At 34.6% G+C, this 55,263-nt stretch overlaps 3 protein-coding genes across 5 annotated transcripts in view; 2 read left to right on the top strand and 1 right to left on the bottom strand.

Annotated features, from left to right (window-relative positions):
• Positions 1–420, top strand: part of LOC115239387 (JNK1/MAPK8-associated membrane protein) — a 1,843-nt gene extending 1,423 nt beyond the window's left edge. Inside the window, exon 3 of the mRNA XM_029813887.1 lies at positions 1–420. This exon is cut by the window's left edge and continues 12 nt beyond it. Coding sequence (XP_029669747.1) covers positions 1–275 — 275 coding nt within the window. The 3' untranslated portion in view covers positions 276–420.
• Positions 421–700: 280 nt separating this feature from the next.
• On the bottom strand, positions 701–5,208 carry LOC115239386 (neutral and basic amino acid transport protein rBAT). Of its 2 annotated transcripts, XM_029813885.1 has the most exons (10): positions 4,885–5,208; positions 3,474–3,852; positions 3,090–3,343; positions 2,880–3,005; positions 2,582–2,808; positions 2,320–2,503; positions 1,965–2,191; positions 1,375–1,380; positions 1,049–1,198; positions 701–965 (listed from the first exon to the last, which is right to left on the bottom strand). In XM_029813885.1, exons 1-10 carry the CDS (start codon positions 5,098–5,100, stop codon positions 890–892), a joined length of 1,845 nt encoding a protein of 614 aa, XP_029669745.1. In that variant the 5' UTR covers positions 5,101–5,208; the 3' UTR covers positions 701–889. The 2 variants fall into 2 exon arrangements, with proteins under 2 accessions (XP_029669745.1, XP_029669746.1); XM_029813886.1 differs by lacking the exon at positions 1,375–1,380 and having other exon boundaries at positions 4,885–5,206.
• Positions 5,209–22,049: 16,841 nt separating this feature from the next.
• On the top strand, positions 22,050–42,712 carry LOC115239391. 2 transcript variants are annotated; one of them, XM_029813890.1, is made up of 3 exons: positions 22,050–22,471; positions 22,932–23,024; positions 36,845–42,711. In XM_029813890.1, exons 2-3 carry the CDS (start codon positions 22,962–22,964, stop codon positions 41,993–41,995), a joined length of 5,214 nt encoding a protein of 1,737 aa, XP_029669750.1. In that variant the 5' UTR covers positions 22,050–22,471; positions 22,932–22,961; the 3' UTR covers positions 41,996–42,711. The 2 variants fall into 2 exon arrangements, with proteins under 2 accessions (XP_029669750.1, XP_029669752.1); XM_029813892.1 differs by lacking the exon at positions 22,050–22,471 and having other exon boundaries at positions 36,828–42,712.
• The last annotated feature ends 12,551 nt before the right edge of the window (positions 42,713–55,263 follow it).

Raw genomic sequence — 55,263 nt, 5'->3', positions numbered from 1 at the left:
TCACTATCATTTTGTCAGTTCTCTCAAATGCGGCGCATTTTGCATTTAAATTGAATCAGACGATAAAGTCATTGCTGCTGAGCTCCATCTCCAATGTAAAGAACGTAATAGTCATCCTGGGCCATTGGTTGTTGCATGGTTATGGTGTGATAGCGGTCGCGACTCTTCGTGGAATCAGCATCCATCCCGGAATGTTGGTCCTAGTTGTGCTACCGGCTTTGTTTTACATCATAACGGCACGATTTACTGATCCACATAAGCTGCACATCGAATAAACCCTTTTTTAATCAATTCTTGTATATACTAAATCGCGCATATCGAGGTTAATGTATTTAAACTATTTATTATACAACAAAAGATTTTATGCACGCGTGTTTATGTGTGTAAAATTCTTTTTTTAATAAAGAGATCTTCTGTTAATAATTGTAAAATCAGATTCAGATCAAGCTAACGAGTACGAAAAGTCACAATTAAATATTAGTAAACATCAATAATGAAATTTTATTTAATAATTTATAAACAAAAATTATTTTACATGCAAAATATATAATTTATCTAAAATAAAAGTTCTTAAAAATTAATAAAAGTGTGCGTTTTTGTTCATTAATATTCGTTTGGGATCATTTGCTTGGTCTATAGTCCAGTTTAGTATTAATAACATGATCTAAGGAAAAATTGATATAATTAACAATTCTTTATATTTGATGTTTGCTATATATGTATTTATTTCATCAAAGTATAGTACATAATATCAAGATTTCATTCGTTTTATTATAGTTGCACACAAATCATTTTCATGTTATATTCTTTTTCCGATTATATATGTTGAAGCAAAAACGCTATCGTATATAGCCGACCGTTTTTGCATTTTAAATACTCATTTTATCGATTATTCCTTTGGCACAAATGTTAAGACCAATGTGCTCTTGGGTGATATGGGCACTTTATTTGAATTTAACTTTGTCCTGCAAAAGTGATAAAGTTTCCAATATTAGATAAAATCATTAAAAATATATGGAATTTTACAAAAGTTCACAAAAATTCTTACCTCACGATTTCTGTATCTCGACTGTAGTTGGGACTATACGCAACTACATTGATTTCATTCGATACTCGCGGTATTCCAGACAGATCTACAATCGCCGACTCGTCTCCTGTCTGGTACGCCACCAGATATCCGGGATTACCGCTTCTTAGTCTACAAAAAAAATTTATTTAAGTTTTGTTCTTTATTTAATAGTGTATATAACATATTGCAAAGCATATGTATACAAGATACAAAGTAAATCTATTATATTATTTTCTCTTGTATGCAGTTAAATTCTTACAATGCGAAGCATGATTGCAGTATGTTAGTGGCACATGCACACTTACCCACTTCTGTGTTGTATATAATGAAGCATGGAAAAAAATTAATTAATCTTTGGTTAGTCTACTACGCTACATAATATGCAACACATTTCAGTTATCGTATATTTTCAGGACTATTTAATTCAGAAAAATGCTCACAAGTTTTATTCATCTGATATGAAGCCATATTTATATATGTTAAGACAAGATGTAACAAAAGCACCGTGAGAATATGGGCCAAGATATGAAAGATTAATTCAATATCAATTCAGTTGTGTACAAGAATGCATTTAGAGTGTGTGCATAAGAATTCAATTATCCAATTAAATCTGACTTCATTCATGTATTGTAAGTATGCATTCATTCATAATCTTTCTTGTGTATAAATTAGAGATATTTCAATAGATAGATTAATAATAGGAGTGTTTAAAAGATTAGTTTTTTTAAATCTACTTGGCACAAGTCAGCAATTCATATTTTAATAACGTGCGATCAATCGCTCTGTTTTTTTTTTTTAAATGGTTAGCGTATGAATATCTGATTTCACTTTTGTTAAATTGTATGTGTATATTCAAATTAATGATTATTGTGCAATATTGAATGGGTAAACTCACCTCGCGTATACGAAGACAGTTTCGTTTATTATCCTAAATGTCGTACTCCCGTGAAGGAATGTCAAACCCTTCCGAGCATTTGACAAGATTGCAAACGCGTTTTTCGCGGACATGACATCATTTAATCGAAGAATTGGCGTACCCGGCAACAGCATCGTCATTAACGTGATGCTGTCGGCAACATTACCAGGCATACGATCCCTCAAAGAATGCTGTTTACCATTGAGCTATAATTACAAAACCATGCTTTTAATAATGGTTATAAGCTCTAATATTTTAAAATGAATGGAAAATGTTTTTCCACAATATCTCAACGAAATTACATAGTAAAACTAATTTTGCCAAGGATACTCACATTCCATGCAGGCCATTGCGCAATGTTGACCCACTGTGATATACTTTTACGCAATACAGTTGCATTAATGCTCGCGTTGGCAGTGGTAAGAAAATGCGAACTTTGTGGTAAGTCAATTACTGTCTTTTTCTCATTGTAAACTTGCAAGATATCTGCACTAATATCGTCTTGCAACGCGAATAATCTACCATATAAATATAACATTGTAATTAGGTGAGATGACATGTGTAATCACAAAGTGACAATGTAAAAGCAAACATACCCTTTATCATCAGTCTCGTTACGAACTATTTCTTGCCATTTTGTTAATATCGCAGCGTTCTCCGGACGATCGCGCGTATAAACGTGTACCAGCGATTGATAATTATTCGCTTCTACAGGAAGAAGGCTCCTAGACTCATCACGAAGTTGTGGATCTTCTGTTAAGAACGATGTATTTGCTAAGCGAAAGCCGCTAATTCCCAATTTCAGCCAATGAATTAAGATATCCTTGAATAATACATAAAATATATGTCAAAGTAAAGTTAAATGTATCAGTTAATAAAGAGTAATAAACTTACTCCAAATTCTTTCACTACTGCTGGATTGCTGTAATTCAAGTCTGGTTGCGACTTATTGAATTGATGAAGATAATATTGTCCTCTTTGTTCATTCCATTCCCATGCAGAATCACCATATACACTCAGCTATAAAGTATATTTGTTTAAGTATATTAAACGCAAGATTTTTTTTTTAACTATTGTACAAAATTTTATGCAAGCATGACTAACCCAGTTATTTGGAGGACTTCGCCTTTCTTTTCCATTATCAGATTTAGTTATTCCATCAGCCCATACATAATAGGATGTAAACGGATCCTGCTTCTCTACAGATTGTTTGAACCATGGATGCTCTACAGAAGAATGGTTGGGATCCAACTCCAAAAAGACTTGTTGATCTTTTTCTGTTGCAGCTTTGATAAGATTTTCTAAGTCGCTAACATTTCCTAATTTCGATTTGATGGTTTTGAAATCTTCGGTTGCTCCTATAATATAAATGATACATTTTTTTTTATTAATACATATTTTAGAATATATGTATTTATAAGATACAATCAAGAATTTTGCACAAAGCAAATAAAATATCCTATATATTTTTTGAAAATTTATACATACCATTTACATCTTCCTTCACTATTGATGAGAGAGAGATTGCTTTGATGTGTTGATCTTTCAAGTCGTTTAATACAGATTCCAGCCCATTCAAATCATTACTAGGAGAATCTGAGATATCCAACTGAATAATTGGACTTTCTTCCCAGACTTTTTTCGGCTCAGGTGCTGAACATTTTGGTGCCATCACAATGATAGCTATAGCACCGGCCAACATGCCTGCCCACAATAGCCAAAAAAAGATGAATAAGGCCCATCTTAATCTCACCCAGAATGGATCATTGACAAATTTCATCAACTCTTCTTTGCTCATTCCTGCGAACGCGTTTTTAGTCGGCTCAATATCGATCTTGACATCGCCATTTTCAGAGATAAATTTCACCTGTTAGAAGAACCACAAAACAATTTAAGAATAAAAATCAAAGAAGCTCAAACAAAGTAGTACAGAATAACTAATTGTTTCAAAATATGTCTAACAAAAGTCTAAACATATGTCTAACTTGTAAGCTAATAAAATACATATTATTGCTATAAATGCTTGTATAAAAATTATTTATATTCTTTATACATTCTCAGTATTTATTCTTAAAAGATACATATTGTATGATCATGCAGATATAAAACTAAATTAATTTGTAGGATTATAATCTAGTTATTAATGAAAATTAAGAAAAATTGAATATTTAAATATTGCAAGTGAGTTTCAAACATTAAGGATTCACCGAATATATTAGAATAAGAGTTAATATATTTAAAATAAATTATAATCTCTTTGCATGATGCAACTTCTGTGAAAATTTACATATCTTTTGAAGCATAATTAGTTTGTTTCTTTTTTTTTGTTTATTTATAGCTTTGTGTGACAGTGCATCTCGCATGTATCAACAAATTCAAAGAAATTACAAATTGTGCATTAAGTATAATCTTGTACTATTGAATCTGGCAATAGTGAAACAAAGACAGATTGTGAGAATAAGCGCAGGAACGATCGATTACTCGTACAATGGCGAGGATAGGCGTGTCCATTATCAAAGATATTGTAAGCATATTCAACATTAAGATAAACATACAAGTATTTCTAACAAACAATTTCAGAAGTAGGTCATATATTTATTTTTAGCTATCTCAAAGTGCTTGAAAAAAATCTACAAAAATTTATATATGCCTCGACATCTCTTTGTAGAAAATAATCATGTATAAAAAAAGTTAAAAAATAAATTTTTTACATATTTTTTTATTGATTACTCACGCGGGATATTCTATTGTTAAAATATTGATAGTATCAAAATGACCCATATGTGATCTTTAAAGAATTAAATTTGCATATCATCATGATGCTTATTCCCTCTCCAACGCCCACGATTTCGCGAAGCGAGATCTCTCGCGAGATGAAAAGAAAGATCTTCATTTATACCTCGACGTTATCTTTCTCGGTGATCTTCGCGGTGCTATCGTCCCCCTGGAGCATTCGCTCCTGCGCATCCTCGTCCAGATCCTCGCCGTTCTGCTTGCCCATGGCGATGTGCTGCCCCTCGTCGCGAGACACCTCCGACTTGGACGTGTTAACAACTGAGGATGATGTTTCCTTCACATCGCCGTTCACCTCACCGTTATCTCTCCCACTCTCCATATCGCGCGAATCACGACGATTAAGGATGCGTTTATCTGCACTTCCGGTCAACTATCTCGCGAAGAGCTTATGCAATATACGCACGGCGTATATATATATATATATATATATATATATAATATATTTATCGTGCTAGAAGATCTGCAAACTGCAAACGCGGCAAACGCGATAACGCGCGAATAATGGCAGCTGCTCCAAGCTCCAAGAACCGTTGGAGCGGGACGCGGTGCGGGAATTCGGGGAAACGCGCACGGGGAAACGCGTCGATAGGTCGGCAAGATATTAGGACGGTTATTTCGATAAGAGATCAAATCAACTGCGTGAAGTATGCGAGCTTGCCGATAAACGAAATTTCGAAAAACATTTACAAATAATATTTTTAAATTAATATATAATATATTAATAAAATAAATAAATAAATAAATCTTTTTTTTACGGATATTATATATTATTATATGTATATAAGCCAGCACTAATGTTATATAATATGTCTATGTGTAATAAAATATTTTATACTTTTAATTATTTTGTTTTATTTGTTTTATTTCATTTTAATATTTTTTTCTTAATATAATTTTCTTCCGTATTACAATACAAATTTTAATCCAAAATTATTGGGACAAATTTTTTATTATCGATTTTTCTTTCTAATAATCCCGTCTTTTTTGGATCGCATATATAGTATTTATGTAATCTATCAGCATCTGACAGAAAACTGTGACCAATTGAAACTCGAAATTATGACTTCTATAGATGACATATAGGATATAATATAGACCGGTCCCTGCCGTCAGAACAGCGTGAAAACATATGAAGAGCAGCAACTTCTTTAGGGCCTCAGCATAATAAAAGGAATAAAGAACAGGGAATAGAGAACAGAGAACAACCGCAGTGGAGGGAATGCGCACACAAGTGTTGTGCGCGCATTCCTTCCAATGCAGTTGTTCTCTGTTCTCTATTCCCTGTTCCTTATTTCTTTTAAGGTGCCTTTACATGGCAGCGTTAGGGTGCCATTACATGGAGCGCGGAAACGCGGATTAGCGTAACGCGGAACGAGAATGGAACCAATATGTTTGTGAAATTATTAAAATTATTTTATATAACGGGACCGAAAGATTGCAAAAACGTTGCATAGACCTCACATTGAAACATTGTAATATTGCATGGAAGTTGCGAAATGTTTCTACAATGTAACTGCAAGCCTGCGGTAACGTTGAAATGTCCGCCTTTAGAAATATTACAATATAAGACTATAATAATATTACAGTGCAATGTATTTGTAATATTGATATGCGTTGCTACAAATATGCAAAACGCTTCAAATTTAATAGATAAACTTTGAGAATATATAAAGACATCCAAGAGAGATAAGAAAAAAAGATTGTGAATTTACGCAATTACAACGAGTTTCTTCTCGTCTCTGCTATTTTATAAATAATTTACAAGTTTAAGAAATTGATAATGATTAAATAATTTAGATATTTACTCTATTTTACATCTTAAATATACAATAAACAGATAACTTTAACTTTTTCGGACATTTATTTGTCCGATTTCTGAATAATCAGTTCAATATCTGAATTCCTTGTGTTGGAATCGTATCAGACAAATTAAACTGATAAAAATAGTTATTAAACCTTTAATCTTACTAGCCGCTCTTTGCAAGCTTTATATAATCATCATGACTAAAACTTAAATTCGGGAGAGATAACGCAACGCGCGCTGCATGGCGGTAAACGAATGAACTAGCAATTACTGTTTTTTGTAATGTTTGTGGAATGTTGCTGTAACATTCTCATGAAATATTACAATTACATGTTGCAATAATGTCTCAACTATATTACATTGCAACTTGTAAGATTGTAATATTACTGTAATGTAATTGCAATGTTCTGTGCTGTATGGGTATTGGGTTGAACGGAAAGTTCGTTCCGTTTTTTATTAATAGATGAAGACCGAAAAAACGGCACGAACTTTCTGTTCAATCCAGAAAATAATTGTTTTTAAGAAAAAGTATGTAATTATTTATAATGTATTTTTTTAACATTTATTTGTTTTTTTTCTTTACACTTATTGATTTGTCTCATTATACTGTACATAAAAGTATTACGGTAAGATTATCGAAAACTAAATATTTTACGAGATAGTTCCATTTAAAAAATTGAAGGTGACCTTCACGTGTCCTTATAACGATGCCATCCAAGGTCAAACCAATGACACCATCTTATGTTCTCCTCAAAACCATACAATTTTTGTTCAAAACGTTTTTCTCTAAAATGCTTAGTTTTTGAAAGAAAAGGGGTATACGAGCGGTCTAGGACACCCTGTATATATGTATATATACAGGGTATTTCAGAAATAGGTGGCCAAACTTTAAGAGCATATTCTACTCACTATGAAAAAAGTCATATAAACATGAATCCGGAAACGCTTTCTTTCCAAATTATAAACATTTTTTATTTACATTGGACAACACACCTCGCATCGACGTTTCATGAATTGTCCTATATTCACCTTCTATTAGAACTAACTAAGAAATTATTAGATGGGTCTATAAGTCTGTATGGAATTGGAATCAGTCTTTATTTAAGCATTTAAGAGTGAAGTTGTTAAACATTTTTTCCTTATGTTATTTTTTTTATTATTTTTATTTTTAAGAATATTATTTATTATTATTTTAATAATGTTATTTTGGTTAATACTATAAATGAAAATGTATCATAGCTAATCATACAGCTATTAAAAAAATTAAAAACAAGTAGATAAGTATATAAATATAAATCTCTCTCTCTCTCTCTCTTTCTCTCTCTCTCTCTCTATAATAGAAATCTATTTAGAATTGGATTTCATTAATAGATCATGTATATTATACCAAAAGTTGTAATATATGTATAGTAAACTGGTATCATCTCATCGTCAGTTCATTAGCTTTGTTTTTGATTGACAGTAAATCGGAGCGCAACTGCATGCTGTGCATAGAAGGAATTATTCTCGTCGTAAACATTATGCGTGCAGTGCTATTATGAAATTCTTGTTGTAATACGAAACGACAGATGATGGGAGCTGCAGAAATATCAGACAAGATTGATAAAGCTTTGACGATAGATACTCAATTAAATTGGTTATTTGTTTTGAAGCATATGATACATTACCTTTATATAATATATAAATTGTTTGCACATTAAAACAAGATTACAGAATTATTTTATACGGAAAAGTGCTGTTGCATATATCTTAGTAAGTAAAGAAAGTATAGAAGCAATAGAAAAAAATTTGTTTTGTTCTTAGCGTCAATGTTTAAATGTTTGAACATTTCGAGCTGTTCAAGCCTTTTAATATATCAATTCTAACATATTAATAAGGTTTAAAAAGTGCAATTTTGACGTGGATGACAAAGAACGCATTGAAAGACTTAAAAAAAGAAATTTAGGAAGTTTTAAGTTTTTGATGCGAAAATCAGTCTTGCTCAAAACTTCGCAAATAGTTAAAAAACTTAAATAGATGACCATTGTTCGACACATCATTATGATAAGAGAAAAATACAAATATATATAAAAGTATTATATAATATATAAAATATAAATAAAGAAAAAAGTATAAAACTTTTGTATTAATCATAAATATTAATATATGCTTGGATATTTACTTCTGTCTCACTATAAATCAAAAATTCGTCGATTAACATCGATTGAAAAATGATTCGAAGTACGTCACTTGATTCATTTTCGAGATGATCGGTTTGCAACGATAGCCCAAGCACATTTCTCCACAGTCTCATAAGATAGGAATCCATCTTAACGGTGTACTTGATATTGTGCTATTGCTTTATTTGTGACGTAACCAACCCATCAGCATCGTTATTATCCTTCATCCATCTTATACCCTCCCTCAATCTATCTTTTCATATGTGCCTCTTATGTGCTGGTTCGATATCTAAAAGATCGACACATTTTATGAATCAAAAGTATCATCACACGATTTTGAGCTACATCGTTTTTCTAAAAAATACTGTGGCATTTTCCAACCAGTTTTTAGCCTAAACAAAGAGATGCTTACTTTTATCGATTAAATGAAAAAAAAAAAACGATTAAATTTGCAAAGAGAGGGAGAGAGAGAGAGAGAGTATAATCTTACTCAATCCCAACATTATATTAAAAAGGAACATGAGTGATATCGTTCCATATGTCGTTGTATATCTCCACAAACGGCAAAAAAATGCAGTCAGACTTTTGATGAGCGGGTCGAGGATAGACGAGGTTTTCGGAGAATGAGAAGTACCATTTCCGGTTACTGCCGGCTCTTTATAGTGAATTCGTGAGTGTCGACTGTGCGCAGTAATAACGTCCTTTGTCGCATAACCGAGCGGTTTACAGCGATTCGCTGCTTCGTTGTTTCTGTCCGGATCGTAATTCGCAAACGGGGCCCAGAGTATGCAATTACACAAATCACGCGTTCGAGTTTGTTCCGCGCAAAGGAACAATGTCGACGGTAACGAAGTGCTCGTTTAATCCTGCACTAATGCAACGCGTCTTACGTTGTTTGCACACCGCAGGATCACATAGGTATAGCAGGATATGGCAATGTGACGACCGCAAGTATTGACGCAGTGGTCTCGTCGAGAGTGCATAGAATTGTGCACAAGGCAAAATATACCTCATTTATTGTCTTCATAAATTGAAAAATACTTAAAATTATATTCCATGATATGTTAATAGAGTATGATCGGTATCGAAAATAATATATCATGTTGTGTTATATATGATATATATCATAATTAAATTGTGCTACATACTGCGTGCCTTAAGTTCTCTAGTTAATTGGTCGAATCCGCAATATCGGAGTAACTAGTATGCTTGCAGATAATAGGATATCCTAGACAGTGGATGTGTGACGAGGATTAAGATCGGATCTTGAAATGACATGTGCAGATTAAAACATTATTAAAAGGTCCACAATGGCAATCGGATAGGTTAAACCCATAATATAGCGTGATGTAAATGAAAAGCACATGTGTATGTGGAAGTTCCAACTATTAATACTTTAAACTTGTTAGCGATATGATATATCGTACAAGCGCTTTATCCTTTGAGATAAGACATTAAATTGATTGATAGAAAAACACTGTAAAAGAGATTTATATTGAATAATACTTTTAAACACATAATCAATTTATAACAAAAATTTACACAATATAACATTATATAGATAAAGTTAAGAAAAAAAAATTCCTCTGTCTTAATTATGTCATGTATTCGAGTTTCATCGAAAGTGATTTCTCAAAAAAAGCTCAAGAGTTATCGTGAGAAAAGTAATAAAAAACAAGGGCAAAATAGTAAACGCATAACAAAATAGAAAATGCATGGCGGAAAATATTTCGATGACATAATCAAAAGTTATCAGAAGAGTCATGATTGCGCCGCAACCGAGTCCCTTCCCTCCTCATGGGAAGCAATTTAAAACTGATTTCTCGCAGCGATATCAGAAAGTTAGGCGAAATCGTGTTAAGTGGTTTTAATTACTTAGAAAACTTGGACAGCCCCAGGAAGTTTCCACGTCGCTCAACAGCGAAGTAGATGCACTCGGAAGCGCCTTCGGGATTTCACCCTTTTGCACCCACACTGCTATAAATCCCTTCCTCTTGCAACATCGCCAACGACCGATCACCCGTATTGCTGCAGTGTTTTGCCTTTAGACTAACTAATTATATATCTAATTTTATGTTTATCTAATTCTTTAATCGATTGAGAGATTCTCCTAACCGAAAAAAACTAGTTCATTTTAGTATTAAACTTTACTTTATTTTAGTATTAAACTTTACTTTATTTTAGTATTAAACTTTACTTTATTTTAGTATTGCGAGCTGGATGTGTTTTCAATAACATCTGTTCTCGTATCATTCTAAACATTTTTTATGGTTGCGAATTGTGGAAACAGTTATGACAATTATTTGTCTTTTTCAACAAGCAACTCGTAATCATAAATCATTATTAAATTGTGTGATTATTTTTTTAATCATGGCTTATCTGATCTTTCTACTATTCGTCAACTTGCAACTTTCAATATAGAACATTATCACGAAAAATCAAGCATCTTGCTTGTATTAAGAATAATCTGAAAAAAAATAATATGGGAAAGAATAATATCGTCGGTAAAAATGTGCAAACACAAAACGACTCACAGCTCCAACATTTGATAGAAGAGAGAGAGAGAGAGAGAGAGAAAGAGAGAGAGAAAGAGAGAGAGAGAGAGAGAGAGAGAGGAGAGAAAGAGAAAGAGAGAGATGATACGAGTAAAATATTTCAAGTCGAGGAATGGATAGAAATGATACCGGGCAGACACTTTAAATGGGACTGGTAGTTGGCTGGAGATATGGTCGCAATGATAAATATAAAAAGCCGTAGGCGAAGTGTTTATATACTAACTATAGTTGTTTTAGGACCGAGCGCGTCAACGATGCTGACGTCGATGCCAACGTCGGCAACGAGAACGACGACGTCGTCTAGAAAAATTCATTGCGGGAATTATTCATTCTTAATGCAAGTCTCAGCTTCGTTCGTTGCAATTTCTATTAAATTTCTCGTATCCTTCTTCTATCTTATTCTTTTACAACAAAGATTAAAATGTAACGATTAATCTTTGAAAGGTTCTGGTTAGTGATACTCACAAGGGACATTTGGCAACACAAAAATTCCAAAAAATTTGAAATTGAGTAAATGTATTTTTCAAAATATACAATTTCCAAATAACCCAAATATGCCAATATAAAGAGCTTTTAAAACTATAAAATTTTTTATATATCTTTTATCATTTCGACGATATTCACTTAGAAATGTAAAAACTGATTTTTTTTTTTTTTTTAAGAGAGTGTTTCCATCTCTGAAACTGAATACCAGTACCAACAGAAAATTGTTTTGTTAGCAGATCTACTTTTTCTATATTATTTACATATTTACATAAACTTTTTTGAATTTTTGCGTTTTTCCAATGTCCCTTGTCAGAAATGTTTCTTCAGATTTGTATAGCATGAGGATATGATTGTGTCTGCTGTTTGTCACCATTATTTAGTGATAAATATTTGCAGTCTCGATAGATAATATCAAGAAAATAGATAAAAGATGATACGAGTACACATGAAAATCAGATAATGAACGTGACAACATTATACAGAGATAGTATTTATTTAAAAACAAAATATGTTGTATGTTAATGTTAAGTAACTTTGTAATTTGGATACAGTGGTATATTTTATCCAAATAAAGATAGATAAAAATTAAGATATATATTTATTAATATAATATATATTTTCTATTTAGAATTTTTACAATTTTCATATAATCAAAAAACCTTAGAAAGTTAAGTGTTTTAGCATCTTCTGTGTAAAACGAATGCCTCACAAATGAATATTGTACTCCTTAATACACAATTCTAATGTAATGCAGAATTGCAGTTTAATCCAGCATGAACATACGAGTGTCAGCTCAGAGAAAACGAAACGGAATTGAATCTAATGCGCTATCCTGAATTCTTTAAGAGAAGCTTCCGCACGCCGCTCGGATCCAACAGTGTCTCGCATCCTCGTCAATTCCCATTTTCCACATCCACTACACCGCCCCGTCTAGAAGAAATACATAATTCAAGAGAATATTTGAATAGCGTTTTACACTGCTTACAGCTTGTACTCATAGGAAACTTTGTCATAGGACTTCTGTGGCTGGTAAGTAGGATACTAATGCTCTTACCGTTAATCATTTCACGCCATTATGCCAAATTGTATCCATGAAAATTGAATATCCTGTCATGCTGTTATTCTTACTCGAGAGAGAATTTTCTTACTTAATGAAATAATGATGCCAATGAAATAAGCTTAGCATTAGTGTAATCCGATTGCAATGTTAGCGGAAGAATTTTGGTAATATCGGAATTCTAATAATAGATAGAGTAGCGTAAATTAGATATTCCTTAGTTTTGAAATTATTCCGTGCCATATATTCTGATATTTAATCTGTATAATAATAATATATAACTTTCAGAAATGTAACTTATAACTTTCGAAAATTTGAGAATGTCGGAAATTCCTATATTTATTGTATTTTATATTTCATGATATATAGAAAGATAGCATTACGTCTAATATAAAAAGAAACGTAATACTATTATAAGATTCCAAAGTGGAATTTAGATATACGAGCAGGAAGAATACTCTGGTATGGGGACGTGAGTGGCTCATTGGCTAGCGATGGGTTTGTCGATTAGAGTAGGTCTATGGATCGAGTTTTGGTGGAACCCCAAATATTTTTCTCTGTTTTCGATTTACGTTTTACTTCATTATACGTATGATGCGTGATATTCATTTTTGCGATGCATCATGAGAATCAGGTGAATACAGTTTACAATATTCTAGCTATCATGATAAAAACATCTTATCAATATATAAAAAATGCATTGTTATATTTTGTAGTTAGAAACTATTATTTCGGTAAATAATATATTTGATGCAATCTTGTTTACTTCAACAGAAGAATCAAAATACGTATAGGTATCCTAATTATATAGTAAATAACAATTCTAAAATTGTTGCATGGATAATTCGCATAAATCGAGATGTTACCAATTTAAAATATAATATTTATTATTTGAAACAGTTCGTTAGTTAAAATAATCTCAATTCGAAATTCATTTTTTGATAAACTCCCAATATTCCCTTAAAGATGCGTAGGTAAAAAAAATATCAGCGCAAAGGCTAAATCGGGAAATTAAATTTAAATAATAAATAAAATATAAATAATTAATCATTTATTTATTTTAAAATTCAAGATTTTATTTATATGTGAATTGAACTATTACAATGGAATCTCGAAGTAACGCACTTTATGTGTATAGGGCTCTGGTACGCTATAATGAGATTATCCTTCCATCAATTTAGGGCCGTGAGGCCGCGCGAGACTTGCACGAACACGTTCTTTCAGGTACATCGCCGGGACAAGACATTATGCCCACAGATCTAAGCGCGTTGTTGCGCGGTTGGATCGTACCTCCACTCACACCATTCAGTAGGCCTATTCTCTAACTTCGTAACAACGATGTCGTTATCGTTACGCAGCTGAAACATATCAGAAAATAGCTGCGCAACGACGCGTAACGATAGCGAATTTGTCGTTAAAAGTTACAAAACAGGGCTGCTGGAGTGGTCTAACACGTATGAAAGGAATATTGGGCGCTATTTCAAGATGCGCTATTACAAGGCTCCAGTGTACTTCACTTAACGCGTTATCGATACTTCGGCTTTTTAATTAAAATTGATTTATTTAATATTTGTTTTTATCTCTTTAATTATTTTATATATACATATTTGTATTAATTATAAACACTAAATTATTATTTGTATATTTATCGTAAAGTAAACGCATGAATGGGAGAGAGGGTCCGTTTCGAGCGGGAGGGTCCCGTTAGTACATATTCCCGATAGCACATATGACATCCAAGTGTATGCGTGGACGCAGTGGGTTCTGCCCCCCTGCGGGCGGGCTCCACTTCCGGAAGTTATAACCTAACCCAATCCAAATTTTAGTTTTAAATCAGAAATAGAAAGGTATGGGTTAGGTTATATGTTCCGGAAGTGGAGACCCCCGCAGGGGGGGCGGAACCCACTGGGTCGTGGACCTCGCTTCGCGTTGTAAAGTATATGCGTGGACGCAGTGGGTTCCCCCCCCCCCCCCTGCGGGGGTCTCCACTTCCGGAACATATAACCTAACCCATACCTTTCTATTTCTGATTTAAAACTAAAATTTATGCTATGTACATGGTGTCAGACAATTACGTTCAAATCGTTAAACTTATTTTGTTAATAACGTTTTAATAAAAAACGAGCGACGGCTTAAATCTTTTGAATGTTGTTCACGGTCATGACCTTGACAACATATGTCACGGTCAAGGTCATCGAGACTGCCTCCCTTCATCGGCATATTTACCGCGCGTATTATTCTTTATAATAAGATTGAAGTAATTGGTGTTAAAGCAACAGTGAATTGAAATGTTGATACACCTTTGTGCGCAAATTTAGAACAATAAACATTAGGTACAAATACAAAATTACTTTTTGTTAAGACCACGGTTAGACTAGTGGGAAAAGTGAGAAACAAGGAAACACCTTTTCTACTTAATCGAACATTGCAATCTTAACTGAAATGAAATATGTAGGTATATATATATTTATTTTTTCAGCCCCAAATTGCGTAAGTTTTTTACCTTCTAATCTGTTTAAAATTGAAACATTAAAATTTTCGTTTCTAAATTTCGCCGTTATATTAAAACGATTGCCTCAGAAACCAAGACACGAGCGAGAGCAAAAAGCGTCGCGATCACCCGCTCGGTGCGTGATCGCGTTAGTCTATAGTGAAAAACCGTGACAAACACCTGGTTCGAGAACGTTCAATACCGAAAAACTTGTTATTCACATCGGCAGAATGCGAGTTTCCGCGTTCGGTCGATTTAGTCTGCCTACGACAACGATTCGAGCTGGTCGATAGCAATCGATCATAGTTTCGAATATCATCATTTCTCGTATGATATTCTTTCGTGTCTTATTCTCGCTCGTGTCGCATACGCAGTAGGCTTACTCGTCTCATATTCAGGTCCGAATTGTCTCGCATAATATCGCATTCATATTCTCGCGGCGAGCAATTTGGTCACATCTCAATTCGTGTTCTTTCATTATTTAGTGCTCAGATATTGTGAAAGTTAATTGTTTGGAGTTCGAGAGTCGACGCTCGTTATCCGCATCGCGAATGTCCTCTGCCTCGCGCTAAATTCCATCCAGCGTTCGCGGTCAAGATTTCCGTTTTCGCGAGAGTTTCTAGCAAGAAGCTCTTAATCAAGATTTCCGAACCGCGAAAAAAAGGGCAGTCATTAACAAGACATTTCGAAGATTTCCGTCGGAATCGCGGAATACGTGCCGTCGCTCGCTCCTATTCTTCAAAATAAAGGGAACATTACTAACAATCTGCACTCGATTCTTTTCTCAATCTCCTTATCCTCCAGCGAATCTACGGATTCGCGTTACACACCGCTTCTCGCTCATCTCTGAGCGTCTCCCTCAGTTTCGGGCGATCTCGTCGAGATCGACTCCCGAACATAATCAAATAAAGTTCAATATAAATTTACAGAGACCGATATATAATAATTATTTTATTTAAAACAAATTAGCAATCAATCATGGTGTTTCTAATCAAATAAAATCATTTGTAATCACTAGAAATCTGATGATTACATATGCAATCACAAGACATCATTGTGTAATCAGATGAAATAATTTATTTTATCAAATGATTTCATATGTAATGAAGAAAATTATTTGTAATCAGATGAAATTATTTGTAATCAGATGACATCATTTGTAATCAGATAAAATCATTTGTAATCAGATGAAATCAAATGAAATTAAATGAAACCATGTAATCGATGGGACAACATTTTAGCTAGTGGTTACCCCCTCGAGTTAACCATTTGCTTGCGGATTGTTAACAAACGGTAAACAATTCCTTGTCGAACAAGGCTGCCAAATTCAGGGCCTACTATGTTCTCGAGTGCGCCCCAATTGCAACCAAAAGTTGAAATCACATCCTGATATCAAATTGGGTACAACACCAGAGCAGATCTGTCACTAGGGGTGCGTTCCGTATTAACGTCCGGACGACAACTTTTTATCCAAAACCGTTCCGTTTACCAAGGTGTAACGTCATAACTGCGTTCCGTTTTCACAATTTCCGAACGTTCGGGCGACAACTTTTCGTCGTGCTCAGGACTCCGATGAAAAACATCACGCATGCGCAAAACGGCGTGATGTAATAAAGCGACGGTCAAATATATGTAGATTTGCGTTGTAGGTTATATTTATGTTTATATTCTATCAATTTTGTGTTTTAATATAAATTAATATAAAGAATATATTATGTTTGAAGTTTTATATCTAAGTTTAATGTTACTTACATGTAGATAAAACCTGGTAATGGATAATTTAAAGGCAGCTAGTTTAATTGTGATCAATTATTTAAGTAAATTAATATTCTTTAATATAAAATATAATCACAAAACATAAATAAAATGTTATGTATGCGCAAGCGCAAAATCGTCCAAGAATCGTTCCGTTTCACGAGACAATCTCGGTGTGTGACGTTATACCTCGTCTGGACAAACATTCCGGTATACGGAACGCACCCTAGCAGTGCGACGGCAGATTGACGCAACAAATCGAGAGCAGGTTTGTCAACTGCAGACCGACAACAGATTAGCGCCAAATGTCCAGCAGATCTACGACAATTTTCGACGACAAAAATTAGATCAGTTACAGTATTAATATATAATAACACATATTAATATGTTAAAACATATAAGTAAATTTAAATAATTTAATTTATAATATTAATGATTTTTTTGGACAGGAATTGTTCGAATAAGTAAAAATTGAACAATGATTTGTCCGATTTTCCAAAAATCAGTTTAATATTTGAATTATCCTGTATAGGCATCGTGTCAAAAATTGAAGTAGTAGAAATAGATATATTACAATATTATTAGTCACATTTTGTAGGCTTTATATATACTCATGACAAAAACTTAAATACGAGTATAGATAATGAATAATACGCCGCATAGCGGTAAGCGACTGAACTACACTGATCAAATAACAGAATTTTGTAATACTTTGTAATATTCTGCTTGGTTTTTGCTGCCAATATGCCGTTAGATTGCGCACGCCAGATCTTGCTCAGTTTGTGCCGACAATCTGATGCCAGTCTGTCAGTCATGTCAGCAAGCTTTGCTTGGTTTCCGCCGCCAATTTGCTATCGGGTTATGCCAGCAAGGTTTGCTCGGTTTTTGCCGTCAATCTGCCAGGTTAATCAGTAATAACAACTTTTGTACCAAATTTGTAGCCTTTTTGCAAACAATAATTTGTAGTAAGCACTTGCCAAAATCTGTTAGAACGGACTTGGCTAAGTGGGCACATATCGACCTCTGTCTAGAGTAACAAGCACGATTGATCAAACACGATTGACCAAGCACGATTCGTGTTCAATTGGCTAATTGGCCAGTTGAACCCTGCCCGACATAGATTTGTTCCGTTTCCATAATGAGATGAATGTAAGAGTGGGAATATTCATACAGTGAACATAGGATAGACAATGGGTTTTGCGATGTACATCTAGCGTAAATGCTGGTAATCTATCCACTAGAGCCATCACGTGATGACGGTGGAAGATTGTATTATTAATTGGGAGCAGAAGAGGAGGCTGCTTAGGCGTAGTAGTTTAGGATGAGCTACTCGAGAAGGATCATCCATAGAGGCTTCGCATTTCCTTGTGAGCAATCAACCAGTCCTGGCAGCTGCATATGACTTTTGCTCTGGAGATGTGCTGGGTATGTCGTCTCTCCGTGGCGATCGGCACTGCATCCATTGAGCGAGATTACAACATCGCTCTGGAGTCATATAAATTGTGTTAAAGTGGCATAAGGTGTGAGATCTGAATAGCTCAGTGGTGCTTTGAAAGAGCACTTACTCGGAAAGCGAAAGACTCGGGTTCGATTCCCGATTCAGCCACACGTACCTCGCATATTCTTTCAGGTCCGCAAATATTGTTTTCTAACAATTATTTGTCGGACCGGAAAAGTATGTAAAAGCCCTACACAGATACGACAGTGCTGCTGCTACGGAAGGGATGATTGTTTGGTTTGTTGCCTCCTGCCATCTTAAATCCCCCTGTCACTTCAGTCTGTTCTTTATAGCTGAACTGGCTACGCTAGTTCAGAGTTTATTTTTTTCTCTCCACATTAAAAGGAGGAAGATAAACTTTGAATTAGTGTAGCCAGTTCAGCTTAGTTCAGCTATAAAGAACAAATCCAATGTCTATCTTATGTTCACCGTATAAGTATCCTCGCTCCTACGTTCATTTCACTAGGGAAACGAAACGAATCATTGTCGGGCAAGGTTCAACTAGCCAATTGGCAATATAGGCTTATCAGATTGTATGAGTGGGGATACACATACGGTGAACGTAGGATAGATATCCCTACTCCTACGTTCACCTTGCTAAGGAAACGGAACGAATCATTGTGGGGCAGTGAATACTAGTGCCGATATTCATAGGCCGGTATTCAGTCCGTTCTTATATTTAAAATCATCTCAAGTATAGTCTTAAGAGTATGATCTGCTATGTGGCCATTTCATTGGTTGAATGGGATCTTAAGACGACCACACTTAAGACGATCTTGGATATAAGAACAGACTATGAATACCCGAGTAAGGAACATGCTCCCTACTCCTACGTTCACCTTGCTAAGGAAACGGAACGAATCATTGTGGGGCAGTGAATACTAGTGCCGATATTCATAGGCCGGTATTCAGTCCGTTCTTATATTTAAAATCATCTCAAGTATAGTCTTAAGAGTATAAGATACTATGCGGCCATTTCATTGGTTGAATGGGATCTTGGATCTTAAGACGACCACACTTAAGACGATCTTGGATATAAGAACAGACTATGAATACCGGTTTACAACCGACTTTCTAATTGATCAATCGTGTTGATTACCCTAGGCATTAATTGATATACAGAAGGCGTTATTGAGCGCATTCAACGGACTCAACAATTGAGCATCATTTTGTCAACACTCGCGTAGAATTGCAGATTTTGGAGATGATGAATTGATGAATAATATTTGTAATATTCAATTTTATTGCATCTATATTAATATAATTGTATTTGTCAGACATATTTTATCTTTTGTGTTTCTGCTTTTAACAGTTGATAAGGTAGGTCGTGTTCTGTCCTTGCTGTGTTTTTGCTATCACAATGTAAGTGCAGATCATGCTCAATTTCTGCTGCACTTCTGCCGTCAATGTCTGATATGATAGATTTTGCTCGATATTTACTGTTACAATGTAATAATAAACAATGTTCGATTTTTGCTGCATTTTCACTGTCATATTACATCAGCAAGATGTATGTACTCTCAGAAATTAAGCCTAATGAACACGCAGCAGATCGGAATCTGCTATAAAGTTATAATTAAATTTGCTGCCATACTGATAGCATTTTGTTATTTGGTTAGCCAAGTTTGTCGAGAGCAGATCTTGCCAAGTGTCTGCCACAAATTATTATCAGCAAAAAGACTACAAATTTAGAACAGGAGCTGTTATTATTAAATCAGCAAATTAGCGACAAAAACCGATCAGAATCTGCGTGCGCGCAACTTGATAGCAGATGAGCAGCAGAAATCGAACAGAATCTGCATTTCCTAACCAGAAAGAGAAGTAACCCTGAATAGAAGAGTAAGAGGCGCCGCACAATAAAAGGAATAAGAAACAAGGAATAGAGAACAGAGAACAACCGCATTGGAGGGAATGCGCACATAACACTTGTGTTTCTGTCTCTAATCCTTATTCCTTTTATTGTGCGGAGTCCCTAATGTACAATGTCAGGTTATATTAGTAAATCAAGCTTAATTTTTGCCATCAGATTCTGAGCAGACTCTGTCGGTATCATAAGTCTAATATGGACATATGATACCGACAGAGTTTGCTCAAAATCTGATGGCAAAAATTAAGCTTGATTTACTAATATAACCTGACATTGTAAGTCTAATATGGACATAACTGACGTCAATTTGTTAGCAACTTCTGAGTAAATCTGTTGCCATAATGCGCAATCTGCTGACATATTATACGCAGTTTGCCTACTGGAAAATATTGAATGCATTTTTATCAAGATCTGAAATAAGCAAGTTAAAATAAATATTTATCACATTTAATCGTAATTAATCAAATACGAAGAATCGTTATTTTTTATAATAAATTGTTTTGAATATCGATTCTGTTTCTCGACATCGCCTACCAATATAACCTTCTTTTTTTTCTATGATTTAAATTGGCATAGATTGTACATGGGGTAAGGTCCGTATCAGACTACGCATTGAAAATTGAAGATTCAAGATTAAAGATTGGAATTTAACTAATCAGAACAAAAGGAACTAAAATTTCTTTATTCTGATTGATCAAATTTCAATCTTGAATCTTGAATCTCAATCTTTAATGCGTAATCTGATACGGGCTTAAGGGGCTCCGCACAATAAAAGGAATAAGGAACAAGGAATAGAGAACAGAGAACAACCGCAGTGGAGGGAATGCGCACACAAGTGTTGTGTGCGCAGTCCTTCCACTGCAGTTGTTCTCTGTTCTCTATTTCCTGTTCCTTATTCCTTTTATTGTGCGCAGGCTCTAAGTTCCAATCTCTCAGTTATCCAGGGGCGTAATCTCGTTCTTTCACAGGGGAAAGAGGTCCATTATTAAGAAAATTGGGTCCCGTCCGGCATGCGCGTGTGCGCGAAACGCACCGCGCTTGGAAGGGAGTCCGGGGAGGTTTCTCCCCGGAGAAATTTTTTAAAAATGGCCGTGTTTTCGTGGATTTTAGCACATTTTAAAGATCTCGAAACTGTTTTACAATAGATAATATTTTGGTTTAAAAAGTTGGTGTAAAAAACCCAGATTATTTTCGCAGATTTTAATGTATTTTTATGGAATTTGAAACTGTTGAAAAATTGGAGAAATATTATTTTATAAAAATCACCGATGGTATCGTCTTAGAAAAATATTAAAAATTGCGATTTCATGCATTTTAATAATTTTCGCCTTAAATCATTGTCTTGCGCTTATTTTTGCAATATAAAAAATGTGCTTGTTATAGTACATATTATTTTGTCATACCCTAAATTTTTCTAATACAATTTTATGCTTTAAGTTGAATACTCTAAACCAGGTCTAAAATAAAGCCAGATGTAGCCTAAGGCGGAACGGATCCCCTCTGGCTCTGGCCCACGTAGTTTATGCCACTGCAGTTATCAACAATTATCAATAAAAAAAAATAGATGAAAAAATAGGTGAATGATAATATCCTCTTGGGTTCCATTGAGAACGGTAAAACCAAGCAAAACACAAAAAGTGGGTCCAAACAAAGGACACGCGCGGAAATGCGTTTCGACACGTCCATTTCCGTCCGCGAGCGGTAACGAACTCGACCCAATATAACCGACTGAGTCAACTGCGCAGTAGGCATTAGTCAACGAGTGTCAGCCTCGTCGTCAGTATCGCCGCCATTTTATATAACAGTTGTGGCTTGGCGATCGTGATCGTGGTCAGTGTTGTACGCGAATGTACTTGCTCAGATATTTCCGAATTGTTCGGTGATAATTCATGCCTTTATACTAAAACAACTTTGTTATGAAGACGTGATTATGGTGTAATATTGGTGGTTTTAAATCGATATATAACATTAGTGTGTGGTATTCCTTCTATTTAATGACACAACACGTTTATATTCAGGTACAGCGTGCCGATTTTCTTATATCGATTTTATTACTTTACTTTCAATTTATAATCAATGTCTTATATAAAATGCACATATTGTACAATTCGAGAATGATTCGCTTCTTCTTGTCAAAAATAATATAAATCAGATCTTGCATTATATTGAATTAGATACATAACATTAACATATGTTTTCATGCCATTAAAATTTCAATAAATCACTTCTGTACAAATGTGCATTCATAACCTTATGCTTAGATTGATTATATTCTTATATCAGATGCATGTATATATATATATACAATCTCTAATGGTGCAATATATATGTAGCGCTAATTGATAGCCAATGTGCTAATTTATTGAGTTTTTAATTTTGAAACTAAATTATTTGCTTGTATAAATACTTTTTACTATTGCTTTTTAATATCTACTTGATGAGTTTTAATAACATAATATATAATTTGATATGTTACAGGAGGAGTAAGCGTACTACAAGCGTTGTGATATGGCTAGAGTTCTATTATACGAGAGAGTAGTGGATGCTGTACTCACACATGCAAATTCATCAGTAAGTACTTTTATAATTATATCTAAGCAAATAGCTAGCAAATTTTTATAATTAAATTCTTTGTTAATACATCTATGCATATAGAACTTAAGAGGTTTTATTTATATTTTACATTGAGCATTTTGATCGTAAATATTTTGGGATATCAGTACTTAATCTTACATGAGAATGCTTTAAATTTAATAAAATCTTTATTTGGATATTTAATTATTTGCTGTATATATCTGAAATTGAAGAACATTGGTTTATATATGTTCAATCACTTATTAATCAAGTGATGGTCGGCATTGATTTAGGAGATATAACAAATTAAAGTTTCACAGTTTTAATGCTTTTATTCAGGTAATATAAAGCAATATTAGAAAAAGTGAGGTTTGTGTACGTTATATTTGTTGTAGGGTAGACATGGAAAAAGTGTTTGTTAACATTTACATAGGGGTAGGTACATGACCATAGATACTTAATCAATAATCGGTTTTATCTATTTCTCACAGTTCGTTAACAGCTTTCAACATGCGACTACATGAACTTCTGTGTCATGTCTTTAAAAATATTATTTATCGAATGCGTTGGCGGGGAAGGGGGTCTGCCCGTCTCCCTGTATGCCCACCCGAAAAAATCCTAACCTAACTCAACCCAACTTTATTTTTAAAACTGAAAATAGATTTGGGTTAGGTTATATCTTCCGGAAGTGGAGCCCCCCCCGGTAAGGGGGCGGAACCCACTGTGCCCACGCATATACTTTACAACGCGAAGCGAGATCCACCCCACAATTGTTGTGTGGATGGGAAAGTATATGTATGGACGCAGTGGGTTCCCTCTCCCCCCTCTATGGGGGCTCCACTTCCGGAAGGTATAACCTAACCTACGTCTGATTTAAAATTAAAGTTTATGCTTCTGTTTATGCTTATATTAATGCTTCATAACTTTTGAACGGATCGTAACCGCCACTTTGTTTAAGGTCAGGGTCACTCAGGACGATGACCTTGACAATATACAGGGTGTCCTAGACCACCCGTACACCCCTTTTCTTTCAAAAACTAAGCATTTTAGAGAAAGACGTTTTGAACAAAAATTGTATGGTTTTGAGGGGAACATAAGATGGTGTCATTGGTTTGACCTTGGATGGCATCGTTAAGGTCAAGTCAAGGACACCTTTAATTTCTTAAATGGAATCCCTTATTTTTTATTGCACATTCTTGTAGCTTATCATCCAAGGTCAAACCAATGACACCATCTTATGTTCTCCTCAAAACCATACAATTTTTGTTCAAAACTTTTTTTTCTAAAATGCTTAGTTTTTGAAAGAAAACTAATTAAACTCTGTATAATTACCTTGCAAACCTATGTTATAATACGTAAAGAATAGCATTAAAACTGTGAAACTTTAATTTGTTATATCTCCTAAATCAATGTCTACCGCTACTTGATTCTTGCGGGGAATTATTCAGAACACTCCCCCCTATAACATAGATATGTTAAGATAAGTGGCGATTAAATCGATGAAATATGATCTTTTATGCATATTTATCCAAGGATTAATCTCAGATCAGATTATATTAGATTAAGTTAAGTTTATGTAAAGTAAAGGCAAAGGAGGGAAAAACTTCAATAGCACATATCTACACTTATCGACCGATGCCTAGAGTCAATCAGTACGATTAATCAATCAGAAGAGACTAGTATTTAGCTGGCCAATTGGTAATGTGGACTATTGGATCTTGCTCGATTTTTAGACGCATGCGCATGTACTTTAGTAAGGTCACGCATGTGTCGGAAAATCCCGCGATCTGGAATCACTAAATGAAATCTAAGGCCGGTATTCATAGTCCGTTCTTATATTTAAGATCATCTTAAGTGTGGTCTTGGATTGTCTTAAAATCCCATTCAACCAATGAAATGGCTGCATAGCATCTTAAAACTGTCTTAAAATAATCTTAAATATAAGAACATACTATGAATACCAACCAGGTTTTGTAGTTGTGACTCAAAATCCTTACGTTAGTTTGCGTCAAATAGAATTAGTCAGAGCATATACTCTATGCTTTATCGCTATAAATTTCGTTTGAACTATCTTAGTCTGTAGTCTAAGAATTAAATGGCATTTCATAAATCAGGTTGAATTTTATCGATGGGCTCAACGAGATTATTTGAAGAAATAATATATTTATTTAATAGAACTTTCTGAGGAGGGCAAGATGGAGTATGTCACTGATTGACTGTTTTTTAATTGTTATGAACGAAAAGATGTTAAAAATCTTTCAAAAACGGGAAGGTCGGTAATGGCAACAAATGGCAAGAAATCTAGACATTATGTAGTCTTTTATGAAAAATCCTTGCCTATTTACGCGCAAAGCTGCAAAACATAATATTGACAAAAAATTCCATAAAATTCTGAAAATAAATAAATTCCATTTTTATAAAATGAGTTTTACGCAAGAATTGTCTGCGAACGATTTTTATCGTTGAGTTGAATCTTGCGAGAGAATAACGATTGAATTTGAAAATCGCAATTTCTAGACAAAAATACTTTTTTTTTTAGATGAAGCAACATTCGAGATCACCGAAAATGTAAATTGATACAACTGCAGATATTAAAACGACGAATATTCTCACTGGATATACGAATTTGTACGCAGTATTCTTGGATGGTCAATGTCTGAGTAGGAATTTAGAATGATAACTTGATAACTTGAACTTTTTTTCATTGAAAGAAATTTTAATTCTTAGATATATGCTTAGAAACAGTATTATTTTAGCATTATAACAAGTCGCTGGTCAAAACTTCAACAATATTTGGTTTTAACAAAATGATGTATTTATTATAGTGTCTGTATATATGTAATTATTTAAACTACGTTTTTTCTGGTAGGTAGATAGGAAGGAGAAGTATTGATTTGACTAAACATGATCTCTCTCCGGATTTGTCTTTATTCGATTATTTTTTGGGAGATATTTAGAGTTGAATTTACACCCATATTAAGTTGGCCCCCCACCAACGCCAAATAAAGTCGTATCTATCAAATAATTTAGTGCTAATTATGTGCTAATTTGTTGCCGTAATCCAGATTTTGTTGCTCAAACCGTTTAGCAGGAATTTACGTTCAAGGTGGGGGGGGGGGGGCTTGACATTAAGCTAGCCCCCCCATAATGAAAAAATATATAGAATGCTCAAATAAAAAAATCAATTACACCAGAATTTGTTGCTATTTTGTTGCTCTAAAATAACGTGAAAACATTTTGAAAAAAGTATATTATTTAATTAATATCACTATACACTCAGTCTCGCCGCGCTGTGCCATCCACTTGCGCGAAATAAAAGTAACTGAAAGAATTTGTTGCTTGCATGTTTTTGGTATTAAAATAATCTATGGACAATATACTATTGAAATATACGAGATTTAATTTGTTGCTCGTTTTAAAGTATTGAAATTCGACACTTTGTCTTCGCGGACCCAATATGATGCGGTCTTATACTATATAAGTTAACTAAAAGAATTTGTTGCTCGCATGTTTTTGGTATTAAAATAATCTATGGACATTATACTATCGAAATATATAAGAGATCGAATTTGTTGCTCATCTTAAAGTATTAAAACTCGACACTTTGTCGCTGCGGACCCAATACGACGCGCACTATCATAACGTAAATTAACTAAAAGAATTTGTTGCTCGCACGTTTTTGGTATTAAAATAATCTATAGACAATATACTACCAAAATATATAAGAGATTGAATTTGTTGCTCATTTTAAAGTATTAAAACTCGACACTGTCGCCGCGGACCCTATATGACGCGGTCTTTTATATTGTAGGAATGAACGTGAAGGAAGAGATAATATTCTTCTTTTTATAAATCCACTCGTTTATTCAAATTAATGGCCGTTGAGGCCGGTACACGTGCTATGTATACTTCGTAGGAAGTCGGAGTATTCGTGGTCGAGTCAGTTAGGAAACGAAAGAGCTTTAAGTATAAAGAACCGTGGTCGATTATAATAACTTTATCTCTAAGAACGCTGAACTGATTATTAAGATCCGTTTTACTATTCTGAACCGTCTTCTCTGTTTTTTCGTCTACCTTTATATCTACTGCTCCCTCTCTGCGCTGGAGCTTCGATAGATATCGAAACGTGGTGGAGCTTCTCGATTCGCTGCTTCTAACTATTGATATCTCGCGTTCTATCGGATCGTCTTCGCTATTACTAACGGGTGTTTGAAATACACATATTTTCTTACAACTCGGCCAGCCTGATAGGGCATTCGTCTCGAATGTCTCGATTTTAGAAGTATGAATATTAATTAATACATCTTGATTATTAACTAATTTATCTTAACTATTAACTAATTTATCTTATCCTATTACAAGTATTCAACATATATATCTTAATCTACATATAACAGATTTAGGTTCGTTAAATTTTTACTTATGTTAATTTCGGATGTAAATGTTTTATCCACGGTTTTAATTTGTCCGTTGTGAGAATCGAGTTATATGGTTTGGAGGATACGTTAAATACGGGAATGTCTTGACGACGTATCTGTTTTTGTCTAACATTTTTGATATCATATATGGTTCCTTATGTAGGTTTTAGTTTCGCGCTTTGACCGGGTTTTATATGAAGATCTTTAATCATTACGTATTCATTAACTTTATATTTGATCGATTTCGCGTATTTACTGTCATAATATTGTTTATTATATTCGCGAAGTAGATTAGTCGTTTCCTCTGCTGTTTTATAATTCGGTTCTCGATCCGCGTTATCATCTATGTATGCTCATTGTCTAATCAGTTCTGTAAGAATCCTGTCTGAATTATTTCTATTATTGTAACCTAAGAGTAATTTGTTCGGAGTATTTTTAATTGCTGAATGTCTAGTATTTGTTATGGCATATTGCGTTTTATCTAATTTCGTGTTCCAATCGCTCGGTGATTTAACTAGTTTTTTGAGTGATGATTTAAGGAACCTATTTACTCTTTTCACGAGACCATTAGCCTATGGGGCCGCAATTAATTTGTAACGTTTTTAAAAAATGAGTAAATTTATTGGACGCAAAAGCCGTTCTTCTGTCTGATACAATTTCTTTGGGGTAACCAAAAACGTTAAACAATGGCTTTAAGTGATTGATCACTTCTTTCGAACCTGTTGACTTTGTGGGGAAAAGCCAGATGAATCTTGTGAATGAATCTACTAGAACTAGAATATGTTTAAGACCGTTTTCAGTCTGTTGCAGTGGGCCAAAATGATCAATTTGTAAGACCTCAAATGGACTAGTTGATTGATTACATATTTGCATTTTTCCCTCACGCGAGTGGTGAGAGGAATTAGCAGTAAGACAGATAATACAGTTATCTATATGATCGTATATTCTTTTTCGCATTGAAACCAATAGGAGGCTTGGATGCCTTGGTATATTTTTTCGAAACCGCAGTGCGCCATTTCGTCATGATAAATTCTTATAATATTATTAATCATAGAGTCTGGTACGACAAAACGTGGACGATCGACCGCCTTTCTGTAAATCAATTCTTTTATCAATTCAAATTTATCGTTGTCGGAATACTCTAGTTGTTGTGCCATATTTTTTAATTGTGAGTCCTGAAATTGTTTACATTCTAACTCTCTTTTGAGTGGTAACGAGTCTACGTAAGCTATTTGGCAGCTAAGAGCGTTGACGTGTATCATTCGCTGACCAGATCTATGTATCGTTTTGAATTTATAATTTTGAAGGCTAAAATCCAGCGTGCGATTTTAGGATTGAGATTCGCTTTATTTATGGCGTATACGAGAACATTGCAATCCGTAACGAAATAAGTAAATTCTATACCGTATAAATAAATGTGAAAGCGTTCTATGGCTCGAACTATTGCTAACATTTCCAGTTCAAAACCGTGGTAATTTTTTTCTGCTTGATTCGTAGCTTGACTATAGTACGCGATAAGTGCCCAATTATTGTTGTTCTGTTTTTGCAATAGTATTGCACCTAACCCTTGGTAGCTCGCATCCGTATGGAGTTGCGTCTCTGATGACGGGTTATAAATGGCTAAAGTTGGGCTTGATATTAATTCGTTTTTCAATGTGTCTAATGCATGTATGCAGTTTGTCAAACTCGAATTGAACTGTCTTTTTCAATAAATTATACAATGGTTTAGCTTTAACAGTATAGCCTTTAATAAATTTGCGAAAGTAATTTATCAATTCCAGAAATCGCTGGACCTCAAGTACATTTTGAGGTTGCGGAAAATTCTTTATTGCTTTGACGTGGCGCGCGCTAATAGTAATTTGATTCGCGGATAGTATGTATCCTAGATATTCTATTTTGTTTTTCAGGAACTGACACTTGTTAAAATTTAATTGTAAATTATAACGCTTCAATTTATAAAGTACTTCCCTAAGTATTTCTAGATTCGAGGCTACTGTTTCGGTAGCGATTATAATACCATCGATATAAACAATGACCTTATCAGCTCGTATCAGTGGTTGGAGTATGTATACAAGACGCTTTTGGAATTCGGCTGGAGCTTTGCTATATCCAAACGGAAGACGTGTATATTCGAATGGGCCGTCCGGTGTCGCGAATGCGAAATACTTAGTGTGGTCCGGATGTACCTTAATTTGATGGAATCCATCTTTTAAATCTAACAATGTAAATACTGTTTTATTCCCTAATCGAGCTATACAATCTTCGATCAACGGGAAAGGATACTTTTGTTTTGAAACTCTAGCGTTTAACGGTCTCAAATCAACGCATAAGCATAGAGTTCCGCTTTTCCTTTTGATAAAGTTCCGAAAAGCATAAACCTCCGATTGCGCTGAAATTTTAATCAAAGCTTGTCCTTGACTTGAGTATAAAGCAGCTTGAAGGATTTTTGCCGACAAGACCCCTTTTGCCCCCTACCCCCTTCAAAGTTCCAAATATTTTTACTGTATATCTCCGAAAGTATTGATTTCAGAGAAAAAAGTTTCAGACAAAAAATGAAGCTCTTAAAAAATTCTACAAAAAAGGTTAAACACATTTTTCACATAAACCCATTATTTTGGGTGTTATGTGATAAAATAATAATTTTAACGCTATCGTGTTAATACAATGTATCGGACCAAATTCATAGGGAAATATATTAATAGATTTGCTTCAGTTGTAGATTCCCAAATCAGTTTCTTCGATTTACAAATGAATAAATCAAACCTAAACGAAAATCAAAACCAAAACTAAGACTAAACCAAAACAAAAACTAAAACCAAGCCAAAACCATAAATGTCTATTGAAATGTACAATTATAGACCTCGTTTCGCGCTGTTTACAGGAGTCGGTGTGAGGTAGACCTCGTTTTGCGTAGAACCATACAATTATAGACCTCGTTTCGCGCTGTTTACAAAGGTCGGTGTAGAATGTACTTTATTATGTTCTTTAGGTTCTTTAGGTTCACAACATTACTCAAGGTGATGATCTTGACAACATATTTCAAAATTATGGAAATCGGAGGTAGCTCCTTATTACTGTATATTTACCCGTCTTTCGCGCACGATTACGATAACTGTGACCCCCTATTTAAAAGGTCGTTTTTGAAAGTAAATTTGATGAGAAATACGGGAAAAATAGTTAAAAAATTCTATAATCAATATTTATCATTTTTTTTCAATAACATTTATGGCATCTTGCATGATAGTGTATAGCTTAAGATCGTACGTACTGCCTAAGGTCTTCTGTTGTTTACATTTATTGAACGTAAACACGTAGAATTAAATTCATAGAAAGTTGTAAACCCATGTGAAACCTCGCTTTGCGTGGAAAGTTGTAAACCCATGTGGAACCTCACTTCACATTAAAAAGTGTATGCGTGAAGGCAGCGTGTTCCGTCCCCCTGCGGGGGACTCCACTACCGATAAACTAGACACATAGGTTTGGATTGAACCTCGCTTCGCGTGAAAAGTTGAAAACCCATGTGGAACCTCACTTCGCATTAAAAAGTGTATGCGTGGAAGCAGTATGTTCTGCCCTCCCCCCTACGGGAAGGCTCCACTTCCGAAAAATATAACCTAACCCAAACCTAACTTTTCTTTATGAATGGTCCGATACATTGTATTAACACGATAGCGTTAAAATTATTATTTTATCACATAACATTCAAAATAATGAGTTTATGTAAAAAACGCATATGATTTTTTTTGTAGAGTTTTTCAAGAGCTTCATTTTTTATCTGAAACTTTTTTCTCTAAAATCGATATTTTCGGAGATATACAGTAAAAATATTTGGAACTTGGAAGGGGGGTGGGGGACAATCGGGGCCTTGGCGGCAAAAATCCTTCAAGGTGCTTTATACTCAAGTCAAGGACAAGCTTTGGTTAAAATTTCAGCGCAATCGGAGATTTATGCTTTTCGGAACTATAGCCTTTTCTTTTAACCGGTACTACTCTGGCACAGTACGAGGAAATATTTTTTTTAATTATTCCGCGAGCTAGTAAATCGTCTGTGATATTGCGTATTTGATTTCTTTTTGCCCAAGCGAAATGACGAGGGGCATAGGCGTAAACTGAATCGTCTTTAAGCATGACTTTTACCGAATAATCGTCATTTGCTGCAGGTACTATTAAACGATCTACTTCTAATATTAGATCTTTTAATTGTTTCTTTGTAGATAGGTCAAAATCCGTTACAATCTTATTTAGCGTATCTTTGAAAGAATCTGTAACTTGACATGCTAACAATTGCAAAAGTGATATCGGAAAATCTTGCGAAATATTATCTTTATTTACCGGGCTTGGTTTATAAGTCGCGGTTATTTTTTGTTCATTCAGAAAATCCCGATCTATAATTAAATCCGCGGCTATGCCGTTTTCTTGTAAGATATTGCTAGCTGTAAATGAGGTAATTGTTCTAACGTTATTATCATCTTTGTTGAACCCGAAACTTGGATCGGTTTATTATTTAAAGTTTTATATGAAAAACCTGAAAGTGACCAACATTCAACCGAATGATCCAGAAACCTCTTGTATACATTAGGCTTAACAAAAGAAATCAGATTACCAGTATCAACAAGCGTGAGCAATGAACAATCGTTGTTATTCAACCTTGTGACTTTCGCGAGAGCTTCGTCTATAGAAAGATTCTTACCGTTGTCTGGTAGAACAAATGCGACTATTTCGTTGTCTCCTGGCTTCCGCTATTGTTACGGCTGCTACCGGTGTTGGCTGTGCTGACATGGCCGCTTGCTCTTTTCTTTTCAACTTGAAGCAGTCCGCACGTAGATGACCCGGTGTTTTGCAATAGCTGTAGAATGGGGTGTTTTTCTTACAATTCTTTTGTAGGTGCCTTTGCTTGCCGTAGGTTCCACAACTAGTTGTTACTCCTTTGATTTGGGGCCTTTAGTTGTGTGTAACGATTTTCTATCAGTTTCTAGCGAAGCTGCTGTGATTTGATGCATAGATTCTAAAAAATGGTACCGTATCGACTTTCAATGTGGCTGATGTTTCCCTTAGCGACCTACACGTATTCCACTAATTGAAAGGTGGATGGTACTGTCCGGTGACTAATTTAAATTGTGAATCAAAGCTAATTTATCCATCGCATATTCCAAGAAAGATTCCTTTGCGTAATTCCATCTACGAGCCTCGACTTTTTGCATGGTCAGATGGTATAGGATTTTTCTGGTAAATCTTTTAAGAATGGTGTCCCGGAAGCCTGTCCAGGATTCTATTATTGAACCTGAGCCCAGATTGTACCATCGTCAGGCCGTTTTGACTAACCTGCTTATTGCTGCGAGGAACGTGATGCCCTCGAGTGTCCCGTGAATGCGAGATACCTGTTCTATGCGTTTGACCCGTAGCTCCACGTTCTCTTCTCCGAACTCTGGAATTTACGAGGCCAACATCGAGGCGGCGTGAGTTAATGGTGCAGCTACTATCGAGGAATGATGTGATGTACCCTGGCTGGACGACGATGGGGCATCTGTGCTGGACAGTGTCGTGTGGTGCGACGTTCCCTAATTCGGCGGATCTTGCGGTGGATTCCTGGTGAGGGTTTGCAGGATTTGACGGAGCAACTCCTGCTGCTGTTGATGCTGTTGTAGCATCGTTTGCTGCATTTGCTGCATCTGCGTCGTGATCGCTGTCGCGAACGCATTCATCGCGATTCCTGACTGCGCCTCCCGTGCTTGCAAGGTGAACAAACCTTGGTTTGTTCACCTTGCATTGCTGAGGATGTCCTAGTGAGAGCAGATTCATTGCCGGGCTGTTACGTTTGTAATGCTTCATGAGCTGGTCAATCATTGGGTAGCAGTCGTCCGTAGAAGGCAGTCTGTAGCGGCGAATTTCCGGTTTTAGCTTCTCCGTGGGCATGTTATTCAGACCGATGCAATCCATTTTGATCTTTGAGGATGACGTGAATCCCGCTTATGATATTTTTTAGTTGTAGGAATGAACGTGAAGGAAGAGATAATATTCTTCCTTTTATAAATCCACTCGTTTATTCAAATTAATGACCATTGAGGCCGGTACACGTGCTATGTATACTTCGTAGGAAGTCGGAGTATTCGTGGTCGAGTCAGTTAGGAAGCGAAAGAGCTTTAAGTATAAAGGACCGTGGTTGATTATAATAACTTTATCTCTAAGAACGCTGAACTGATTATTAAGATCCGTTTTACTATTCTAAACCGTCTTCGTCTACCTTTATACCTACTTCTCTCTCTCTGCGCCGGCGCTTCGATAGATATCGAAACGCGGTGGAGCTTCTCGATTCGCTGCTTCTAATCATCGATATCTCGCGTTCTATCGGATCGTCTTTGCTATTACTAACGGGTGTTCGAAATACACATATTTTCTTACAATATCATATAAGTTAAATAAAAAAATTTGTTGCTCGCATGTTTTTGGTATTAAAATAATCTATGGACAATATACTATCGAAATATAAAAGAGATTAAATTTGTTGCTCGTTTTAAAGTATTGAAATTCGACGCTTTGTCTTTGCGGACCCAATATGACGCGGTCTTATACCATATAAGTTAACTAAAAAAATTTGTTGCTCGCATGTTTCTGGTATTAAAATAATTTGTAGACAATACACTATTGAAATATATAAAAGATTGAATTTGTTGCATCTATACTTGGCTCCTATACTGCGCGCCGTATAGAGTCCGCGGAGATAAAGTGTCGTGTTTCAATATTTTAAAACGAGCAACAAATTCAATCTCGTATATATTTCAATAGTATATCGTCCACAGATTATTTTAATACCAAAAACATGCGAGCAACAAATTCTTTTAGTTAACTTATATGGTAAAAGACCGCGTCATATTGGGTCCGCGAAGACAAAGCGTCGAATTTCAATACTTTAAAACGAGCAACAAATTTAATCTTGTATATATTTCAATAGTATATTGTCCATAGATTATTTTAATACCAAAAACATGCAAGCAACAAATTTTTTCATTTACTTTTACTTCGCGCAAGTGGATGGCACGGCTAGGCGAGACTGAGTGTATAGTGGTATTAATTAAATAATATACTTTTTTTTCAAAATGTTTTTGTGTTATTTCAGAGCAACAAAATAGCAATAAATTCTGGTGTATTTGATTTTTTGATTCGAGCATTCTATATAATTTTTTCACTATGGGAGGGGCTGGCTTAATGTCAAGCTGCCCCACCCCCCCCACTTTGAACGTAAATTCCTGCTAAACGGTTTGAGCAACAAAATCCGGACTACGGCAACAAATTAGCACATAATTAGCACTAAATTATTTGATAGATGCGACTTTATTTGGCGTTGGTGGGGGGGGGGGACAACTTAATATGGGTAGAATTTACTATAATAGACGATCCATATAAAATATAGAGAAATTTGAATCAGAAAATAGGATTGCTTCCATGCATATTAGTAATTGGTCAAGACTCATCGCTAAAGCACCAATTTTTAATCGTCTAGTATGATTGGACCGCTCTGGGGACGTACTGGGTATGTCGTCTCTCCGTGGCAGTCGGCATTGCATCCATTGAGCGAGATTTCAACATCGCTCTAAAGTCGTATATACTGTGTTGAAGTGGCATGAGATGTGAGGTCTGAATAGCTCAGTGGTAAGAACAGTTGCCCGGAAAGCGAAAGATTAAGATTCCCGATTCAGCCACTCGTACCTCACATATTTTTTCAAGTCCACAAATGTTTTCTAACAATTATTTGTCGGGCTGAAAAAGTATGTAAATACACAGACAGTGCCGTTGCTACGGAGGGATGTTCCTTGGTATGTGCCTCCTGCCACCTTAAATAGAATTTTATGGAGATGGCAGACATAAATATATCTATATTATGGCACGTATGGGCCCTATCGGAGAGGACGCTTTCTGGAAAACATAGTCAAGTGACAAATATCTTAAACAAGAACACTCCGGATTGAACTCTGGACTTTCCGATTACGAGTCAGACGCTCATGGTAGTAGGGTCACTCACTACAAAAAGTGAGGTGTCATTTCCTTAAGTTAGGATTGTTGCAACATGATTTCAGAAGAATGATGATCCTAGGTTCTTGATAACCGTACTATGAATGAGTGAATTACACTTCGAAAGACCTTTCTACATATATTAATGTTCTCCTTTGACTCCTTGTTATCCATTAAAGGATAAACGTAGGAGTGGGGATACTTATCCCATTAACTCTTATTTCTTATTAGGTGTACAACTTTGCTTCCGCCGTTTTTTTCCGAACTTCGAGGCTTTATTGTAAAAAACTGGTTATACATTTATGATTCAAAGTATTGTCCATCGCTGGCCAAACTGACATTTTCAATCGAGAATAGCTTTATGATGCAGACACAAATCGACTAATGTTTCTTTGGGGTTATGTTGACAGATGCCCAAGTTTATTGCATGACGTCTATGATCTATTTATTTCGACCACTACTTACCGCTAAAGCCATCTATAGGAAAACGGCGGAAGCAAAGTTGTACACCTAATATTTCTTATTACTTATTTTCACCGTATAAATGTCCCTACTTTTACGTTCACCTTGCTAGGGGAACAGATCGAATTATTGTTGGGCAATATACTTGAAACATATTCGTGCAAGTCTCGCGCGACTACCACGGTTTTGAATTTGAGACAATGCCAGAACGAGGTCCCGGCTCATCGGTTCGGCAGGAGGGGATAACGCACACAAGCGTAAAAGACCTGGGCAGATTCTGCGCATTACATGAGTGTGGTTCGCGCTTATGTGCGTTATCCCTTTCACTGCCGAGCCGATGAACCGGGACCACATTCTGGCATTACTGATTTGAGAGTGAGGGTAACTCGTTATAACGTGCCAGAGTCCCGTACTGTGTACTACATCGAGGTATGTGTATGACTAATGCAGATAGCCCAAAACTTGTATTAAATTAGGTCAAGTTCTTTGAAATTGATATGTTGCCCAACGCAAACTTTTCTAATGGAAAAACAACATATTTACCTAAAAACGCTTGTTCATCTATATTAACTAATAAGTTATATAACACAAGTTGAAAACTTCTAGAGTGATTACTTGAGCGCGATCCGTTAGCCTATATTACAATTGACCAGTTAAACACTAAAACCTTCTGTTGGTCAATCTTGCTGGTTACTCTGAGCATCGGTGTCGAGTTATGTGGATGTGTGCTAATGGGACTCTTCTGATCATTTACGCGTATAGGAAAGAAGATGCTTCAAAATTTATTCAGTAGGAGTTTTTCGTGATGTTATCGTTATGCTATAAGTTTAAGGCTTTTTAAGTTCTTTTATATTTTTGCTTTTGACAATTAGAAAATTTTGTTGCTTTTAAATAGATTTAGAAAATTAAACTAGACTTACATATTTTTCAGCATGATTCGGAGATCCAAGATGGGATGAAGATTAAAGATGAGCCCGATGATATGACATTAAATACTGACACGAGGGATGCATTAATTAGAAATCTCTCTAATTTAAAAAATGATACGTTAAATAGAAATTGTTCTAATATGATCAATCACGACGAAGCATCATTACTCGAAAACGATATTGCGCCCAAAACTGTAAAAAGTAGAAAGAGTAAACGTATATCCAACAGTCATTCTGCATATGTAGGTGATGCAGATAAAACTTTTAATTTAAAACGTAAAAGAGCGACTGTTAAAACAGAAAAAGTACGCGATGCTTTGCCCAAGAAGAAACAAAAACGTTCCAACAATTTCCAAATTTCTAAAAATAAGAATATTAATACGTTTACGAAAACAACCGACAAATTTAATACAAAAAGAAAACAGCAAAGTATCACATCAGATTCTAGAACCAAAAAGCAACGCACAACTCGAAGAAAAGAAACTGCTACTAAATGTAATATATGTTTTAGAACATTCTCCTCTTTTCGAAATTGTGAAACACATAAACAATCTTATATTGGAGATTATCAATGCAAAAATTGTAAAATGCATTATATGACACACAAGAAATTTTATTTGCATACCATAAAGTGTTACAGAGCGACGAAATGTTACAACGTCAATTGCCGCTCAAGAGTATTTTGTAATTTTTGCCATCGTCCTTTTAAAAAGAAGGCACTTCTACAATCGCACTTGTTTCACTTACATAGAGAATTAATATATTCCAGTAACGTAACTAAACGTGAAAATCCGAAGTCCAAGAATGAAAATCTATTTCGTAAAAACGACACTTTGAAGACTGATGCACATGAAGAGTCACCATGTCTAAGTAATCTTATTAAATCAAAGAAACGAAATATTATTCTTATAAATAATAAATCTCCGAGCGATGATGATGTGACGAAGACTGAGAACTTAAGAACTGAAGAATCATTCAGTGATGGAATGTCACCTATGAAAAAATTACGGCAACCAACATTAACAGAATATCTTGAACTCTGCAAAAGAAAACGCGATATTAATACCAGTCCAAATAAATCTAACATTATAAAAGATAGTTTTCCGTCCGCTTTATTTCACGATGAAAAAAGGATAAACAATCCTAAATCAAATTTTTCAGAGATGTATAATGAACAAGTTGATTCTTTATCTACAAAATCAAGTAATTTAGAACAAATGGCACATTCTACTTTGGAGCAAAATAGAAATCACGAAGTATCCAAAAAGCCATTTGTAAAATTACATGCGGATGTTGAAATGATGAAATCTTTTCTGGAAAAACTTCCAAATACTATTATCGAAGATAAAGTAACCAAAGATCAAAGGAATGACATTATTTCATATTATCAAGAAGTGCCATATAGTTTACGGTCTCTAAGAACTATATCTTCCGCGGGAACAGTTTCAAGTTTAAGAAAGAGGAAGAGCAAAGAATCTGAGAAATCTCAATTTAACACAAAACGTAGTACTAAAACGGAGCACAATGTGACTAATTTAAATAAAATAGATTCTAACTTCTGGAAAACCGCTATGGTCCGTTTTAACTGCAAGGATTGTAGAATTATTTTAACAAGGTGCGATGAGAACATAATAAATTATCATCAAATTCCTGCAATTAAAACCACGTTTAAGGAAAACATCTCCTTCTCTCCTCAATGTAATTCTATGTTGTTTCAAGAAAATGATGTACGAAATGAAATGGTGCTAAAAAAGTTAGAAGTTTCTCTGGAACGTTTAACAACTGTTTCAGCTGTAGATATCACAAAAATGAAGACAGTATCGGACACCGAGAAATGCAATGATGGTTCCTTCTTGTGTAAAGTTTGTAAGAAGAGTTTCTCTTCAAAATTGGACAAGCATATGCACATTAAGTCATCTCATATAGCGTATATGTCAAGTATATGCGACGCACGATATAAGCTGAAACATAAATTACTTCAACATTACTTGAGTGAACATCTATCTAAGCAAAATCAATGTTGTGTTTGTTATACTGTATTATCTAGTTATGTAGAGTTGAAACGACACTTAAATGTTCACTGTTTGAAGTATGTTCAAAAAGAAAATGATCAATGTCCAATAGATATTGAGGTAAAATGCAGTTCGATAAAAAACAATTATAAGTGTCTTCAATGTAGCACTGTATTCCTAACGCAGACAAGTTTGATGATACATCAAAGTTTTTGTATACTACAGGAAGAGATGACCACGGATCAAGAAGATTCCATGAAAAGGATAGATGAGTTGCCGAAAATTATTCTTAAGGTGCAGCGCAGCAATAATGCCAATGGACTTACGGTTATATGTGATGAAAAGACTCATTCTGATGATGAATGCTTAAATAAGAACTCTGCAGAAATGACAAATGAACATCGTATATCGCCAATTAGTGAAGAGGATCCAAAAGTTATTAAGGAGACAGAAATTAATGAAAATGAACAAAACTCTTCTGTTAATAATAATTTAGTTACAAAAGAAATCGGAATTGTCAACGAATCACAAAATTCTGAAAAGCTTTTGGAAAATAGTAATTCTACGATTAGTAACCAAGATATTGCAAATGCGCAATTGGATGTTATTAAACCAAGAATTGACATTTATCCCTGTGATATATGTGGAAGACAATTTCACAGCCATAAAAATTTGCAGCAACACATACGTACTTTTAATTATACTACTGATGTCTGTCCGATATGTGGCACTGCATTTAGTTCGAAACGTCTTCTACAGACACATATTACTGCGGCACATGTACCGCAGATCTCAAAAACCTACAGTTTCCATTGCGTTTTTTGTAATCAAGGTTTTTTTAAAAAATATGAACTTCGGCCCCATATATTACATCTGCATGGCCAACAAATACTTGACACACTCACGCACGATTCTCGCACGAATGAAGAGATATCAGATACTCAAACTACGATGTGTAATGTATGTGATTTGGTATTTGAGACGCATGACCGTTATATGGAACACAGGATGTACTATTACAAGAATCATACATTTACGTGCTCGCTCTGTGCACAAAAGTTTCAAGGAATGTACATGTTGAATCATCATAACAAACTTACACATTATTCAGAAGATAAGCGTAAATCCTACAATTATATTTGCAACATATGTAATGAGGGATTTAATCACGAGAAACATTTTCATTCGCATAATATGCATGTCCATTCGAATGAAGAGAATTTGACTGAGATTGTAAAAGAATCTGAAGAAAGAAGTCAATTTGATCACGCATCCGAGGCCCAAGAACATATTAGAAATTGTTCTACAAATCAACAAAAAGAAATTGAACAATCCCCCAATGAATACACTTGCCACATATGCCAATTAAAATGTATAGATTCTGATGATATGGCAAAGCATACAGCCTTTTACTCTAATGATGGCGATTTTAGATGTGATAGATGCAAGAGGCAATGTAGAACATTTAAACTGCTTTATGAACATAGACAATTAACTCATTTTTGTCGTGATACTTATAATGGATATGCGTGCCGCATTTGCGGCGAAGTTCTGGAAACGATTATTTCATTGAAATGTCACAAGAAACACTTTCATTCAAATGATACTGTGTATGATGACGCATATGACCGTAAAGATTGTGAACAGACGTTATCTTTGAATACTGCAAGTAAAGTAATAGAACACAAATTTAAATCTAACAATACACATAATACAGCAAAATGTAGATATAACTGCTTATTCTGTGACATGAAGTTTTTCTCTGCTAATGCTATCCAGACACATATTCTTCAAACCCATTTTGATGATTTGGCTGCCAAACGCATTGCCCTAAAATCTCCATTTTTCATTATTGAAGGCGACAATATTCGGAAACACTCTGTTCAGCAATTGGTTGAAGCTAATCAAGCATCAACATCAGCAGTAACATTATCATCAACAGCAACAACTAGAACATTAACGCCAGCAGCAGCAACTAGAACATTAACATCAGCAACAGCAATTACAACATCAGCAACAACAATCACAGCATCAGCATCACCAGCGGCAACTACAAAATCAATCTCAGCAGCAACAACTACAATATCAACATCAGCAACAGCGGCAGCAGCAACAACTACAATATCAACATCAGCAACAGCGGTAGCAGCAACATTAGAAGATAACTCGACGCAATTTTTTCAAGATAAAATCTCGAATATTTTAGATAAAAAGGAAATAAAAGATAAAACTGATATTGTACTACCAAATCAAATTAAAGCTATACTTTTGGAAAATAATAAAATCATGCAGAAAATTCCTGCGATGCCATCTATTAGTGGATTTAAGACTAACATTGCAGCATCTGTGGCTATTGCATTAAGTAATCAATTTAATGCTAATGGTTCTAAAGTTAAAGTTTTAGTTCCCGTATCCATTGAATCAACTAATGATCCTCAAAAAGATTATACAAATTCTTTAAAATCTGCGTCGATTAATGAGGTTAATACCAACTTAATATTGTCATCCAATAAATCTACTGATAAATTTAAAGACTCTGTGATCCAATCAACTGCATCACTCAAAACTGTAGTTATCGTACCACAAGCTTGGAAAAGCAATGAAACTACAAATCAGAAGTCTGAACCAATCCGTAGTTACAATTGTAATTCTAATTACACATGTCCTTTATGTCCATTAGAGTATCCATCTTTGATGTTCTTTCACGCTCATCTGAGATATGCTCATGCGGAGTCCATTCAAACTGATATGATTAATTCACAATTGAATGGATCAGCTCAGGAGGACTTGTTGATAAAATGTTTATTATGCCTATGTAAGTTTACTGACGAAGACAAGTATAAAAGTCATTTGAAGAACCACACTGATTATGTATGTATGTCGAACTCGAAGAATGTGGAAAAAACGGATGAGAAGAAAAAGAGCACAACGCCTGAAGTTATTACTGTAGATGATGATGACGATGTCGAGAATAGTTTGAATCAACGTACAGTCGAAGCTACAGCCACACTCGCTCACGGAAAACAGAATGAGAAAATTGGTAAATTGAGAGTGAAGCCTTTCGCGAAGATTATGGAAAACTTATCTATGGAGTATGCGTTGAAACACCTACAGTCTAAGCAAGTCTCTCATTCTTCATAAAAGTTCTAGATCTAATTCTGACAATGCAGTTAATAACACAGTTAATTGTTGTTAATTGTCTTCGTATATAAATGCAAAGAATGTTGTTTCGGTTATGATTTAATGATTTGTTACAGAAAGATAGCTGAATGACGAAAGGAATTAATTTATTCTTTATTATATACGATCCTTTTTTTTTACATGGGGAAAATTTTTGACAAGACTACCCTCGGCTCCTAGGAGATGGGGGAGGGGTTTGCCGAGGGTAGTGTGGGATTTCTACTCACTAAAAATCCCATGGTGGCCTACCCTGCGCATATGTAGGGGGGGCCCGGAAACCTCAACAGGACATTTCCAGACCCTCCCTGTGCTGGATTTTCTTGAGAAAACGGATACGATTCCTAACCAGTATTTAACATACAGGTTAATTAGCTATATAAGTTTTATTTTATATAAGAACGAATATGCATAATACTATTATTATTATATTATCAAATTAAACTGATATAAAGTAAAACTTAACATTATTACATGAATGCGTATAAAAGTAGGATATATTATTATACATGTATACGGAACTCTTCGGATTAGGTATTTACATGTATTTATATCCATTTACACATGGATAAACGACAATTATACATATATATAGTTAGGATCTTATATATATATCATTAATTACTACATATATATCAATTTACAAAGTAATTAAAATAGTATAATTATTTAATATTATAAGCTAACATTTTCAATTATATAATTAAATAAATTCTCCAAAATAAAACTGGTTGAAATTGTAATAATTTAATATTACCTATAATACAGTAAGAGTTTCCTTAAATTTGGCCCCGTTTATTTTGGTATTTTTTCCATATGTATTTTTACAAACACTAATATCGTGCCCCTTCCATGTCATAATGAACCTTCTTGATGGCGTACGCATCTGTATATAATTTAACAGCTTTGTGCGCGCATCTGTATTTGTGCAAGTACACGGTGATTGGAAGCTTTGCGCTATATAAGTGATGAGGAAAGGGGGGAAGGGCATATTCTCCAATTTCTTTTCCTAACAATTTTCCGTTCTTGTCGCTCGATAAAATTAATAAGATTTTACTGTGCTGGTTAAATGTTCATTAAAAAAGAATGAAATTAATTTTCACATACTAATATTTCAATTTTAAAAAGTTATTTATATTTATAACATAGCGTTTAGGATTTCTGTTTGAACTGTAAATATATATATTGTTGTATTACAAGTACATATTTAGCTTATTATATTAATAATGTTATTTTTATATTCTAGGAAAATTATAAAACCAATAAAAATGTGGAAAATTTTTAAATTTATAAATTTTATTATTTCTTGTTTATATAAGTTTATTGTAATCTTAATTATTAATTCCTGTTCTTAGTTTTGTAAAATACATATAGAGTTATAATACTTTTAATCACTTAGATATACGATTAGTTTATAAGAAATTTAAATCTTAGACGTCTCTCTCTCTCTCTCTCTCTCTCTCTCTCTCTCTCTCTCTATTTCCGCGAAGCTATTACCGGCTTCCGTTATTTCGAAATAGCGTCCTCGGTTGCTGATCCTTGGCGCGACACGCCAGGATCATTATCCCTAATAACGCGACGAGTGTGTCACTCTCGTATATGTTGGTAACGTTCGCGTTTCGCGATTGCGCAAGGTCACCGCGGGAACTGACACTTTAACCCTTTCTACCGTGACGCAAATTGCGATCGGTGAAAACATGGCGTGCTTACTTTGCAAGCGTGATGCAATTTGCGTTTTTCAGGTAGAAAATTTTTTGACTTTTTTCTTAATTTTTTTAAAATAATTAAAACTGCATTTTAAAACTTCTATTTATCTCTTCCTATATCATATCTGTTATCAGATTATTCAATTTTCTTTCATTATTAGATCGTTTTAGTTTAATTCTAGGCAACGAGTGATTAAATATTTCATTAACTGTTAAATTATTAGATCAATTGACTTTATGCATATAATTTTGTAATTTAATTTTATATATAATTATATATCCAAAATTTAGCGCAATTGTATATGCACATATACAATTGCGCTAATTTTCAGATATAATTATATATAGCCATATATGATTTTATGTCCGTTTTTTGGGGTGTTTAATACTATGATATATATGTATATATAATAAAAGGGACGGAGATTATATATTTAAGAAAATGTGTATATTTTGTATTTAGCATACAAAATCACACAATGTTTAACTGATTAATAATTGTGATCATATATATACTGAATTTAATATGTGATTAATGTAATTTATCCAAAAATAAAAATGATGTTATAAAAAAATAAATTTCTTTTTGCCTTACAAAAAATATAAACATTTGTAATTTTTTTTAAATTATATGTAAAAGACATGTATTTTTTAAAAATAAATTTTATTAAAAACTTTTATGTTTTTTACACAAAAGTGTACACGGACAATGGCAATTTGACCTTTCCTATTCCATAAGACTCTCATTTCTCAAGGAACGATATTTTTGCAGAGTGAATTTGTAAAGAATGCATTTTTTCAGCATAGCGATGTTATTTTATCGAGATCTTGCGGACGGTAAGTAAAAAGAATGTTCACATTTTATAGTTCACATATCAAAGATTTATCTTGGTCCGTCCTGATTTTTGCGAATCAGGCTTAAGCTATTGAATTTTATTGCGCTACCTGATCCGTCCAACATGGATTTTCACTATTTCGAGGCTGTCTACGTTCGACATAACGGCTGCCGTCCTCGTAAAAGCTTCCGATGGCTGGGAGTTTATTTCTCTCTCTTTGTAACATATGTCACGTGCCACCTCTATTTCTTCGAAAAGAGCATTTTTCTATTATGAAATAATTAAAATTGTCAGTCTCCAAATTACAATTATTTCACATATTATAATATTAATGACGATTAATTTACTTTTTTTTAATAACACAGGTATATTATTTTAAATATCCGAAATTCTACAAAAAATAATAATAGAATATTACTTTGGTGATAATTATTTACATTAACGGATACACATTCAATAATCTTAATCTTGATATATATTGTACAAAAAGAGAGGGAGGGAGAGAAAGAGAGAGAGAGAGAGAGAGATACTAATTAATATTTTTTTGTCTTAATCGGCGGTATAGTTTTCAAGATATTCATGTAACATGTTAAAAATATAATATGTAGGCGGGAAAAGATTCTATACAGGTTTGCAACTTCTGTAATTGTAATACGAAGTAAAGAAGCAAAATCCAATTTACTTTGGCCGGTGCATTTGATGCAAAACGATATCTATAATTGTACGATTCTACATGGATTTTTAGCTTTTCGCAGGAAGTGAAGTCCATCTCCTATCATGCGGTGCTTTTGGTACGTATGAAATGAGATTTTTTCAGATTCTATCTCTTTCTTTTCGTGTCAAAATTTTAAAATTGAAGTTTATTATTTAAAAAAAAATCAGTTCTCTCTTTTCAATATTTTTATATGTCAAAGATAAAAAATGTAAGATCAATATTATTTGAAAGTAAAATTAAGAGTAATAATTAAAATTAAAGTAGAAATTAAAATGTACAAGTAAATAAACGTACATAAATAATAGGATCCAAGAAACTAATCTTAAGAAATTTTAACACGAACGAAGATCAGGAGAATATTTTGTCTCACACACTATGAGATGACTATTTTGTCATTAGAATAGCAACAGGATCGAACCCGAGTTGTTTTCCTTATTTTAGAATAGGAACTGTGTATAATTGCGAAAAAAATTCGTTTGCAAGAATAACGAGCGCTAAGTGTTTGGGTAAATTCAGGAGCCTGAGATAGACCGCACTCTTGTCAACGAGCGTCAGCTTACTCTATAAAAGTAACCGAAGTACAATACCGGCTGTGCTTGTCTTCGACTTTGTTTGAAATTAGTAGTTAGTTAACGGGCCAGATATCTGCAGTTGTCAAGAAACGTATGGAAAGTTTTCTTCAATTTGCTTCGAGTTTCGTTAGAGTTGTGGTATTTTAAACAGTGTACAAGCCAGCTTTCTATACACTGATATTCTATTTCAAACAGTATTGTATTCATTCTTACTTTCTTACGACAATGTTTTAAAATAGTACTATACGCTAACATTGCAATACGTTCCAAACAGCTTATCGTACTTCTGTTTTTTGTTCTTCCAATCAAAATATTACTATTTTTACGCAAGTAATATATTGCAGATTTTCGATATTCAAATTTTGAGAAAACAATACAAAAAATTTTAAAAATTTGATGTATTGAAGTACATGAAAAATTTTCTGCAAATTATTAAAATACTTAATACAAATTCCGAAAGTGTTTGATGACTCGCTTATTGGTACAAAAAATACTAAATTACAGACTAAAATGAGACGTATTAAAATTGAGAATGGAAGAAAGAATAAGAGAGTATAAAAGAAGATCCAGCGATGAATTCGATAAGAGATTCGGGAGAAAGAAGCATTGTATTAAATATGTTGGCGGCGAGAGAAGTAGTAGTCAGAAGTCAAAATGTCTCTTGTGCATCAGACATAATTAATCTTGAAGATGCATTAATAATTAAAAGAAATTAACAAACATAAATTATTAATACACAGCAATTTATATTATTTACTAAAGTATTATGCATTACGATCTTCATGATTCTTCTCTCTCTCTCCCTCTCTTTTTCTCTTCTCTTTCTCTATGATCGTAGAGATAATTTCATAGTAATTTAGGTACGAATTATACGACAGTGTATTCTTTTATTATGTGACTCTTCCACTAGCGGAAGACGCATTCCTGTTGCTGCTTTTATTTCTGGTTATACTTGTCCCCTTTTCGCTTTAAAAAAAAGTACATTGGAACTTCTCAAGAGTAGACCGTACGGGGCTCTGATATACTCTAACGAGTATTACTCATTCCTGTTAAGTTCAGGGCCATAGAAAGTATACTGTTTCATACAGTTACTTGCGAGATTTACATGAACATGTCTTGCCGGGAAAGGGTACTGCGCTCACAGCTCTGTGCATTGCTCTGTGTGGCTGGGTCGTTACCCTTACTTATGTTACCCGGGAGTAGCTTAGCGCGTGGAAGGGATGCAATATACTCTTTAGAAATATACTTGAGAGGTTCCAGTATCTCCGAAAATTTCGTCCCTGAGAAATTTATTGGTTTTGCAAAATTTATTCTAAAGGTTCTGTTCTTTTCCATTACTGCTTCTACCTTTGACTGCTCGTTTGTTAAATAATGATCATTTATCAGTTTTGTTTATTTATCGCCAAATTATAATAAATATTAAGATGGATACAAATTAATAGCACCTCTTGAATATTTTCGATCTTTCTTTCTCTCTCTTTCACACATCATTTATCTTGCTGCAAAATGATGAAGCATTACATCGATTGCTCGTTTGTGTTTAATCAGATAGAAAGATAGATGTAACATGTGTAAGTAGCACGCATTTTTGGCAAGCGGAAAAATCGTCCCTTCTACGACGACTGAGTTTTTTTCGTATTCTTGGTCCTTCTTCTTATCTCGCACCATCCATCTTGCTCGTACACCTATTTATCAGCCTATTGCGAGGCATATCTTCTGACGAATCAACCGGAAGACCTTAAAGACATTAATAATCTTACACTAAGCTGTCTGAAAAGGATCGCGAGCCACAACGGGATGAAGCGAGATGAAAGAACTGGAGGTGGACAATGGATGGGATGAACGTAAGGGGTTAAGAGAAAAGATCAGTGCAGAAGAAAGGAAAGACTATCATCCTAATAGAATCCATCTTCCTGGTGAAGCCTGATGTTGGGTGATCCTTGCTAGAGGACATTTCGTTGAGAGATCACGCGACTCGGCCACTTCTCGATTAAGCTTTCGGTTTTAAAGGGAATATCTTGGCACAATTCTTGAATTTTAGTCAACTGGATTTTGTTGCACGCAATGTGGTACACAACATAGATCATTTAAAATTATTATCCCGAGAAAAAATATTAAATAAATCAATAACTATAATCAAGATATCAGAGCTCATACAATATGAATTGTGTGTGTGTGTGTGTGTGTGTGTGTGAATTAATTAAAAAGGGATTATATATTTATTGATCACACACATTAACATATATAAAAATAAATTTAACTAGAAAGAGCTTAAGTTTTAACAGTTTTCGGAAGGTATTATATTTTTAGATAAATTATATCTTTGTGGGAAAGAGAAAAGAGGAAAATCCAAGAAGGAGAATATGGGCAGCGATGAAAGAAAGTGTCATCGTAAAAAAAGAAAGAAGAGTATCCTGTTGATGGAATGCATTGTCTCGCCTATCGATTACGTGTTCCTGTGCGGATTGAATCGCAAGTGAGGTCAGGTCAGGTAATTCGATCGCGTTTCATGATTAAGCTAAAACGCGACTGTCGATTATACTTGATACGTCGCAGAAAACATTTCAGTGAAATAGAACATCCTGAGAATCTGTGACTTTGATTACGACGAATTGTCGGTTGTATGTCACTGAGATGATCTAATTTAAAAAATGTAAATTTAATAAAATCTTGCATTAAAATAAAAAAAGAACATTTTATAGAAAAATTGCAAGTTATAAAGTAAAGGGATACGCGAGTTTTATGTACACATAGGTACACGCAATAATAACAGAAAGTGTGCATTTCTTTTTATATTTTTTATGAAATAAAACTGTTTCGCTCAGTTTTGAGTTGACGGCACAAACGATATCAAATATATAATATTTACAACTTGTTTTTTTCGTAAAAATCTATATATATTTTCCAGTTGGTTGCACATGATATATATTTATATTTCTCATAGAAAAGGAAGGCGAGATATAAACGGCAAAATGAAATGGTTTCATAAATTTCATCTACGTTCAGCGCAGTTGTTTTCTTTTTTTCCATATGGCTATATGTGTCTGGAAGATGCAATTATCGATCTCTTTTTCTGCGGAAAGAGACTCAAGTCAACGATATCAAGTTTTTAATACCGTTTTTTTCGGCAAAGTTATTCTCTGTTACTCATAACTTAATTAAAAAATGAGACATCAATTAATTTCATAATTTGTATTTACATCCGCGTAATTACATGTAACATTAACCATCATATGATTTGACTTCCTTCCAATCTTTCGAAGGAAATGGTTAAAGAAAGGCGCTCGAAGGGAGAAAAGGAATTGAAAAATCTCATTACGTAAGAAAGAAGTTCACAATCGCATTCCGGCATTTCTCACTCAAAAGCACGGAAGAAAGCCGCGCTTTTCTCCCGCGATTCGGAGAAGTAATTAAATTGGTTGTGCGCTCAAACGACACCATTATAATCTCTCCCGAGACATAAGAAAGAAACCGTAATAACAAAGTATAATAAGTTCGCGGGACAATTAACGGTGACGTAATGCCCTGCACGACTCGTGTAATTTGTAACAGTCTGGGAGAATCGATCTTTGCGTTCTCTTTTTTTCCTGTATACGCGCGATTGGAAATTATTATCGCCAAATACTTAACAGACCATTGTATATTCGAGATCGATCTAGCCGGGCGTCTATCCGACTGACTCGGATGGTACCATATGATTTTTGTTGAAGGATAATTTTTTGTCCATGTTGGTTGCATATTGATGGATATTGATAAGTAATGACTTTCGAACAACTTGTATTATTCAAACAACTACATACGTGAAATTTGATATATTCCATGAACTTATACTCTTGTTAAGAAGAAAATTTACAAAGACATTTTATAATTCATATTGCAATTGTTTAATTTTAATTTAAATTTAAATCATAAAAAAATATTTGAGATATATTAGTCAGTATCATTGATCTTATGATTTACTTTTCTTATGCGTAAGAATGTAAATATTTTCAAAAAGTTGACTCACTAATACGATCGCGATCATGGATACGACGGAAATGCTTATCAATATTCTGCCTACTATTTTGCAACGGAAATGATATCACTCGTTAATCGTATTACAAAGCGACGTTTCATCGCATTGTTGGTTCATCGTCGTCGGCGGTAAAATCCACGGATACATATGGTCCCATCATTGATACTGTTATAAATCGGAATTATAGTTATATAGTGATTGCTGTACATTGTCGATTATACAGGCCTGCGAATTTAGGATGTTAAAAGTTGTTTGAGATTTATAGGTGGTTTCCTATGTAATTTTGTGCGCTGAACACGAATGTGGCCGCAGAAATTACCTATCACGTCAGGTTTTTGAGATAAATGGGATAAAATGGTCCAAAAATGACGATTATGACTATATTCATGAAAGTATTATGGAGAAAGCAAATTATTTCCAATATTTTAACCAATGGCTTCACATAGTACTATTCTTCCTCTTTAAAATCAATTTTTATTTGTCAACGTGCGATTTTTTTTTACCGAGATATACCAGTTAGAAGTTATGAACTTTTGAAAACATAGGAGTATAGCCCTAACAAGCTGAAGGAACTGAGCACTGGCACAGGTAAACTGAATATGCTAGTGTCCAATTCCTTCAGCATGTTAGGGCTATACTCCTATGTTTTCAAATGTTCATAACTTCTAATTGGTATATCTCGGCGAAAAAATCGCACGTTGACAAATAAAAATTGATCTTAAAGAGGAAATTGGAAATAATTTGCTTTCTCTATAATACTTTCATGAATATAGTCAAAATCGTCATTTTTGGACCATTTTACCCGATTTATCTCTAAAACTTGACGTGATAGGCAATTTCTGCGGCCAGATTCGTGTTCAGAGCACAAAATTACGTAGGAAACCATCTATAAATCTCAAACAACTCTTAACTCCCTAAATTCGCAGGCCTGTGTTATCAAAGCTAGCTATTTTTGCTATTATAAAAAATGCAAACTGCATTAGAATTTTCTCCAATTTTCCATTGATATAATGAAAAATTACGGCAATTTTTAAAATTCAGGATTGCATGAAATAGTATAAAAAAAATTATTGAAAATCTTTGACCTGAGTTACGAAGCGAATTCGAATTGCATCATGAATTGTGTATTGCGATTAAAATTATCGATATAAAAGTTGTGGCATGGACATGAATTATATATAAAGTTAAATGGATTTTCCGAATCGTGTTTAAAATCGTTTTACTTGCGTCACACAATGTGAATATCAAATATTTAATAAATATATATTGTGTTTTTATAGGTGTATTTTCTCCCCATTATTTCCCATACAACGATAAAAATTTTCACATTTGTGCGGAAATCGTCACTTTTATGTCGTTCTCGTGCCTAATGTAAATTTAAATTAAGAAATACACAAAAAAATAAAGTTAGTTGCAATTGTTTTTGTTAGGATTGAATCGATACGAAACATTTGATAAGCATTTCTTATTTTCTCCCGTTGTGTGATTACAGTCGAGGAAAAACTAAGCACACTATTTACGATACCTATAAATGTAATTATTACAACGTCCCACAAAATGGATTTCGATATATCTAAATTTAAATTTGCAACAGGAAAAAGGATGGGTGGAAACATGGATGGATTCAACTCTTTTTATTGGTGCTAGATCAATATCGAGTATTTGACGAGCCTCTCTCACCCTGGCCCATCTCCCTTCACCGGCGATGCAAACGGAGGAATGTTACGAGTAATTTATTTGAAAAATGTGTCATCAAAGAGACGTGGTCAATTCTGACGAAGCTTTTCACGGTTTATTGCCTCGATGTGCGCTGATAGGTCCATGTGACGTTTCCGGTTGACTGACCGAGCATTCGGCGAAACAAACGAGATCACTTTGCACGATTACCGCCAATCGTTGAATCGAGTGTGTTAATGATCGTCAATATCGCGATAGATAGTCCTTTTTCAAAAAAAATATATAGATAAAAGATATTTCTCTTTTGAAGGAAAAAGAAACATGGTGAATTTTAACATTTTAATATTTGTGTGTTGTATCTCATCTAAACTTTTTTATACTACACGGAATAGATATGTAAATGTATTGAATTTCACAGCTCTGCTGAAGTTCTTAGAAGGGTCTCAAAAACAAATGTTCCAAATAGTTTTTATGTTATTTTTGAAATTGTCATTAACGTAATTTCGAAACATAATAAACTACGTATAAACGACGGACACAAAGTTGCTCACTAATACGATCGCGATCATGGATACGGCGGATGTGCTTGTCAGTATTCTGCGTACCATTTCACGACGGAAATGACATCACTCGTTAACCGTATTACAAAGCGGCGTTTCATCGCATTGTTGGTCCATCGTCGCCGACGGTAAAACCCACAGATACATATGGTTCCGTCATTGTTGCGCATCGTGATTCATTTCGCCCGCGGAAGTACACAGTTGATCGAATCGATACAATTTATTTGCCGCGCTTTCGCCACGACCAAATGACAAATTACAACGTATCGCTGCAATCGTTCGGAAATGACGTCGGGTACATGTTTCAACTCCGGACAGAAACACGTCGTTGAAAAATCATTCCTGTCGAAATCATTTAATACAACTCGGCTATTAATTCTATGTAACGATTGCGATAATAAACATGTTCTTATGAACACAGATCGGACAATTATCGCATAAGTGATGTCATAAAAATTTTTAAGAAGATATAAAAATAATTATATAGGAATTGCCGAAAAGGATTCTCGTTCTTTTTCTCTCTTTTTCTCTGTCTTTTATGCCCTTTCTAGACCAGAGGATGATATTATTTATGGCTCATCCGACTTTTGCCAGTCTACACTGTACAATTTTAGTGTTGTCATATTGGTATCATTGAATTTAAATGAAAACCAAAATTTATGAAACAAAATATTTATTTAACATAAATAAATATTTATTTTTTTACGTAAATAAATAAATTTCACCGTTCAGTCGACTTCAATGAAATGATCTTCCATTCGAATTCAGATCCAGAACCTAATAACTAATTAAAAATTTTTTGGGTTGGTATGGTTGAAAACTAATTTCAGTATGATTTTTGTCCGTCTACATTATGTATTCAAATGAGCTATAACTAGGATCATTCTCCGGTCTAAAAAGGACATTATTCTCGATGTAATGTGAAAAACAATCGAAACGGCGAAAATGATTCTTCATCTTCGTGAATGAAGATAACTTTTCGTTCCGATCCAACTCCTACCAATCGTGGAATTTGCAAGCCACTCACGCTGCGTTGCATTGATTGCGCTCTAGGGCAAATTGCATCCGCAAGCACGATCCACCGATCCCCACCAACATAACGCAACGGCATGCAATGCTGAAATTGATGACGCGTGTACAGACATGGGGGCTGCTTTGCCGGTCGAACGGTAGGTGAAACAGATGGCGCCCTCCGTTTGCCAAGATAAATTCCTGAAATCAATTGCCCTGGCACAGTTTGTAATTTCGAAAAAGAACGCGTCAAAGGACATGTCGAAGGACATATCAAAATTTTAGAATCATAAATTGTATTAAAATTTGTACTTTCCTCTTGTTAGAAATACTTAAATGGACCCATGTTCAAAGGAATGTTAATCCCCTTTTTGCATGTATAATGGCACATATAAGGATCTTCTAAACCCATCGTGCGTCGTTTTACCTACAGTTCTAGGAAAGCTTTGAAATTAATCTTTCTTAGCAAAGAAGTGTAGAGCATTTTCCATCGCGTTATCGGATGCAAGCACTTGAAGTGCACTGGAACGTCACCTAGCGTTACCAGATAGGAATAAACGAGACGCTGGTGTCATCTACCGTCAGAGGTCGTCGTCGACATTAAAGTTCAAAGGTAAGCATCGTCCTGGACACACAATATGCATATGAATGCATCCTCTCAAAGTGCCGAAAACTTTTCCCGAATTACAATTCTAATTTAATAATTCATGTGAACCATGGGAATCGGATATTCCCGAAAAGCATCATTTTGTTTTCTGCTCTCACCGCGGTCCAACGTTATGTCAATTAAAACTTCTCCTATATAGTCAAACTATCTCAATGCATGCTATAGCCATATCAAGAGCGGAACGTTTTTCCACCGTTTGATAGTTTTGCGCTTTTAAACTCAATATTGAAAATTAATTGCTGTTCTATTTAAGTTAGACTCCCATTATCCGTAACTAAAAACGTAATTATTAACAGTTAACATTATTAGCTTTTAACAAACAAAAAGAACCAATTGTTTAGAGACGTAGAAAAAAAGAAAGGCCAATCGCTAAGGAAAAAAAAAAGAAAACAAGAAAAAGAGCGGGTCGCAAAAAAAAAAAAAGAAAAATACAATGCCGAATAAGCATGGAGGATCGTAAAAATGTATCCGGCGCGATCGTGATGTACCGCGCGGAGAAAAAGTTGGAGGATGAAACGAAGACTTATCCCCAGCTCGCGCATAGTTTTAGAGGCCGGGGATTTACGAGCCTCGCATCCACACTCTCGAAAGCCCAAACTTTGTCAAATATATTAAAGGCTGCCTGCCGCGCGGCTCGACGAAGATATTCCAAACCCAAGCCATCCTCGGCCGCATTCCCCTTCCTGCCTTTTGCAACCCTCGGACCGTCTCTCGCGCGTAGAAACGCAACATGCTCTTTTGCGTTCGTTTATTACGCTTCATGGGCGGAGGCGCATAGTCTACTGAAGTTTCGCTTCCGGTAAACAATAGTGTTATTTTGTAAATATGTGGGACTATTTTGGAGAATTTAGCAAAACGACAGTCAGAAACTTACAATGAAATATAAACGAATCTTTAGAATTTTATTAGATGCCTGTTTTAATAATCAATCGATTAATCATACGACTGTTATGATGATTCTAGCAAACAAGGTATGTGAAGCATAATATCGAAACGAAACATTATATGTGGAAACAGGCATGAAAATAGAAGTTTTGCTTTTTAGATAGTTTGTCGCTAGATGGGTCAATTATTAATTTGAGTAATTGGAGTCGCGCAATGTTACATGATATTGTTGGGTTGTTCTGGATGATGTGCATCTAGTAAATGCATGCGATGATTATAAGTGTAAACTAAATTGATCGAGTAGATGATGCAAGACGAAGCGTTTGTGTCTTGTTTTATCAGAAGCATGATGTAAAAGGAAATGATGTATAGATGATGTAAACAAGCTCGAAAGATATATAGATTGTTTCTGCAAAAGAAAAAGAAGATGAAAAGAAGTTAAAGCAGATACACGTGTGTCCTTTGAGAATAATGCGTCGATACTATCACAGTATCGTATAGCGTCTCTATTCATGTCTCTGAAGAGTATTTCATGTCTGGTCCTTCGAGAGGCTGCGCCCGTGCGTCTATGTGTGCGACAATATATAT

This window comes from Formica exsecta, unplaced genomic scaffold, assembly GCF_003651465.1.
Source record: "Formica exsecta isolate Colony F162 unplaced genomic scaffold, ASM365146v1 scaffold38, whole genome shotgun sequence".
In the NCBI taxonomy this organism is placed as follows: domain Eukaryota; kingdom Metazoa; phylum Arthropoda; class Insecta; order Hymenoptera; family Formicidae; genus Formica; species Formica exsecta.
This window is presented reverse-complemented; position numbering and strand designations above follow the sequence as displayed.

Excerpts from the sequence above, each read along its gene's own strand:
- LOC115239386 (XM_029813885.1), bottom strand. The coding sequence starts at position 5,100 with ATGGAGAGTGGGAGAGATAACGGTGAGGTGAACGGCGATGTGAAGGAA. Across the intron at positions 3,853-4,884 it reads CCGAGAAAGATAACGTCGAG|GTGAAATTTATCTCTGAAAA; the intron begins GTATAAATGAAG and ends TTCTTCTAACAG. Across the intron at positions 3,344-3,473 it reads AGTGAAGGAAGATGTAAATG|GAGCAACCGAAGATTTCAAA; the intron begins GTATGTATAAAT and ends TTTATATTATAG.
- LOC115239391 (XM_029813890.1), top strand. The coding sequence starts at position 22,962 with ATGGCTAGAGTTCTATTATACGAGAGAGTAGTGGATGCTGTACTCACA. Across the intron at positions 23,025-36,844 it reads TCACACATGCAAATTCATCA|CATGATTCGGAGATCCAAGA; the intron begins GTAAGTACTTTT and ends CATATTTTTCAG.